General features: G+C 39.2%; 1 protein-coding gene and 1 pseudogene across 4 annotated transcripts; one reads left to right on the plus strand and one right to left on the minus strand.

Moving 5' to 3' along the window:
* Positions 1 to 10093: 10093 nt before the first annotated feature.
* On the minus strand, positions 10094 to 57420 carry MBTPS2 (membrane bound transcription factor peptidase, site 2). Of its 4 annotated transcripts, XM_005897737.3 has the most exons (11): positions 57186 to 57414; positions 53969 to 54117; positions 51822 to 52032; positions 41353 to 41456; positions 39274 to 39401; positions 30490 to 30608; positions 29402 to 29582; positions 21287 to 21381; positions 20733 to 20928; positions 14760 to 14835; positions 10094 to 13663 (listed from the first exon to the last, which is right to left on the minus strand). In XM_005897737.3, exons 1-11 carry the CDS (start codon positions 57258 to 57260, stop codon positions 13441 to 13443), a joined length of 1557 nt encoding a protein of 518 aa, XP_005897799.1. In that variant the 5' UTR covers positions 57261 to 57414; the 3' UTR covers positions 10094 to 13440. The 4 variants fall into 4 exon arrangements, with proteins under 4 accessions (XP_005897799.1, XP_070222318.1, XP_070222317.1 ...); XM_070366216.1 differs by lacking the exons at positions 10094 to 13663; positions 14760 to 14835; positions 20733 to 20928; ... (2 more) ...; positions 30490 to 30608; positions 57186 to 57414 and adding exons at positions 33198 to 36145; positions 52171 to 52286 and having other exon boundaries at positions 53969 to 54105; XM_070366215.1 differs by lacking the exons at positions 10094 to 13663; positions 14760 to 14835; positions 20733 to 20928; ... (1 more) ...; positions 29402 to 29582; positions 30490 to 30608 and adding an exon at positions 33205 to 36145 and having other exon boundaries at positions 57186 to 57420.
* Positions 47490 to 49527, plus strand: LOC138986432 (heterogeneous nuclear ribonucleoprotein A1-like; annotated as a pseudogene).
* Positions 57421 to 72089: the final 14669 nt, after the last annotated feature.

Genomic DNA, 72089 nt, shown 5'->3' on the forward strand with positions numbered 1-72089 from the left:
AACTGAACTGAACTGAACTGAAAATATAATTGTTTCTAAAAAGTTTAACTATAAACTTATCCTACTTACATTTATCTCCTCTAAGCAGATAGGGTATGGAGTCCACAGAGAAAGAAAACCAGGCATGGCTTTCTTGACAAAAGAGAAGCCATTTTTGCTTAAGTCATCCACAATGCTTGTTCTTGAACAGGTCTCAGTAACAATGATCTTAAGAGAATAGAAGAACAAACTGTCACCAGAGAAGAGAAATGAAAATAGCAAAGATAAGAAATTGATTGTGAAGACTCCCAGTTCTGCTTCAATGGTAAAGACTACCCTGAAGCACTCAACCACTACATCAAATGGAACCTAAGGGATGATGATAATTGACCTTTACTGACCCTCATGACTTCAACCACCTATAAAGCTTGGACTCTGTCTTCTGTCCCAGTTCTATGCTGAATTCTCCTTGACTCAAGCCCCTTCATGAATATGCCTGTACCCTTACTTACTGCAAGTAATAAATCCTTCCTTTCTCTGCTCTTTGGCTTGGTTATATCTTTTGGCTTGACACTAACCAAGAAGCAAATCCAGTTTTTCGGATAACACTCCCGACTATGTTTACATTACCTAACAAAACTTCATGGGACATTAGACAAAAATCAGCCATAATTCCAAGTTATTTTTGTTGACAAATTCCATAACAGAGATAACATGAAGTTATTTGACTAATAAGACCAGGTAGAATAAAAGTTGGTTGTCTGCATTATATTCAGTGTTGATAACTTTAAAGACATATGTTAACTAAACCAATGAACTTAAACTACTTTTATTTACCAAAGATTATCCCAGATTACTTGAACTTGAAAAGCATTTGGGTTAGTTTCTGTTACTGCCCAATCCGTTCAAGTTCTTGGCTTCAAACCAACTAAATAGAGCTCTTACAAATTAAGTTTGGCAATAATAGAATTGAGAGATAGAAAAACATCACACATTTATGTAGTCTTAAAATGCCCATTGTGAAACATACTTCTAAGTTTGGCAACAAGTTCATGTGTCCTTTTTCTTAGGAAGAAAGTCTTTTTAGAGGATAAAGCTTCCGGAATGTGAAATCTTTAAGCCAGCGGCTTATTGCTTCTCCCAGAGAAGGGGCTCCAGATGAATGGGTTAACAAATTAATTTACTATATATCTATAGCTATATATGTGTATGTGTAGATATATATAGACAGTTGTAAACAGATAAGTTACAGTTACTAATATCTGTGGAGGATTTGCAAAATTTCTCTTTAGCCCAATTACCAAGTACCTCCTGTTTTATTTTTTCATTTCGATGAGAAACTTCTTCCTAAAGTTTTCATTTCAAACAATGGTGCTGAAGAAGATGGGGGTAGAAAATCTACATCACAGAGGCATCGATTAAGTGCAGGTCAATTTTGTTTCCAATGTACTGGTTCTTTTCGGTATTTTGAGAGGAATAGGTGAGGCCTGGGGAATTGGCAAAGAATAAACAGCAGGTGAATTTTAAACTTTGGGAAGGCAGCCTGAATGATAAAGAGGCTAACCTGCTCTAACTACCTTTTCTCTAATTTGCATCTTTCCTTCTGGATACAAGGTTTTGCTTTAGCTAAGGAGAGAAGTCATTAAAAACATCTCTAGCAGGCTCTGAATATCAAGTTTGGAATTTCAAAAACATTTAGAGCCTTCTGCATATTACTCAAAATCCATATTCCATTTCATCTGTTTGAGAACTCTTGCTTTTAAGTCACTTTAAAAATGATTTTACCTATTTGGAACATTCTTTATAATGGCCATTGTAATTTCCCTGAAGACTGGCAGCAGGTTAGTAGGTTCCTGGTTGCAAATGGAATTTAACCTACATTTCTATTCCAGCCATATTTTGAAGTGTCCATCCTTTCAGCGACCAAGCTAAGCTCTTAGGCCACAAAACAAGCTTAGCAAGATATTAGCATTTTTGTAACTTTCTACAGCTTCCAGAATCACAGTTCTCAGACATACAATAAGCAAGTGTGCTTATTTTAGATTGGAATGTTCAGCTCTTTGGATGAAAAAGATCCCATTAGCAATTAATCTTTATCTACAAAAAGTAAGTCCAAGAAAATGCTAAGATACTGACAGTAAGCAAGTGACGATACTATGTCCTGGCTGAAAGATGGCCCAGTACACTCTACCACCAACTCTCGTGGACCCATGGACTGGAGAAGGATTGAACAGACAAACCCAAAGCAATGGGACTGAGGACTGATTCCAGACAAAATGGAGAACTGCAGCAGCCACCAGCAGTGCCAAATGTGCAAACTGGGAACAGAATCAAGGGCTGGGGTTTTTCATTCAAAAACTTGGGAACTGTGGTCTGAAAGGCTAGGGGCTTGGCTCTGGGCAGAACAATCTGCCAGCACAATTGAGCTCTGGGCAGAATCATCTACCAGCTCAAGCTGACTTGCCGCTAAAATGAAGGCCAATTAGTTTGAGAGCTTGAATGTAAAGACAATGAATTTCAAACTGAGAGGAACTTATCAATGGCATTCACAGTGAGAATGACAGTGAACTTGTTGCAGGAAGGGGGACCCATTCCAGAGCTCGAGAGTGGGCTCTTGTCTAACACTTGGAAATGAACGGTCTGAGGAGACACATGAGCTGACAATGCAAGAGACTTTATTGGGAAGGGGTGCCAGGGCAGAGAGTAGCAGGGCGAGGGAACCCAGGAGGACTGCTCTGCCATATGGCTTGTAGTCTCGGGTTTTATGGTGATGGGGTTAGTTTTGGGTTGTCTCTGGCCAATCACTTGGACTCGGGGTCCTTCTTGGTGGCCATTGCATCACTCAGCCAAGATGAATGCCAGTGAGAAGGATTCTGGAGGTTGGCAGGACACATGGACTGGAGTCTCCCTCTCTTCTTCTGACCTTTCCTGAATTCTTCCGGTTGGTGGTAGCTTATTAGTTCTGCATTCCTTACCAGGACGTCCTGTTGTAAGATAACTCACACAAGTGTTAATTATGGTGCCTGCCCAGCACAGGCGGTTTCAGTCAGTGGTTCCCCTAACAGACCCATATTTCTTCTTTCTCCCCTTTGACAAAGGGCATCCCTCTTGCTGTTTTACTTGTGCTCTGGATCCCATCTTCTCCCATGATGATCCTTCTTTCTCTAGGTTCTTCCCATTAGCACCAAAAACATGCCTCATGATCCTCCCACTGCTAAAACAATGACAACAACAAAACTTTCCTAAACTAACCCTATGTCCTTCACCAAGCCCCTTCACACTCTTTCTCCCCAGCCTTTCCAAATGTAACTTCTTGAGGGCATTTTCTGCACTTGCAATCTCTATCTGCACACCTCTCCCTCCCCCTGTCCCCACAACTCCTCCATCCACTACAACCTGGCTCATCTTCTGTACTGCTGTACTGAGGCTGCCCTCTTAAGATTATCTATGAACTACAGCTAATTGCATGGATATTATGCAGCCTCTCTCAACCACACCTCACATTATTAGTATCTCCTTCTGGACACATGCTCTTCCTTTTGTTTCTCTAATACCAGACTTTTACTTACGATTTACTTACCATAATTTTTCTGAAGCTCCTTCTGTTTCCTCTTCCTTGTACCCTTCTCATCTAAATGCTGGTGATCCTGAGAGCTCTTATCTAGGATGCCTTCTCTTCCCTCTTCATTTTTCTACATTCTCCCCAGACTATCTATCCACTCCCATGGGTTGAACTACATATTTGGTGTGTGTCAGTTTACACATGATAACTCCAACTAATATCTTTCGAGTTCCAGATCTGTACACTCAATGGGCCACTTGAAGTCCTCTCAGGTATTCAGACTCAAGAGGTCTAAATTGAACTGCTCATTCTTGATGTGTCCTAGTTCTATAAATGGCACTCCCATCATTTAATTATCCAAGCCAGAAACCTGAAGTCCTCTTGGCTCCTTCCTGAACCTAAACTATATGAAACCATCAAATATAGTGGATGTACTTTTGAGTTGGTCCTCTTCTTTTGATCTTTTCTGCCACCATTCTATTCTATATCACCATCATCTCCTGCTGAGACTAGTGAAATAGTCTCCTAACCAATTTCATTGCCTCCAGACTCGCTTCCCTTCAACCTACATTTTACCTTCAGCCAAGGTGATTCATTCAAAAATGCAATTCTGTTAATGGTACTCTCTTACTTGAAACTTTCAATAGCTTTCCGTTTTTGATTAGGTGAAAGTCCACACTCTCCTTATCATATTTCTAAGACTTGGCCTTGCCACCCCATGCCTACAACACAAGGAGTATTCAGAACATTCTTACTGCTTTAAAAATAAATGGTATTATAAAAGAGAAAAATTGTCTTACTTACCGTAGAATCCCCAGAGCCCATAACATAGTAGGTATGCAATATTTCTTAAATGAAGGAAACAACATACGCATCAGTTCTAGTGAGTGCAGAATGAGGATGAACAAGAAAAATGGAACATTTTAAATCCAATAAGCATCTATTAGAGTAGCATATTTACAAAAGTCACTCTAAAATCTGGCAAGTTAAAAAACCAACTATAATGATCTTAGAAGCATTTTAAATGGGGGAAAAAGCACACTTAACCAACGTCTTTTAAAATGATTGTTTATTATGAATAGAAAAAGTTCAATTTTTGTAAGATATAATACACAAATTCATAGTATCCTAACCTCTTATTTTCCTGATTTTAAATTATGATTAAAATTAATGCATATATATGAACAAGTAATCAAGAAATGTAGTATTCCATACTTAATCATTATATAACTAAAACAGATAAAGATAAGATACCTACTTTAAAATCAGGACATTTATCTCAAAGACAGATTTTGTTTTTAACCTTTAATACTTAAAATTCCACAGAAAGAGGAATTAAAGTTAGAAAACTTAAGAAGCAAAAATAAAAAAATATTAATTAAGAATGTGATGAAAACAGTACCTTTAGATAATGATATATATAAGAATAATCTCCAGACTGCTAATTTATATTGTTTAGAAATGAGAAACACTATTTCAATAAAAGTAAAAACTTATCTTAAGGAAAACTAATTATTTAAGTACTTTTTCAATTAAAACATGAAATATACTCAGTTCTATATTACTAAATTGAGAAAAAAATAATAAATAATTGCCTCCTATATAAATAGAAATTATTTATCAAATTAGAGATAATTTCACATATTATATCTATTCTTTCTAAAAGATATAAGTTTATGCTTTTTCTTGGCTGGTATGAGAAATCTAAGACTAAACCATCTCTTTTGAGATGACTGGTTAATCATTTGGAGATAGCAAATCACAAAGTTATATGCCTACTTTGCACCAACATCAAAATACACTGCATGTAGATCAACAATGTGAATGCTTGAAAAATGAAATCATAAAATTATTGCAAGAAAACATTTATGAATATTTATAAAATCTTGAGAAGACTTTCAAAACACATCGTCAAAAGTGGAAAGCATAAGGCAAAGATCGACAGACTATAATAGGTGAAAACATAACAATAAGCATTATATTTAAATGATGTTTTAATATATTCACATGTAACAAGTCAAATGGTGGAGCTGAGCTTATGAGGAAAAGCAGTAAGAAGACAATAATCACCTTCATGCAAAATGGGCAAAGGATGGGGATAAATAAAAAGAATACAATGGCCATTTAAAACTGTTAAACTCTTTTACAATCAAAGAAATGTGAATTAAAATGAGATGCCATTTTTCCTTACTCAATTAACACAAAAGAATGTAAATGCAACAAGGCCATATGTACATATAAAACTTTGTTCAATTTCAAGACTGCAATTTTTCTTTTCAGTATTATCTTGAAAATTTCTGGAATTATCCAAAATCATAGATATACAGAAAGTTTTAGTTATAAGGATATTCCTCACAGCTTTGTTTATAATATCACAAAATTGGAAATAATAGGGGTTGCTGATTGATTTATGGCATATTTAACATTGGAATATTATATATCCATTAAAACAACACTAGCACGTGGGAGCCTGGTGGGCTGCCGTCTATGGGGTCACACAGGGTCGGACACGACTGAAGTGACTTAGCAGCAGCAGCAGCAGAATATTAATAATATTTAAAAATGCTTGTAATACATTGTAAAGTTAAAAAGCAGTTTACCAATTACAATACATGCTATTTTTTTCAAGAAATTTACTTCCATTTAATATTTTCTATAATGACTTACATTTCTTTTCTTGTAAGAAATAGTCTATAAAGGCCTCCAAGTTACTTATCTATCTCCTTCTGTTCTAATACTCTATTCCCAAAGTAAACTCCTCATTACCAACCTCTTTTGCCCAGGTATTTCCATAACAGAAAAGGGTATGGCCTGAACTGGAGAAGTGAATGTTCTGTATTTTGCTAAGTGCTACCTCCCACTGTAGATTTCTGGTGACACCTAAGGCCTAGGAAGAAAACTAGAAGCCTTAGAGGATGGAAACAAAGTGGGTGGAAGGGAAGAAAGAATGCTAGGAATAAAGTATGAAAGTCAAGGACCTGTAAAAGAAGTCAAGAGACGGTCCAATATATTTGCAAACCCTTTGTGAAAATGTGAGTCTTGAATGATGAGAAGCAATAAGAAGGTGATAATCACTGCAGGGAAATATGGGCAAAGGATGTGGATAAAAATTTCTACAAAAAATCAGACATTAAAAAAAAGAAGTTTACAAATCATTGTGAAAGGAATGATACTCCAATTAAAAAATAAATTTAAAAAAGTAGTTTGGCATCTTTTCTAACCAAAAAAGTGTAAATTAACTTGTTAAAAAATAAAGCTTATTTTGAAATGCAATATCCCAGACTTTGTACAGCTTTATATTATCTGATTTAGTCCTCAAAGTCTATTCTATCCTGAATTCTCTCTTGTATTGGTCCATCATAGTGCCTTCTTTTGAGTTAAGACAGTTTGGGTAAGACCAGATTTAAATGTCCGTGTTACTATCATCTTATGAATATACCCATGAACACAGGTTATTTTAAATAGTTTCAGTGAACAAAATCCTTAGTTAACATCTTCAGTATATTAGGTCCATTTTGATTGGGGGAAGAAATGTTTAAAAGGGTCAAGTCCTGAGGATATACTCTGGACAACCAGAGCTAGCTCGAAGGCACTGGAAAAAATGGCAAATCAAAAGGAGGCAAGATCTAATGCCAGTGTGGACTGAGATATGAGGGCAAATTTATGTAATACTTCTGCATTCTGAAAGTAGTTTACGTACATAGCACTAACTTGAGCATGTTAGGCACCATATGCAGAACTTTATGTAAACTGTTTTATTTAACATCTTATAAAGAAAATACTATTACATTTATTTTAAAGACAGTTCATTTTATACAGAAAAATAAACCTGGATTTCCTACCTCAAACCATATATTCTAGAAATTAAAGATCACATTGTGAAAGTACAACTCTAAAGCACAGAAAAGAAAGTATAGGATATTGCTATGACTTTGGGACAGGACAGAACTTTGTAAGTAAGACTCACAAAATACAAACAATGAATCAAGAAATTAATAGACTTTACATCAAACTAAAAATCCTTGTTCAACAAACGATCTCATAAATAAAAATTTACAGATGGGTGATAGACTAGGAAAAATTATTTGCAACATCTGAAATGGACAAGAGTTGATATCTAGAACATGGGTTATTCTGTAAAGAGAAAATATTTTAGGTTTTATGGGCCATATGGTCTCTATTGCACCTGTTCAACTCTGTTGTTATAGCATGAAAGCAGCCATAGACAATACAAAACTGAAAGAATATGGTTGTGTTTCAATAGAAACTTATTTATAAAAATAGCTGGTGAGCAGGATTTGGCTTTCAAGCTGTAGTCTGTTAGTCCCTAATGTAGACTGTAGAAGAAATTCCTATAGATCAGTAAGAAAAATTTAGGATGCTCGATGGAAAACTGAATGAAGGATAACAATAAGCAATTAGCAGAATGAAAAGTCCAAATGGCTAAGCAAATATAGATGTGCAACATTATTAATAATATGAGAAATGCAAATTTAAAGGAAATACCATTTTGCATCACAGGATCTGACAGAACATGGAAGTCAGATAATTCAGGAGGAGGTGAAGATGTAGGTAAACAAGAAAGCCTCACACCTTGCCAATGAATGTGTGTCAGTTACAGAGAGCCATTAAATGCTAAGTGAAATTATTGTATTTCCATACCCCAAATAAAGGAGAGCTCTTTGATAAAGGGCAGCTGCTGCTGCTGCTGCTGCTGCTATGTCACGTCAGTCGTGTCCGACTCTGTGCAATCCCATAGACGGCAGCCCACCAGGCTCCCCCGTCCCTGGGATTCTCCAGGCAAGAACACTGGAGTGGGTTGCCATTTCCTTCTCCAGTGCATGAAAGTGAAAAGTGAAAGTGCAGGTAACGTTTTAATCACACACATTATCTTTATTTCACTATGGATCCAAGGACACCAACATAGACTGTCACTAGTTTACAAACCAGCTGTTATAAACTACTTTCTACCAATGTGTTTTATTTATTTTTTTAGTTGCACTGCATGGCTTGCAGGGTCCTAGTTCTCAGATCCAGGGATTGAACCCAGGCCATGGAAGTCAAAGTGCCAAGTTCTAACCCCTGGACTGCCAGGAATCTGTCTATCAATGTGTTTTAGACATGAAGAAAATCTTAATATTCTTAACATCTAATTCTTTTACAGTTTAGAGTTTCATATCTTTAAGAGGAGGACTGGCTTCCTGATGCCTGATTAATGGAATGTGAAATTCACAAGAAGCTAAGATAAATTGAGGGACTTCCCTGGTGGTCCAGTGGCTAAGACTCCAGGCTCCCAAAGCAGGGCCCAGGTTCTAACCCTGGTTGGGGAACTAGATCACACATGCCAGCAAAGTCAAATAAAAAAAAAAGGTAACATAAAGTGACATTCAATTTTATAGGATGGAGAGCCAATTACAAGGTTATACTCTTAGATACTTCAGGGTTTTCCTGCCTCTACAGTGTAAAGAGCACTTAAGTACAAAAGTCTGAGAAACACTCAGATAATAAGAAGGGACATTTATTGAATATCCATTGATCTTTAGCTAAATAAAATTAAGATATGAGGGTATTTTTTTTCTTTCTGTAATGGGAAATCGAACTACACAATATAACCTGGTTGGTAATTAGAACTGTAACTTCCTTTAGCTACTTTTTCTACCTCCACCCTGAATATAACCTATTGTAGCATTACATTCTGAAATAAGAGGCCTTCCCCTCATTGAATTCGTTTGCCATGGTCTGATAAAATATACAATGGATTATTCAAATTAGTATGGCCTAAACAGCAAAAGTAGCTTGAATATGCGCTGATTTTAAAAGGTTTAGTTTCAATAAGCATATCCACATGCTTTACCTTAAAAATAAATTTGTTACCCAACTCTATTCCAATGGTGAAAATCATTCCCAGAATTCACATAGCTGTGAAATAAAGTGTTTTTTTCTTCCTGTCTTTTATTACATGTTCAAGTACTTAAAAAGTTAGATTATACTAAAGCATATGTATAGTATTATTTGATGAGTTATTAAAAGAAAATTGGTCTACATTGAATTGTATGCTTTAAACAGCTGAACTTTATAGTGTTTAATTATATCTCAGTAAAGCTGATAGATAATCAATCATCTAGTCTTGTGGCTCCGGATCAGAGGCAAAGAGGAGGAGTGAAATGAGGGCTGACCAATCAGGAAGTGGGTTAAATCCCCAGGCTATTTCTTGGCCCTTAGTAACCAAACCATTGGAGAAGGCAATGGCAACCCACTCCAGTACTCTTGCCTGGAAAATCCCATGGATAGAGGAGCCTGGTAGGCTACAGTCCATGGGGTCGCTAAGAGTCAGACACAATGACACAACTGAGCGACTTCACTTTGACTTTTCACTTTCATGCACTGGAGAAGGAAATGGCAACCCACTCCAGTGGTCTTGCCTGGAGAATCCCAGGGATGGGGGAGCCTGGTGGGCTGCTGTCTCTGGGGTTGCACAGAGTCGGACACAACTGAAGTGACTTAGCAGCAGCAGCAATCAAACAATGAGAGGAAGAGAGGGAAGAGGGGAGAGAGAAGGAGGGAGAGAGAGAGAGAGAGAGAGAGAGAGAGAGAGTGTGTGTGTGTGTGTGTTTGTTTGTCTGGGAGGTTGGCTCTGTGGACATGGTAGGAAGCACCAGGGCAAAAAGTGAAGAAGAACCAAATATTATAGTTAAAACACTTCTTTTCATGAATTCCTAAAAACATCACCTAACTTAGAGAAGACTTCTGTCAGACAGTAATGAAACATGATAGTCTTCTTTCCTCATCCATGAATAAGCCATTTCGAAAACAGTAGTGAGAGCACAGGGATTTCACGTTAAAAAGACTTCTTTCTGTGATCTGTCAACAACTTTCATATATGATTGCTTAAGTGAAAACTGAGGCTGAACTTTAAAGCATCTAAGATTGTCCTGTATGTGAAAGGAACAATTTTGACAGAAAAGAATACAAATTAAAAAAAAGACAACACATAGATGATAAAACATAGAATGCTGATACACATTTATTTTTATTGCTAAACATTGAATGCCAGCAACTATGGTATCTTCAAGTTAAACTCAGTTGTAAGATTTATAGAAAAAAATACCTGGGTACCACTAGTATGTGGACATTCAATAAATACCACAGGACAAACTGATGACTAAGAGCCACATACCCATGAAGCCCCTATTTAAACAATTTACCATTAGAACAGATGACCTGTAAGAGCAATTATCAAAAGGTCAAGTTTCACTGCATGTCTTTTCAAACAGAGATGCTGAAAAGGATATATACATTCTTTACAGGTTTTAAGTGATTAAAAACAACCCTCAAAAATGTAGACAATGCAGAGTAGAACACTGAAAATACAGTTTTACTGTTGAACAAGTGACAACACAACACTTTCTTCAAATCCTTAAAATAATTCATTTTTTAAATGGCTCTATAGAAACCAAAATGAACTATATTCATAAAGATGATAATCTACCAGGGACACAAAGATCTTTCAAGCTATTTTTTTATGTTAACATACATTTACATGAATATTCAATAACACTTTTTACAGCTTACTTAAATAGAAACATGCTTTTCTAATCCATAAATAACACTAAACATCATTCATTCAACCACATTTATTAAGTAGTTTTGATGTCTCATGCATTGTGCCAGGGACAGAAAGATGAGTATGACATGGTCCTTGCTCTAGAAGTGCCCACAATGAGGCTGAAGAGACAACATATAACATTTCCTTTCTTACACAATGAGGCTATTTCTGTAAAAACAGGACTGAACTGCTCAATATCCTAATAGACTGTTCCCAAATTCTGACCCAATGGAGCAGAAGACCAAGGTGTTTAAAAGCCATAAGAAAATGATGTGCTTTTTTTTTTTTTTTTTTCCCATCCAGAGAAAGGAGCTTATGGGTAAGATTTCATCTATTAAATTTTTTTCTCAGTTTTTTTTTAAATGATCTGCATGTATATAGCAATTTCATTAGTAAACTGCTTAGTTCATGTAATCAAATCAATAATATAAGTATTTCATGGTAGTCCCCAAGCTTTATTACCTGAATAGGTCTGTGCATTACTCTGCTAATATACTTTAATCCTGAAAGACTGTCTGCCTGAGAATAGAACAAATGCTTTTTCCCTAGGATAAACCAATAATCTGTACAGTTTTTAAGTAGTGGTAATAGAGGTCATTTTAAAAATATTAAAATTATATTCAATATACAATTTCTCTTCAAGAAGGCAGGCAGATTTATAACACAATCTAAAGTTTCCTTAAAAATGATTAAAAAGTTTTATTGCCTAAGAGCAATAAATCTGAAAGAGGTGAACCCCATGAATATCTCACTTAGTGAAAAAGTTGGATACATGACTATTGATGTTTTTGCGCATATGAGAGCACAGATTTTTCATCATAAAAACAGCATGCTCATATAGTTTTAATACCAATAGCTTCACACTGGCCTACTGACTTCCTAGATCCTCCAGGGCTGCATCACCAGTCTGAAAGATCTCAAACTAGGCAGGGCTCTTTCAGGCTTGAGTCAGTTACCAGGCTCCAGCAAATCCACATTTGTTCTCACATGTAGCCATTCTCACTCTACTACCAAGTCTCTTGTGGACCCACAGAGGTAGCTTAGGGGAAAGGCAGAAAGGAAGAACTACGTATTTAATTCCCCAACAGAGAGAAATATGGAAGACACTGGTGAGGACAGAGTATGCTTCATGGCTTAGAGTAATTGCTTCTTGAAGACAGGGGCCTAGGAGCTAGGTCCAAGGTAGCCCCAGCAGCACAAGAGAAAATGTCTATTCTGGAGCGGTTCCAAGCTTTCAAGCTCGTAGAGAAAGGTAACCAGGACTGCAGAAGGTTCTGTGATCTGTCTTGTGATCTGCCGCAAGAGCCAGCTGGCTCAGTTTTGAGGTTTGCCCCTAACTGTTTCAAGCTCACATGCTGCAGGTAGGAAATACTTCCTACAGCTCATTCTGAATGTCAAGGCTGCTGCTGCTTTATGAGGATATTGGGGCATATTATCAAAGAGGCAACTCTTGGGTGGCAAGACACGTCTCATGATATTATTGAGTCTACTTCTGAGGTGTTCATTTACTGGGATCATTTAACAAAGATGTTCCCTTTTGCGTCGGCAGTTTCTTTTATAGAATTTTATTAATTGTAATCAGACTTCAGTTGTCAAGAGTACAAAACAATGTGTGTGTTAGTTGCTCAGTCGTGTCTGACTCATTGCAACCCCATGGACTGTAGCCCGCCAGGCTCCTCTGTCCATGGGATTTCCCAGGCAAGAATACTGGAGTGGGTAGCCTTTCCCTTCTCCAAGAGATCTTCCCGACCCGGGGATTGAACCCAGGTCTCCAGCACTGCAGGCGAATTCTTTAATATCTGAGCCACTGAATTTTTTTTTATCACTGAATTTTAAAATACTTTTCCAACAAGATTAAAGACAAGAAATATAGACCAAGAAAATGCTCACCTTCCCACTTGGCCAAAGTCTGGTCTTCTTCAAATCTGGATTAATGATGCTTTTTCAGGAAGTTTTTTCTCAATTAATCCTACCCAATTCTGTTTTCCTTTACAGTATTTCAATACAGTATATAGCCACACAAAAATGGTTTAACATGAATTTGCACTTGTTTCAATTGTTCCACAAGCATCTGAAGTTTGTAGGTTCAGTCTATAAAACTAGAATGTAATCACGGAATATGTCTTTCATTTCTTCTGTTTCTCCCCCGTCCCAGAGTTTGGATACGCTGAATAAAGAACTTAAAGTTGTTGGCTAAAATGCAATTTTAAGGAATCACTTTTTATTTCATACCAAGTAAGGTTTTCAGTATTATATATTGTAACTCAGAGATTCTATCAGATGAGTCCAAATATTACCGTGCTGTAACCATCCAGAGGCCCAGGGCCACATTGGCAGCCAAAAGTATACTGCCACCAAGCAAGATGAAAAATCCTATCAGATCTTTGACATCATTGTCTCCAATCACTGAGGTAAGAGTAGCATCTAGGAAAGAGTTTAAAATCCACTGTCCGTCCAAAGCAAAGCAGGGCACTGCATTAACAATTGCCAGAGCTCCCGAGAGGGAAATCAGGTACCTGGTTGCAATCAGTTAAGGAGCCTACTCAGGTCTGCATGCAAAGCCATTTCTGGGAGTCAGAAGTGTGTATTTTACGAGGAGTGGATTTGAGATTACAGGGGACTTCTCTCCTTTTTTTAAAATCTCTGCCCACCAGTAAATGCTATTGATTCTTAGATCTCTATTTAAAACAAATGATTTGTATTATTTCAAAGTTAGAAAAACTTGACAAAAAATGAAAGCCAACCACCTGTAAACTAAGGCAGTTTGTAACGAATTCCTTGAAAGACTTTCTCTTTAATGATACAAGAGAAAGGAATATGGAAAGAATAAGAAATGAGGGAAAATTTCTCTTCAATCCTTACAAAGTATTGCTTAGATTTATAAAGATTTTAGTCCCTTGAACTCTATTTTACTATCATCTGTAAGGTCATAGTGTAAATATCTCTGAGATAAAGCTGCAGTCTACAAGGTATAATTTTGACTATCCTTTTTTCAGTAACTCATTTGTTAACTAATATTTGCTCATTTACTTTCTGTCTCTGTTTTTTTGCAAATCATTAAAAAAGAAATTAAAGATTTAAAAGTGACAAAATAAAGAACCTTTTCAAACTGTTCAAATATATTCAAATTCTATATAATAACCAATTAAAAATCTCTTTATATGCAAACATAATATGCTAAAGAACACATGAGATTCTGTGGAGTGCTATTTCAGTAGCGGAAATCAGTTTGATGTCCCTTATGCATTCCTCCATTTGGTCAGAGTCAACAGGCTCAGGAGGGGTGGAACACATCGCCTCATTTAGTAGCTGAATACTTCATCCTTTATAAACATACTCAAAGGTTTTAGACCTCTAAACTTCAACTCTCAATTTGTCTTCTAGGTTCTTTCTCTTCCACACCTTAACCTTTCTCTCTTCCCAATCAATCTCTCTTTTCTGGCTTCTTCCTTCCTAGGTACAATCTGATCTTTCTCAATTTTAAAGTCCATTTTTTGTGTGTGTTAGCAGTAGATTGATACTTCTAAGGTCTGTTCAAGCTCTCTAGTCAATGTAAAACTGATCAAGTTCCAAGTAGCACACTTTTAAAATCTTTCACATCAGAAAGGATACTTGACAAATGTCTCCACAACCACAGGCAGATCTATGCTTAGAAACTTGAAACGTGGGATAAAACTGGTGATGCTCACTAAAAAAGAAAAATAAGAAATAATTAATATTATTTATACAGGTAAGCAACAGAAAAATGAATTTTACTATGTGGGTATAGACTGGACTAGCCTATTAAACTGATTTGAGAAAGCCCTACTCAAACATATGCAAACAGGCTCGATGGCCCAACTATAAAAGTAAATCAACAATTCTAGAACATCTAATAAAAAGAGTGGGATACAGAAATTCATGTCTCAATGTACATTTATATTGTGAGGTGAGACTAAAATAAAAACTGATTATATACCAACTATGACTACCAAATACAGAGAATGACTTTACACTAGAATTTATATCAAGAGTCCTTATCTTTTCAAAGAGGTATAACCTTAAAATCATGTTCACTCCAACCATTATGCGACTTAATCTTTTTTGGTCTCAGTGTTTTCTTCATTGCTAAAACAAGGATTAACACTAGGGGATTTTTAAGATTTCCTTCACTTTGTGGATTCCATTACTCTGTTTTTGTTAAAACACTTAAAAACTCTGTTATAATTAAATAGAACTCATAGCACACATTTCTTGAAAATTACCTTGAAGAGGGTTATTTCTACATTTGTTGAGGATGTATATAATATCTGTACTCCAGAGACACCTAGTGTCAAAACAATAAATGAGAGAAATGACCCAAGTTGTATCTTAGGATATGACTGCAGAGCAATGAGAGAGCCTTTTAAAGAGTAACATAAAACCCACATGTCCATCAACTGATGAATAAATACAGAAAAGTAATATATCCATACAATGGAATATTCAGTTCAGTTCAGTTCAGTTCAGTCGCTCAGTCATGCCCGACTCTTTTCAACCCTGTGAATCGCAGCACGCCAGGCCTCCCTGTCCATCACCAACTCCTGGAGTTCACTCAAACTCATGTCCATTGAGTCGGTAATGCCATCCAGCCATCTCATCCTCTGTCGTCCCCTTCTCCTCCTGCCCCCAATCCCTCCCAACATCAGAGTCTTTTCAAATCAGTCAACTCTTCACATGACGTGGCCAAAGTACTGGAGTTTCAGCTTTAGCATCAGTCCTTCCAAAGAACACCCAGGGCTGATCTCCTTTAGAATGGACTGGTTGGATCTCCTTGCAGTCCAAGGGACTCTCAAGGGTCTTCTCCAACACCACAGTTCAAAAGCATCAATTCTTCGGCACTCAGCCTTCTTCACAGTCCAACTCTCACATCCATACATGACCACTGGAAAAACCATAGCCTTAACTAGACGGACCTTTGTTGGCAAAATAATGTCTCTGCTTTTCAATATGGAATATTACTTCACCATAAAAAAGGAATAATGCACCAACACAAACTACAACATGGATGAACCTTGAAAACATTATGCTAAGGGGAAGAAGCCAATCACAAAATATTCTATTTATAGGAAATGTGTGGAAACAGGCAAATTTGCAGAAACAGAAAGTAGATTAAGTGGTTGCCAAGGGATGGGGTAGGTGGGTATTGAGAAGTAGAATAGGTTCCTAATGGGTATAGGCTTTTTGGAGTGATGAAAAAATACTGGAACTAGACTGTGGTGATGGTTCCACAACTCTGAATATATTAAACACTACTGAATTGTATATTTTAAAAGGGTAAATTATATGATATGTTAATTATATTTCAGTGAAAGTTATTAAAAAGGGAACATATAAAATCTTATACAACAAAATAAGTTAGACTATATGATCTTGTTCAGTTCAGTTGCTCAGTCATGTCCGACTCTTTGCAACCCCATGGACTGCAGCACGCCAGGCTTCCCTGTCCATCACCAACTCTCAGAGCTTGCTCAAACTCACATGTCCATCAAGTTGGTGATGCCATCTAACCCTCTCATCCTCTGTCATCCCCTTCTCCTCCTGCCTTCAATCCTTCCCAGCATCAGGGTCTTCTCAAATGAGTCATTTCTTTGCATCAGGTGGCCATAGTATTAGAGCTTTAGCATCAGCATCAGTCCTTCAAATGAATATTCTGGACTGATTTCCCTCAGGATGGACTGGTTGGATCTCCTCGCAGTCCAGTTCAGTTAGTTCAGATCAGTCGCTCAGTCGTGTCCGACTCTTTGCGGCCCCATGAACCAGAGCATGCCAGGCTTCCCTGTCCATCACCAACTCCCTGTGAACTCTGGGTTCACACAAACCCATGTCCATTGAGTCAATGAAGCCATCTAACCATCTCATCCTCTGTTGTCCTCTTCTCCTCCTGCCCTCAATCTTTCTCAGCATCAGGGTCTTTTCCAATAAGTCAGCTCTTTGCATCAGGTGGCCAAAGTATTGGAGTTTCAGCTTCAACATCAGTCCTTCCAATGAATACCCAGGACTGATCTCCTTTAAGATGGATTGGTTGGATTTCCTTGCAGTCCAAGGGACTCTCAAGAGTCTTCTCCAACACCACAGTTCAAAAGCATCAATTCTTCAGTGCTCAGCTTTCTCCACAGTCCAACTCTGACATTCATACATGACCACCGGAAAAACCATAGCCTTGACTAGATGGACCTTTGTTGGCAAGGTAATGTCTCTGCTTTTGAATATGCTGTCTAGGTTGGTCATAACTTTCCTTCCAAGGAGTTCAGTTCAGTTCAGGTGCTCAGTCATGTCCGACTCTTTGCGACCCCATGAATCACAGGTGCCAGGCCTCCCTGTCCATCACCAATTCCTGGAGTTCACTTAAACACATGTCCATCGAGTCAGGGATGCCATCCAGCCATCTCATCCTCTGTCGTCCCCTTCTCCTGCCCGCAATCCCTCCCAGCATCAGAGTCTTTTCCAATGAGTCAACTCTTCACATGAGGTGGTCAAAGTATTGAGTTTCAGCTTTAGCATCAGTCCTTCCAATGAACACCCAGGACTGATCTCCTTTAGGATGGACTGGTTGGACCTCCTTGCAGTCCAAGGGATTCTCAAGAGTCTTCTCCAACACCACAGTTCAAAAGCATCAATTCTTTGGCGCTCAGCTTTCTTCACAGTCCAACTCTCACATCCATACACGATGACTGGAAAAACCATAGCCTTGACTAGACGGACCTTTGTTGGCAAAGCAACATCTCTGCTTTTTAATATGCTATCTAGGTTGGTCATAACTTTCCTTCCAAGGAATAAGTGTCTTTTAATTTCATGGCTGCAATCACCATCTAGCATGTGAGATGAGTGCAAGTGTGCAGTAGTTTGAGCATTCTGTGGTATTGCCTTTCTTTGGGTTTGGAATGAAAACTGACCTTTTCCAGTCCTGTGGCCACTGCTGAGTTTTCTAAATTCCAAGGAGTAAGCGTCTTTTAATTTCATGGATGCAGTCACAATCTGCAGTGATTTTGGAGCCAAGAAAAATAAAGTCAGTCACTGTTTCCCCATCTATTTTGCCACGAAGTGATGGGACCGGATGCCATGATCTTAGTTTTCTGAATATTGAGCTTTAAGCCAACTTTTTCACTCTCTTCTTTCACTTTCATCAAGAGACTTTTTAGTTCTTCTTCACTTTCTGCCATAAGGGTGGTGTCATCTGCATATCTGAGGTTACTGATATTTCTCCCTGCAATCTTGATTCCAGCTTGTGCTTCCTCCAGGCCAGTGTTTCTCATGATGTATTCTACATATAAGTTAAATAAGCAGGGTGATAATATACAGCCTTGATGTACTCCTTTACCTATTTGGAACCAGTCTGTTGTTCCATGTCCAGTTCTAACTGTTGCTTCCTGACCTGCATACAGGTTTCTCAAGAGGAAGGTCAGGTGGTCTTGTTCTCCCATCTCTTTTAGAATTTTCCACAGTTTATTGTGATCCACACAGTCAAAGGCTTTGGCATAGTCAATAAAGCAGAAATGGATTTTTTCTGGAACTCTCTTGCTTTTTCCATGATCCAGCAGATGTTGGCAATTTGATCTCTGGTTCCTCTGCCTTTTCTAAAACCAGCTTGAACATCTGGAAGTTCATGGTTCATGTATTGCTGAAGCCTGGCTTCGAGAATTTTGAGCATTACTTTAATAGCATGTGAAATGAGTGCAATTGTGCGGTAGTTTGAGCATTCTTTGGCATTGCCTTTTTTTGGGATTGGAATGAAAACTGACCTTTTCCAGTCCTGTGGCCACTGCTGAGTTTTCCAAATTTGCTGGCATATTGAGTGCAGCACTTTCACAGCATCATCTTTCAGGATTTGAAATAGCTCTACTGGTATTCCACGCTTGCAGTCCAAGGGACTCTCAAGAGTCTTCTCCAACACCACTATTCAAAAGAATCAATTCTTTGGCGCTTAGCTTTCTTTATGGTCCAACTCTCACATGCATACATAACTACTGGAAAAACCACAGCCTTGACTATACGGATCTTTGTTGGCAAAGTGATGTCTCTGCTATGCTGTCTAGGCTTGTCATAGCTTTTCTTCCAAGGAGTAAGCGTCTTTTAATTTCATGGCTGCAGTCACTATCTGCAGTGATTTTGGAGCCCCCCAAAATAAAGTCTTGTCACTGCTTCCATTGTTTCCCCATCTATTTCCATGAAGTGATGGGACCGGATGCCATGATCTTCGTTTTTGGAATGTTGCATTTTAAGCCAGCTATTTCACTCTCCTCATTCACTCTCATCAAGAGGCTCTTCAGTTCCTCTTCCTTTCTGCCATAAGGGTGGTATCATCTGTGTATCTGAGGTTATTGATATTTCTCCCTGCAATCCTGATTCCAGCTTGTGCTTCATCCAGCCCAGCATTTCACATGATGTACTCTGCATAGAAGGATGACAATATACAGCCTTGACATACTCCTTTCCCAAGTTGGAACCAGTCTGTTTTTCCATGCCTGGTTCTAACTGTTGCTTCTTGATCTGCATACACGTTTCTCAGGAGGCAGGTAAGGTGATCTGGTATTACTATCTCTTGAAGAATAGTTTGTTGTGATCCACACAGTCAAAGGCTTTGGCGTAGTCAATGAAGCAGATGTTTTTCTGGAACTCTCTTGCTTTTTCTATGATCCAACAGATGTTGGCAATTTGATCTCTGGTTCCTCTGCCTTTTCTAAATCCAGCTTGAACATCTGGAAGTTCTTGGTTCATGTACTGTTGAAGCCTGGCTTGGAGAATTTTGAGCATTACTTTGCTAGCGTGTGAGATGAGTGCAAATGTGCAGTAGTTTGAACATCCTTTGGCATTACCTTTCTTTGGGATTGGAATGAAAACGGACCTCTTCTAGTCCTCTGGCCACCACTGAGTTTTCCAAACTTGCTGGTGTATTGAGTGCAGCACTTTCATAGCATCATCTTTTAGGATTTGAAATAGCTCAGCTGGAATTCCATCACCGCCACTTGACTTTGCACTCCAGGATGTCTGGCTCTAGATGAGTGATCACAGCATCGTGGTTATCTGGGCCATAGGCCAGATAACTTTTTTGCATAGTTCTTCTGTATGATCTTGAGCCATATGGACAAGCTATATGTTTAATCCAATCATGTTGTCACTGTGTAAAGCGTTTACGCTGGTCTGATTCTGAAATTATATTCATATAAAATTCATGTGTTATTCACAAATTACTTTATCATCATTATCACTATGATTACTGGCATTCTCTGGCATATGCTACTCTTGCTACTGATTTGGGAGCTTGGAGAAATTTAATAAACACTCAGAGAATATCTGAGAGGTCATCTATGTGACTTGGACATAAATGGTAGTGAAGAAAAAATGTCTTTCTCCATAAGTAGACATGGGGTTAAGCTCCATCTTGCTTTATAAATTCAGATTATTTTCCTACTGCTTAAATTTCATTTAATGCTTAAGAACAAGTTAACAAGATTTTAAAAAGTGATCAAACAAATGAAATTAATGCAAGGTGTGTACTGAGTCTCTACCAGTGAGAATATAGGCCATTATAGCAATGTTCTGAGGGTCTACCACAATAAAACCCACCTGTGTAGTGAAGGTGCAGCGGATGTCCCACATATAACATATCAATTTGAGGTGGGTGTTTCACTTTTATTAAGCGCGTATGAGTTTCCAAAGAAGGTATTATACAGAAACTTGAACTTGAGCTTTTCTTACAGTCTTTATTGGTTCTACAAACTTGGGTGGCTTCAACTGCTTTCCGGGCAGGTAGACATGTATGCTAGGGACAGAACATCAATTAGTCCATACTAAAAATGATTCATTAACAAGCAAAACACCAAGTTAAATTCTTTCAATATTTTTCATGTCACCAACCATATTAGGAATGAAGTTCAATAAAGGAAATGCCATTCATGTATATCTACTATAAATTAGATTCAATTATTCTACTCTGGCCAAATAAGATATTATTATTATAAATGTTTTAAAGATTCTCAGATGAAATATGACATGTGAAATGTAGAGATCTTAATAAAATGGTATAAACCAAACGGGCAATGTTTTCAAGGATTCCATTTTAGTTCTACATGATTATATAATTATATCAGGCAATCAAGACTGTTTCAAGGACAACTTACCAAACGCTTATTAAAATTATTTCTATAGGAAAAGCAAACATCTGTAAGGCTGTGATTGTTACAGCATTCAGTCGAACCGTCTAGCCGTTTGTACGCTTAAAGAGAAATGGTTTATTAAAATCTGTTATTAAAAGAAGTACACAATGCACAGAAGTACATTTGCTTCCAAGACAAAAAGAATTAAGTAAAATGCATATGAACTCAGAAACAACTGTATAACTGACAGTCCAGACTGTTGGCTACTTGCTGCAGAGTTTGATTTTACATTACAAAAAGAGATACATCCAATTTGAATCAAGAAGCAGCAATGACCACAGCTTAGTTGTCTTCACATAAACTTACCCACTCATAAAGCTGGAGTTCCAGGGTCTCAGTAGGTTTTGCAGTAACTCCAGCCGGTCAAGCACAAATACTTAATGAGCTACTTTTAGATGACCTAATGCTGTTGATCCAGTATCACTATAGAACTCCTGCACTGTGGTGTTAGCAGAGTGAGCAAGAGGAGCCTAAGAGACTCTCATCCTGAAGGACATCTCTATCACATCAAATATCTATTCCATCTCCAGGCTTATCTTCAGGTTTTCCCTACAGAAGCGGGGCAGTCCAAATTGACCACACAGATGTGCACATATTTGCCCGCATACTAGTAACCCAGTTATTCTTGGAAGGCAATGGAAAAAGGGCAACCATTCCCATTAATCATTTATTTTTTCAAGTTCTTTGGTAGGCTGCTTCACTGTATCTAGGGGAGAATAAGGAAGTTAAATCACTCATACAGCTGGGACAGAATTTTTTTTCCTATCCATTTATTTTGGAAGGTTTCCTGCATTCAGCACATCAAACTTGTAGAGCAAAACTGATGTGTGGCAAGGGCCAATTAAGGGCTCCCCAGGTGGTTCAGTGGTAAAGAATTTGCCTGCAATGCAGGAGATGTGGGTTCGATCCCGTGGGGTTGGGATGATCCCCTGGAGAAGAAAATGGCAACCCACTTCAGTATTCTTGGCTGGAGAATCCCATGGACAGAGAAGCCTGGTGGCCTACAGTCCATTGGGTCACAAAGAGTCAGACATGACATAGCAACTAAACAACCACGAGGACCAATTAAACTCAGATTTTTATGTACATACGACCATACTCAGATATGCTGAAGAAGAGAGAGTAATGTTATGCCTGATTTCCAATACTACAAAAAGCTTTCCTATTAACAAGAGTGTCTTCAGGAGTACTAGCATGAAAATGGTTGTTGATATGCAATTTGACTTTATAAGGATTTTTTATTTCAGGCAAAGATTTTTTGTTTTTAAATCTTTCTTTTCTAGATTATTTGATTAGATTGGATCTCCTTAAACATGAATTGTTGCCAACACCAAGAGCAAAACACAGGTGAAGTAAACTAACAGATGCACCAATTTCTCCTCTGCAATGGCTGGCTGTGCGGGTGGTTTTGCTTTGTCTTCTTACCATAACTGAATGGGTATTTAAATTCTGGGTGATGAGTAATATATAAAATATGAAAGCAAACTATGAGCATCTAATGGCACAAACTCGTGCCTATAATCACTCATCAGCCCTAATGGTAAACTCTAAGGTAAAAAGGTGTTTAGAATTAAAAAAAGAAATCAATCCAGGCAAAAGTCCTCAGTATGCTCTCTAATCAGTTGCCAAGTCACACCAATATTTACCTCATTATTCTTCTCTTTATCTATTCCCACTAAAGGGTAGACTTCAATTCTTTCTCACTTGACCCATTTGAAGAGAATTTTAATGCAACTATTTTACCACCTACTTCATTTATAAACTTGTCCTAGATACTGAATGCTTCAGATTAACCTTCCAATGTAAAACTCTGAGAATGTAGCTCTTCTATTTAATAATTTAAATTTTCAAAGACCCTGCATTGCTTCCAAATAAAGTCTAAACTTCATAGCCTAAAACAAAGAATTCTACTTTTTTTTTTTGATCACCTTATCTCATACTCTTCTCTTGCTGAACCAAATCATTAGCAGTTCCCTGATCTGTGGTGCCAAGATTAATTTATAACAGTCTCTTGAAATTAAACTCACTGTTGAGGACCAGCTTAAGAGTTGCTGCTATGAAACCTGTCCTCATCTTTTCAGTCAAGACCAAATGCCATCAACTCTCACAACTCCCAATATCTCTCATCATTCTTTATATTTAACCTTGTACTGTAATGTGCACATGGTCTATTTCTTTGACTAGACTGTAAGGTCTATGAAGGAAAGGTTTCTCAGTATTTTATGTAAGGTGGACAGCTCAATATGCACTGAATACATAGATGATGTTCTATACTACTTGCCTTTGTATCAGTAATGATTTTTAAAAATTTACCTCTGATGCTTGATACTTAGCTTTTCATGGAGGAGTGTCAGCAATAGAGAATTGAAAGTCAATAATTTGATATCACTGTTGATATGGCATGTCTAATAACAAGCTTAAAGGGGCCAAGCAAGTATCAAATATATTAAGTGGATAGTATGTGGAAAAAATTGGAAATGGTGGGGACTGTGATGAATTAGAGAATACATATCCTGTTCTAAGTAGGGTAAGCAGCCGGGCCACTTCACTTGGGACTGAGGGTCAAGAGATGATCCATTTTATTTCAAGAGAAATACAAAGTCTGGACTTTCATGAGAAACTTCTTTCTTTTTTTGGCTGGGCTTCAAGGCATGTGAGATCTTAGTTCCCTGACCAGGGATTGAACCCATGCCCCCTGCAGTGGTAGTGTGGAGTCTTAACCACTGGACTGCCAAGGAAGTCAAATCATACACATTTGCCAAGGCTGGATTTGGCCCCTACAGTATCACTAATATGTGACCTCTGGGTTAAGGCTTCTTCTTATGGTGATTAATCCAATCAAAACACAAATCAATGGCTGTGGCTGCCCTGACAAGATGAAGTACCTCCTGAAATATGGAATTTTCCATTTAAAGAGTTTAATAGTTTGTTATCATGTGAGAAGTAAACTGTGACATATCTGTTTATTAATTTAAAAAATATAAATGTTTAAAAATATTTTTTATTTTACAATCTTTTCTACTGGGTCACATTAAAGGACAAGTCACTTAATTTTTGTGACTCAATTCTTAACCTATACGACAGGGATGCCAAAGGTAATTTTCACATTACTATACTGCTATCAACATGAGGGGCCTTCCAGGTGGCTTAGTGGTAAAAAATCTGCTTGCCAAGCAGGAGACATGGGTTCGATCCCTGGGTTGGGAAGATCCCCTGGAGAAGGAAATGGCAACCCACTCCAGTATTCTTGTCTGGGAACTCCCATGGACAGAAGAGCCTGGCAGGTTATACTCCATGGGGTCGCAAAGAGTCAAACACCACTGAGCATGCACACACACATCAACACGAGAGACTTATTCAATTCTACATTGGAAGGCACATTCAAGACTGCAGTGGGGGGACTTCCTTGGTGGTCCAGTGGTTAAGATTCCGTGCTTCCGTTGTGGGCGGCTCAGGTTCAATCCCTGACTGGGGAACTAAGATTCCATAAGCCATGCAGCGCCCGCCCCCCCACCCCCGCCAAAAAAAAAAAAGAGAGAGAGAATGCAATGGGAAGTCCCAGAAGCTTTCTTGGCTTCAATTTAACTCTAGGAGATTAGAATTGTCCCTTACATCTCCCCAGATGGGGAAACAACTAGGAAAATTAAGTCCAGATTAGTTTCACAATTCCACTACAGGGAGAACCTGTATATTTTGAATGTACCCTAAGATACTTGTAGATATAGTCTAGTCTTCAAAGGATGGTCTAAACCAGAGGTTATTTTGGAATAAGGTTGGAAGGAAGAAACTTTTCCAGTCTATAGTTAACAGTCTTCACTACTTTCTACATCACTAAAATGAACTGAACAATTTTCTTACCCTAGTTTAATAAATATTTAACTGTAACTAGAGTTCCAATATAGGCAGGCAAACCTATTTATTCTTAGTTTTATAGTAGAATTTATACCAGCACCACCTAGTAAAAAACAGTTAAAAAAATTATAAACACACATACACACACTCTCTCTTTTCAATGGATAAGAGCAAAGAAACCTTGACCCTACCTTGATACTCACAATGGGAGAACATATACTTTTTCTCCGAACATGAGAGATTTGGGCATAAAAACAATCTGGGTACTCAAATTGTATGGAAAAGATTTCCAGAGTTTTCCTTACATTATCTTAAACCAGGTCAGGAATGGTCTTTTCTCACTTCAGTTAAAGATGCATAATATAGGACAACACTCCCTTTGCCAGGCAGTTATACGTATATGCCCTCACCTCCTCTGAACAGGAATATAGGTTATTCAAAGAGGCTGCAGGAGTCTGGGCTCATAGATTAATTTTAGGTAGTAGTTGCCTTTAGTATTCAATCTCACGCTTTTTAAAAATGCAGCTCAAATGCTGGACTTAGTAGCCTTTCTTACTCAAGACAACACTTACAAAAAAGAAAAAATGAACTTAGCTTTAGGCATATATGAAGAGTGTCCCCTCAAACTAAAGAAAGAGAATGTAAGCTACTTGTTAGAAAATAGTCCAAAGGGACTTCCCCGGTGGTCCAGTGGTGAAGACTCTGTGCTTCTACTGTAGACAGTGCGGGTACAACTCCCGCTTGTGGAACTAACATGCCATACAGTGAGGCCAAAAATATGTCCCCCAAAAGAACCAAACTAGTTCTTGTCTGTAACTTTTAGTTCCATTCAAATGGAACTAATGGCATATGGATACATGGCAATCCTAAATTAAGCAGAGGTTTGAACATGAATTGGAGAAGGCAATGGCACCCCACTCCAGTACTCTTGCCTGGAAAATCCCACGGACAGAAGAGCCTGGAAGGCTGCAGTCCATGGGGTCGCTGAGGGTTGGACACGACTGAGCGACTTCACTTTCACTTTTCACTTTCATGCATTGGAGAAGGCAATGGCAACCCACTCCAGTACTATTGCCTGGAAAATCCCATGGATGGAGCCGCCTGGTAGTCTGAGTCCATGGGGTCGCTGAGGGTCGGACACAACTGAGGGACTTCACTTTCACTTTGAATATGAATAGGGGAAAAGTTTGTTCTGTTCTGACTCAGAATGAAAGAAGAGATCTATTCTAGGTACAAAGATCTCCAAGCCCTCACCCAGTGTCCTTTCTGGGGCTTCCTGGAAAGGCCATTCAATCTCTAAGGAGTGTATGGGACAAGCTCATTAGGCTTACTCCATGCACCAAGGGCAGATGTAGAATAAAACCAGCCTTGGCTCTGTTGATGCCGCTCCTAGGTTAGCAGGTTAATGTTTAAAAATAAAAAAGGAAAGGATCGACCGAAGAAAAACAGAAGGTCCCAACAATTTCATAAAATGAATGGTCATTTCATGTAGGTTAACCACGTTTTTAAAAATTTGCCAGAAATCCACCTGTTAACATTTAAAGGAGAACATTTAGTATGCTTAATATCTTAGGGAATAGCTTTAAAAATCTAATAATACACCTAGGAAAGTCAGGGTATGAAGTAAGGCCAGAAATGATTGGCTGGGACAGCTTATGGGCTCTTTCAGGGTCAGATCTTTTCCAAGTGGCTTTACTGTTTTGAAGTGGTATAAATTCTTAAAATTTTAATTGTGCATACCTAATTTTATTCTAAATTGAGTATCAATTACTTTTGGAATATAGGTTATCTTATATTACCATATTTGGCTATATTTATGCTCTCAATTATAATGTATGGTAACAAATGTACCTAGATACATGTAAAACAATATCAATCCATAGCTTTCTAAAAGTCCATAGCTCCAGGGGTCAAACCTGTCATTTAAATTAATCTAGTATATTATTTTAAGTTATATTTACAGTCATTAAGATTTCTACAATCTGGCTAAGTATAGGCACTCCATTAAAAAATGATTAAATGAAGGTACAGGTTTATCAGATACAGTCACAATATAAAATCAACAAGTATCCTAATACAGTCACTTCTAAGGAGATGAAATATATACTGAAGAACTATTATTTGGGGATTGATTTTTTTTTTTATTAGTGTGGGAGTGTGGTAAGAGTAATACCTGCTTTGGGTTTTTAAGTAAATACCTCCAAAATGTAGCATAGGATCCATAATAGTGAAATACTCAAAAAATTAATAAGGAAAGAACTCTGGAGTATTTCAAGAAAAATTTCACTTCCATTCTGTCTGCCAGGAAAAGACTAACTATAAACATTGAAACACAGATATCCTAAATAAAACGATTCTATTGGAGAGAAATTTTATTTGATAACAATGTCATTTTGGCTTTGGTAATTCAATACTAGTTATACCAAATTTAGACAAACTTGAGGAAAATGATAAAGGACTTAAGTATGAAATAATGGATTCTTCTCTTACAGAAGAAGATACTGTGGATTACATACCCATTTGAAAAGATGCAATACATGGAAAAACATGAGATGCAATTTGAAGTACTGAGTGCTACCTAGGTATTTTTGCCCTTGTCAAAAATGGATGCTGAGTCTAATCAAGTCTCTAGACCTAACTACCTCCTATAGGAAATGTGGGGGATACTTGAACATGTTAATGATAAATTTGACAAAACAAATGACTCAGTTTCTTTAACAAATGATTTTTTTTAAAGTGTCAGAGGGAATTGTTATAACTTAAAAGACATACCATCCAACCGAAACCAACTGTAAAAAAGAAAAAAAAAACAGGGAAGAGTGAATACCAATTAGATATTAGGAATTATTGTTAATTTTGTTAGGTGTAATAATAGTACTGTGGTCATGTCTAAAAGGTCATCATCTATTAAAGATATGCTAAGGTTTATGAATGAAATCACAGGATACCTGGAATGTGCTTTCAAATATTTCCTTTAAAGGTGGACAGGCTGGATGAAAAAATTGGCAAAGTGTTGATAATTGCTGAAGCTGGGAGAAGGATGCATGAGGTTTCATTTATATTACTCTCCCTCTTTCTTTTTGCCCTCACAGCAAGACATGCAGGATCTTGGTTTCCCCAACAGGGATTGAACCCACATCCTCAGCAGTGAAAGCATGGAGTCCTAACCACTGGACCTCCAGGGAATTCCCTATACTACTTTCTTAACATTTATTTATGTGTGAAAAGTTTTTGCAATAAAAAGAGCTCTTAAAAATGGGTAGAGGGACTTGGTGTTTCAGTGGCTAAGAGTCCAAGCTCCCAATGAAGGGGTCCCGAGTTCAATCTCTGGTGGGGAAACTAGATCCCACATGCTCCAACTGAGTTTGCATGCAGCAACTAAAGATATTGTGTGCCACAACTAAGACCCAGTGTGCCAAACAAATAAAAATTAATCTTAAATAATAGGTTATACATGGAAGATTACATATGAAAAAAAATTTAAACCAGTTCTTACTACTTTGCCACTTTGCACATGGCACTTTAATAAAATTATTTTTAATAATTAATCATATTTCTTAACCCCAGTAGATATGTAAAAGTACTCAAGCATTTCTTGATTTAAAAATGTGAGTATAATTTGTGCTTTCCAACACTTTCAATGATTTGGATCCCCAGGGTTTTGTATTAAGAGTTGGGAGACCGATTTTCCAGAGATGGAAGAGCTAAAAATACATTTGGCAGCTTCTGAAAGTAAACTTGCTTCACCCTGTTGCCTATTAGACAGAACAACAGATCTGACTTCAGGAAGTTTTTTTGGACATCAAGATGATTTTCTCTGGACACCTGCCACATGAAAAAACCATATCCCAAATAGCTTTGGACATGCCACCATCCACATAGCACAAGGGTATTTAATTACTGAAATTTAGTTAATTGGTTATGTTTGAGCTTGAATGCTGACTAAACACAAGTGTTATCTAAATGCTGAATTAGATCCTAGAGTTCTGAAAATCAAAGATGAAATTCGTTAGAAGTTCAACAACAAAATATAATAGACAAAACATACATATTATTATCTAATTTACCAAGAAGGATGTTTACTCGTTTAGGCCTATTATTACTTTACTGATTTGTTTTAAGGAAGTTAGAACAAAATAAATCTACACACATAATCTAAGAATTAATGAATGGCAAGGACTACTGCTTGCAGTCCTAAATTATATCATACTGAGAAAATATACATACCTCTAACTGGGAAGCTTAACTGCTGCAAAGTTGATGCACTTATACAGTAACCAATTTGGGGCTCATAGGTGATGGTATCCAGACATTCATTCCAGTCTTGTACATTGGTAACAGGACAATCCTGTAGATGGGTGACAAGGTCTCCCACAAAAAGGCCTCTGGGTCCAATTGCAGGTGAGTCCTTGGTAAGAGGGCAGAACCAAATCAGAAAATGTGTGAAGACAAGCTATGATTAATCTGAGCAAATAATAAAGACACTGAATTAAGTAGAAAGTTTTGAATAATGCAAAAACAATCCAGCTTTGAATCCATGATGCATAGTCCTAGAAAAATAACAAAATAAAACCCAACAATTATACTTTTCGTACTTGACTAAGATTTTGAATTTTTTGCAACTGAAAAAACAAACAAACCTCACTCACCAACAGTTAAGATTAAAATGACAGTTTTTCCCAAGCTGCTAATTAAAATTTTTTTGTGAAAGTGGTTGCCAGAATGCCTTCATTTTCCTATATCACCAAGGGAGAAAATGATAAGACAAGACCTTATCTAAACAGTCCCAAATATGCAGACAATACTGTCAGCATAGTGAGTATATCAGTATGTGAGTCAGTTGCTCACAAACGTAATTTTTCTCTTCCCAAAGTGTGAAGAGATGACTTGATACCATCATAGTAGTCTAAGGGAGTGAAAGACAGAGTTGAAGACATTAATAACTTAAAACTCCCATGAAATGTTCTGGCTGGCTAGCTTAGGTTTCATCTTTCTTACTTTTCAGGAGTAAAGACATTTGACTCAAAAGCACAATTATGAAACAAACAGTAAAGGTAAATGATGCATTTTATCAACAAATTACAGGTAGAAAATCTTGATATCATTCTTGTAACTCAGAACAGAAACAATTTTCAGTATTTTAAAAGAGCCAGTGTGTTTCACAAAACTATTTCTTCGAAAGGATTACCGTAATTTCTTTAGGAAAAACTGAACATTCTGTGCATGAGAGGAATTTGAATAAAAGTTCCTGACATAAAATGCTAAGTGTTACTTCACAAAATCTGGTGGAATACCCCAGACAACTTATCATTTACCTCAGCAACTTCAGTGATAAGCACCCCAACTCCAGTGTAGTAAAACGGCAAGAGAATTACAGGAAGGAGAATAAGAGCTAAAATACCCAGGAGTGCAAGGATGAAATTATGCCAGATACCTGAAAAGAGGGAACAAAAAGAGTAAGTTCAACCAGGGGCAGGGTAGTTGTATTTCATTACACCTAGGCATTCTGATATATTAGGAAAGTCACCAGAAGCAGCTGTGAGGCAGATAGATCAATTTATTAGTACAGAAGACATGTTCAGTTATAAGCTTCTTTAATTTCAAATACTGAAATCTAAAATGACTATGTTAATTCAACACTAGGAAGACCACATGCTAATACGATTTAACACTGTTAGAGTCTACATTCTCTCTCAATATATATACATTTATTACCTATGTAAAGGGGTGTGTATGTGCATATACTGAATAGAGTATCTTCTACTTACCATAGCTTTTTTTCAGAAAATGTTATGTATTCATTTAAACATACTTGTGATCTTTGAAAGGAACTTTAGAGCTATCAAATAAAAGTTATGATGCAGTAAAAAACATTCTTGCTGAACTGGGGTATGTATCTTACATCAAGACTATAAACTATCTCCACCATCTCTATAGAGATCGGAGAATTGAGTGTTGTGCTGGAGCCTGCTCCTACCAGCTTGCCACAGCTGACGGGGCCTCTTTAACCAATTCCTCCACTAGGAGGCACCACTTGGTGCCTTCGAATTGGCCGTGGTGGGAGTATTTATACTACAGACATGAGCAAATGCTGGTTTATCAGAGGTTTCCACCCTTCCCTCCGGGGCTTCCCTGGTGGCTCAGACGGTGAAGCGTCTGCCCGCAGTGCGAGAGACCCTGGTTCGATTCCTGGGTCGGGAAGATCCCCTGGAGAAAGAAATGGCGATCCACTCCAGCACTCTTGCCTTGAAAGTCCCATGGACGGAGGAGCCTGACAGGCTACAGTCCATGGGGTTGCAAAAGTCGGACACGACTGAGCGACTTCACTTTCCACCCTTTCCTTTGGGCTATATGCTAAACATTCACTAGCATACCACCGTGTAACAGCCCCTCCCATACCAATCCTCGCTCTCTAGTACAGTTTTTCTTATGGGGCAGGGTGGAGGAAATATCAGCTCTCTGGGCAGTGTGATTCTTAGGTGTGCAGGTCTTGCCCCTTACAATACAGGATATATATCATATATATGTCACCGAGACAACCAACCAACGTCCCCCACCCCACACATTCCAAACATCCCTAGGAGGCTGACAGCACCAGTGTCCTGTAATGATAGAAATGTAACTTAAAGATATCGCCCAGATCTAAGGGGACTGTGGCCATATGACTGTACTTCAGCAAAAGGATGCGAGCAGAGGTGATGGGAATTGTCTTACTGGTTGGAATGTAGCTATAATGGAGCTAAACTTGAGTGTACGACACAGAAGCTGCACACGGGAAATCGTAAAGCTAAGATAGAAAGCGCTTCAGTCCTCCAGATCATAGAATTACCATTATCAGCATTGAACTACTTACATCTCTAATGTTTTATGAGTGTTTAAGTCACTGTTATTTTTAGGTATTACAGCAGCCAGATTTCTAGCTAATAATATATGTTTCATGTACATTTCAAGATGTTCCTCTAGCCCAAGACATAATTGGGTAAACAATCCTTTCTGTTTTATACACAGACATGTTTTAAAAACATCAATGAAAAAAAATTAAAAAAATAAATAAATAAAAACACCAATGGTATCAAGCTATTTATCTGAAACTGTGTTTTGCTTTTTCATTTATATACTTTTGACTTTTCCCTTATCTGCACATTCATATCTAACCTATTCCTTATATCCACTACAGAGTAATCTATTTTTTAAAAAACATATTGACTTATTAATAAGGTTCCCTACTAATGATCACTTAGGCTATCTTAACTTTTTCACACAGTGTTGCAACAACTTTGCTCATGATGTTATGCATCTGATTAAGATCACATCTCTGAAGGTATGGACAATTATACAAAAATGGAATTGTTGGGTCAAAAATATATGCATTAAAGTTAACCTCCAAGTCTGCATTATATTCTTATAATTGTCATGTTTCCCCACCCTCTAAACAACACTGGATGCTATCATAATTTTAGACTGTTATCTGCCAGGTGAAAAGTAAAATCTTTGTTTTGATTTCTATTTCTTTAAATATGAATGAGTTCGTACATTTTTCATGGTTATTAAATGGTTATATTGTTGTTTGAGAATTGCTTACTTTTATCCATTGTCAGTTTGCATTTTTTGAATTTTTAAAAAAATGAATTGATATGTATTATTATTTGTAATACATACATTGAGGAATTTGGTCTTCTATATGAGGTATTTTGATCATTTCCTCCAGTTTGTTTGGCTAGGTTTATAGTTTTGCCTATGCATATATTTTAAATTTTGGTGTGGTCAAATGGCTCATTTATTCCCAGTTCAAGATTGTAGAAGATCTGTGTTCTTTTGTATTGCTTTCATAGATCACTTAAAAAACAAAATTAAGACCAAACAAACAAACAAAACCCTCTGATTCTTTGACCCACTGGAATTTACCCTAGTGAAACTAATTTAGGAATACAGCTATTCCACCCCTCCCACCACCCCACACCCTGTTGCTAGTCCCACAATTTCACAAAAATCCATCCCCACTGATTAGATTTGCCACCACTACCATGTGCTATATTCAGCTTTCTCCTCACGATGGTACAGTCCAACAGAACTCCCTAAATGTTGTACCCTACCTCTTCTTTATCAGGATGACCCCACCATACAACCCTGGCTCTTCTCATCCAAGCAACACTCAGAGGGGCACATAGCAGCACTGATTCTTTGACCCTCTGGGGAGCCTCCTATCTCTTTTCAGGGATGCAGCTGGTACCAGACCACCCTGCTAGATTTCAGATTTCCAGTGATGGCTAAGTTGCAATGTGGGTACCTTTATTTCCTTTGTTTAAACAACCTCTTGTTCATTAATGATTTGCTTTTCAGTGCACCAAATGAATTTTTGTTACCGTTTTTGCTTTCTCTGGAGCCAGGTTTCTCAACAGTGGCACTACTGGCACTTTGGGCCAGATAATTCTTTGTTGTAGGGGACTGACCTGTGCGTTGTAAAATGTTTAGTAGCAACCCTGGCCTCTACCCACCCACCAGATGCCACTAGCACCCTCCCCATTTTCTCTATTTTCTAGCTACAATACTTATAAAGACAAGTTTTTTTCTTTAGAACAGGTATTTTTATTTTTTGCTTTGTCTATTATAAAGGATTTACACACCAAATGGTAAAAGAGTCATTACGTACACAATGTATTCCACAGCTGAGCACCATTCCCTAACTGAACAGGCAAAGAAAGGACTAAACAACAGTACCTGGCAGTATTTGGGGAGCGGGGGGAGTAAAAAGACTAAAACAGGTTTAAACTGACTACTACAACTTACCTAATATTCAAAACTACTAATTCAATGCAGTTAAAACACTGTTATGTAACATTCATTAATGTCAAAGAATACAACCAAAATTAAGATAGCAAACAAAACCTATATAAGTTTTTTTCGGAGAAGGCAATGGCACCCCACTCCAGTACTCTTGCCTGGAAAATCCCATGGATGGAGGAGCCTGGTAGGCTGCAGTCCATGGGGTGGCGAAGAGTCAGACACCACCGAGCGACTTCGCTTTCATTTTTCACTTTCAGGCATTGGAGAAGGATATGGCAACCCACTTTCTTGCCTGGAGAATCCCAGGGACGGGGGAGCCTGGTGGGCTGCCGTCTATGGGGTCGCACAGAGTCGGACACGACTGAAGCGACTTAGCAGCAGCAGCAGTTTACTCATTTGAAGAAAACCTGCAAGCAAAGTTATCTACTTCCAGAAAAACTATACACAGAACTACTAAGCATATTCTTTTTTTTTTAGTACTAAACATATTCTTAAAAAATATAAACATGAACATTTAGAAAATACAGAACTTCAAAAATTCAAACAATAGGCAAAACTTCATTTTAAAGTAATGTGAAAAGTCCCATTTTTATCACAGTTGGATAAAGAACAGTCTTTTCTTTTTTTAAAGAACAGTCTTTTGATGTGAGATCCACGAGCAAGCATTACAAAATCCTATTTTTCAAGTGGTTTTACAGAACAAGACAAAACTACAGAACAAGACAGAACTTCTTAACAATGTTATATGAAGAATTACTTTTTTTTTCTTTTCTTTTTTTGTCCTTTTTTTTTAACCTTTTAATTTTATTTTTACTAAATCTATCAAAACTTAACCCTTAGATATACTGGAGTCAGTCACAAAATTCTTTTCTAGAAACAGTCTACGAAAGAGAGGCATATTCATTTTCAATTACACAACTGGAAGACACTTTCCGAGCCTGAGAAGAGTCTTCCCTTCTTTTTACTTGCTATTTTTATTCTTAGTATGTGTTAAGATATGAGATTTCAGGTTAGTTGACTGAGAAAACCTTCTATTACAGCAACTGAAAGGGCACACGTAGGGCCTATCTCCGGTATGGATTCGCACGTGGGTGCGCAGGTTGAAATCTAGGGAAAAGCGTTTTCCGCAGCCTTCAAAGGTGCACTGAAATGGCTTCTCTCCGGTATGCACCAGTTGATGACGTTTCAATTTTGAGCCTTCAACAAAAGCTTTGCCACATTCTGCACAGACATGAACTCTGGGACCATGGGTGTGCATATGTTTTTTCAAAGCAGCTCTATCCCTGAACATCTTCAAGCAGCCTGTGTGAGGGCAAGCTACTGTTCTCGGCACATCATCTTTAGTATTTTTAGGTTTCATTTTAGCAAATTCGGCCAGTTGTTTGGGATCTGAGAGATCAATACCAGGAGTTCCCTCAGGAGGCAGTTTTTTACCCGTCAAGTACTCTGAATAATCAGGAACTGAGTTCTCAGTCTGTCCAGCCTCAGGGTCTTTCTTATTGGTTGCGGACCACATGGTGACAGAGAACTGACCCTCTAGGGTTTGGATCTCGACCTGCTTCTGCTCCCACTTCTTAGGGCCTCCCTCGGAGCTGCTTCCCACCGTCGCCTCACTGCCCGGGTAACCCTTCTTACCGTCGGGTTTCTGGCCGCGGCCGCTGGGCTTCCTGCTGAAGTTGCAGGCTGAGGAAGACGTGGAGCCTGACAGAGGAGCCAAGGTCTGCTCAAAGTAGCTGTCGTCGAGGCCTGGGATGAAAGTCTGGTCACTGGCCTGAAGGCTTTCGGTTTGGCAGCAGGTCACAACCTCCTCCCGCGTCTGCACCATGACCATTTCTTGGTCACGGTCCCCTTGGGCTGGACTGCTTGTAAAAAGAGGCTGCAGCGCAATCAGAGGTGGATAGTGGTGGCCACCATGGAACCAATTGCCGGTGACATCCTTGTATTCCATGATTGCCTCCGTCCCCATGGTCTCCACAGAGACGGTCTCCTCACAGACGGTCTCCTCACAGACGGTCTCCTCATAGACGGCCTCCTCACAGACGGTCTCCTCATAGACGGTCTCCTCACAGACGGTCTCCTTACAGACGGTCTCCTCACAGACGGTCTCCTCGTAGAGGCTCTCCTCAGTGACGGGCGCCAGCTGCACCTGCTGCAGCCCCACGATCTCTGGATACAACTCCAGGTCCTCTGTGACATAGAATGACTCGTGGGAGTCCATGGCTGAGGGCTCTTCAGAGGCTACTAATCAGCGGACTGGTGACCAAAAGGCCGCGGAAAAAAAAGCCGAAAGGAGAAAACCTCGTGCTTTGCAAGAAAGTGCGCGCGGTTGCAGAGCACGACGCGGACGAGGCGCAAGTGCTCCTGGGTTGGCAGCGCGCATGCGCTTTGGGGAACCTTGCGCATGCGCTTTGGGGCACCTTGCACATGCGCTTCTAAGCTGAGGCGCCCCACAGTTGTACGTGCCCACAGTCCAGTACGTGCCCACAGTTGTACGCTCGCACATGCGCCATCTCCCCCACCCCCGTACCCGCGCTGCTTAGCGTGCTAAGCAAGTGTTTCTTTTGAGTATAGCAACCAGGCTCTGCATAATTTTTTGTTTCATTTTCATTGATTTTCATTGTCCCTCCCCTTCTACTCCACCACCTGTATGAGTATGGCGGGGATAGGGGGGAGGGAGGAGAAGACCTATCCTTTTCTAATATTTATGCTTTTTTTAAATTTAATTGCACTAAAAAATTTTTTAATTGCACCGACCCACATTTATAGACCGTTTAACAATATCAGTGATAGTCGGAATGCCTGTCTTTTCCTTTAATACAAGGTGCTGGGCCATAGACTAGCACTGGTCCATCACTTGCATTACCATTTGAACCATATCCACCCCTCAACCCCTGGTTTTTGTCTTCCACAAAACTGGTCCCAGGTTCCCAAAAGGTTAGGGGCCAGTGCTTTAATAGAAATGCTTTTAAGTTTTATACCATTAGTAAATATCCAACTATTTCCACTTTTTCTAAAGATTTTTGTTTTTTAAGCATTAATGGATATTGAATTTTATTAAATACCCATTTCAATATCTGCTGAGGTTATATTTTTCCCTTAAGGGTAATCAGTGTTTACCACATTCACATATAACATTTCCTAATGTTAAGCCATCTTTGTGTTGTTTACATGCACCAACTGTCTATAGAATTTTTTTGTGTGCTTTACAGGATACAGCAGTGTTAGTACACCAACTTTAAAAAAATTCTTGGCTTCCTTCTATATGTAATCTGGAAAGTTTATGCTAAATTGGAATTGAAAAGAAAAATCTTTTCTTCAAGATTTGAAATAATTCTACATATTGAACTTTCAGGACCATTCTTCAACTTCCTTAATTTCTTCTGTGGTAATCATCCTATTTATAATTTTTTTTTTCTATTTCTGCTGGGGTTAATTTAGGCTATTTAAAAAATAATTATCCAGGTTTGTGAAAATTTTTTGCAGATGAAGAAAGAACACTTTTATAATTGTTTAAAATTTCTCTGTATCAGTTGTCATTCCCCAATCTGACTGCTAATTCTGTCTATAAATGTTTTCTCCATTGCTTAATCTTTTGTTCTTCCAAGAACTCTTGAATTTAAAAGTTTTTTTTTTCTAATTTATTACACTTTTTGTGTATTTTCATACTGATTATGGGGCTTCCCTAGTGGCTCAGATGGTAAAGAATCTGCCTGCAATGCAGGAGACCGGGGTTTAATCCCTGGGTTGGGAAGATCCCCAGGAGAAGGGAATGGCTACCCACTGCAGTATTCTTAGCAGATAAAGGTCCATCTGGTCAAAGCTATGGTTTTTCCGGTAGTCATGTATGGATGTGAGAGTTGGACTATAAAGTTGAGCGCGGAAGAATTGATGCTTTTGAACTGTGGTGTTGGAGAAGACTCCTGAGAATCCCTTGGTCCCATCACTTCATGGCAAAAAGATGGGGAAACAATTCAAACAGTGACAGACTTTATTTTCCTGGGCTCCAAAATCATCGAAGATGGTGACTGCAGCCATGAAATTAAAAGACGCTTGCTCCTTGGATTGCAAGGAGATTAAACCAGTTCATCCTAAAGAAAATCAGTCCTGAATATTCATTGGAAGGACTAATGCTGAAGCTGAAACTCCAATACTTTGGCCACCTCATGCGAAGACTGACTCATTGGAAAAGACCCTGATACTGGGAAAGACTGAAGGCAGGAGGAGAAGGGGACGACAGAGGATGAGATGGTTGGATGGCATCACTGACTTGATGGACATGAGTTTGAGCAGGCTCTGGGAGTTGGTGATGGGCAGGAAAGCCTGGCGTGCTGCAGTCCACGGGGTCGCAAAGAATTGGACACAATTGAGTGACTGAACTGAACTGATGCAGTATTCTTGCCTGGAGAATTCCACGGACAGAGGAGCCTGGCAGGCTACAGTCCATGGGATCGCAAAGAGTTGGACACGACTAACCGACTGTATCTATCTATCTATACTAATTACATCAATTCTTACCTATTTCATAGTTCTTTTCTCATTTCTTTAGTTGACTGCTTAACTGATATACTTTCATTTCTTATTTCATAATAACTGCCTAAGGTAGTGACTTTTCATTTTAGCAAAACTTTACACATTACTTCATTACCATTAAAAAAAATACTGCAATTATGATTTTGAATTTAACTGGCCAATTTTTATTAGTTTCCTGGGCACTTGAAAATAAACTGTCATGGTATAGGGTTTGACATAACTATTGACTTTTATCTTAGTAATCAGAGCTTCAACAATAAAGACTTTTTCGTACATAACTGCCATTTGTTGAGAGACAAGCCTCCTTTATTACGTTTGTGTTTTTTCCTGGTACTTTTTTCTATTTTTGTTTTGATGATTTGTTTATTCAGTAAGACGCATGATTACATTTTCATCATGGATTATATTCCTTATGATTATTTAGTGACCTCCCATGTCTGCTTCGGATGAAATGGTTGGATGGCATCACAGACTCAATGGACATGGGTTTCGGTGGACTCCAGGAGTTGGTGATGGACAGGGACATGACTGAGCGACTGAACTGAACATGTCTACTTCAATGCTTTATCCATATTTTCATAGTATGTTCTGCTCATTTTACTTTTAATCTTTTAAAAATAACTCATGTTAAAAAATGGGGTAAAAAACTGCAATGTAAATTATTTTGCTCTACTACTTTGAACTTAAAGTCTTATAATCTGAGTTTATCAACCACATTTGTGATGTGAGTACTTTCCATAAAACCACTAATCACACAGATATATAAAGAAATTTAAATCTTTTACCTGCACAAAATATCCTTAGCTGTTGGACTGGTGATATAAGTTGCAAATGAGTGGTGAACAGATCAACAAATGCTCCAGGATAAATAATGAAGAGAAAAATCCCAAAGCCATTAAATCGAACTTGTTCCCTAAGAAATCACATAAGAAAAAGGAATTTACTACTAGTATCACATTTTTCAAATTAATAATGCATGTAATCATAAAACTCCCCAATGTAATTCAAATTCTTGTTTAAAATACACGTCTCTCTGGACAAAGAATTATATATGATATACATGTATATCATAATTTTATAATAGCATACAGATTTAGTTATCAGTGAAATTATGTTTTGTAAAACAGGGCATTCTGAAATAGCTTATAACTTCAAAGTTTTTAGAAACCAATATGCTGAGCAAATAACTTAAAATTAGTCACAAATACAAAGCAATAATATTTCTGTGAGAAACTAAAAAAAAAAAACATTTTTATGGTTTACTCTGAATTATTTTCAGGGAAGGAGATGGTAGAAAATAGAATTCAAGTATTAATAAATAATTTAAATATTTATATTTGTCTTAGCTATTGTAAGGATGGCATTTTATCTAAATGTATTATTGCTGAATTAATGTTAAGTACATTTTAAAATACATAATGCTCAGATTGTCCTCAAGATAACTGTTTTTTTATCAACTCATTCTCTGAAAATGGAATTACATTTAAAAGCCTCAAAAGACCACTCAGCTACTCTGACAAAAAGTATCATCTAAATATTTTGTGCTGTCACCTAGCATTAAATATCTAAGATGACTGTAAAATTCACTTTTTCTCAGCAACTGGGATTTTATAAAAAATTACCCATACTATTTCATAAACATATTATGAATTATTAAACTGTTAATAACAATGCTTTTCTATGTAAAACCCTAAAAGCTACAGAGCTAAAGAAGAGGAAACAAAGATGAAAGAGAGAAAAAAAACTAGCCGCCCATTTAAACCACTACATGGCACACCTGTGTAACAGTATATGCTCTGTCAAGATGAGGGTCAAGACTCTCTGTCAAGATGAGAGTCAACAGACTCTTTTCATAAGCAACTGGAAAGTAATAAGAAATGATTAAATCTTCTCCTTTAAAACTTTTTATGTGGTCCACACACCCAAAGGATGAAACACATTCCCATCAGTATGTGTGTTCATTATCAGGAATAAAGGGGAGTTGTGACTCACTCTCTCCCCTATCACGATTTCACACATTTAGGAGACTTTAAAATGCTCAGGTATAATTACAATGATACACTTGGAGAGTCAAGACAAGAACAGGGCATGATACTTGAAGCAAGTCCCAGGTCTCATCCTCCCTTATCTTTTCCCACTTGGTTTTCTAGACAGGCTATGATATTTGTTAACAAACCCAGAGCTTTCAGTGTTCTTGCTGTAGGCAGCAGAGGCCATGAGTAGAAGCAGGAAAGTATTTCAGATGATGAGCCAAAGTAAGTACTAAGAAGGCAGGTGGATGGGATTTGACTGCAGTGGTTATCATTCTGATCCAATGATGAATATAAAGATTAGGTTTCGGGATTGGATGAAAATAGTGATGCACTATGAGGATATAACCATGCTGGCAAAGGACAAAGGACAGAAAGTCCCAGATTATAGATGTGCACAATTAACTAAGCATATTCATCAATATATTAATGTCTACAAAAGAGAAGGTAGCTTAAAGTAATAATGGTGGATATGCACTGGGCAGTAGTCACAGAAAGAAAAAGTATCAAATGTAGCAGATTTTAGTAACGTGTGAGTGGTAAGTTGCTTCAGTCGTGCCCGACTCTGCGATCCCATGGACTGTAGTACGTCAGGCTCCTCTGTCCATGGAATTCTCCAGGCAAGAATACTGGAGTGGGTTGCCTTTCCCTACTCCAGAGGATCTTCCCAACCCAGGGATCAAACCCGTGTCTCTTATTTCTCCTGCATTGGCAGGTGGGTTCTTTGCCATTAGCACCACCTGGGAAGTCCCAGATTTTAGTAATAAGTCCTTCTAAATGAAATGCTTTTTTTGCATCCCGTATATATATAGAGAAAGAGGGAAATATCATTACCTAATAGCTGCTATTCCATGTCCAATTTCATGTACAACACCACTAATGAGGACTGCAGCGAAGAAATAGGTCAGTTGGTTGACGGGTAAATTAATGCCAGGAACCTGTTCATAGAAACAATGACAAATACACATTTGGGCACCAAGAGACCTGGATGTTCACTCTGTACTAACATCTAAACTTCCAAATCCAATGTTCTGTAAGCTAAAAGTAATATAAACACTGATGGTCCACTTCTCCATTTCCATCACAATAAAAATAAAAACACCAGGTTTTTTTTTTTTTTTAACTAAGCACATCAATCTAAAGAGAATAGGAAACACCAGATTAAAAAACTGAAATATTAGCTTCCCAAACTCTTTACCATGGGAAAGAATTAGGGAACCTGGCAAAGTGCCAGGAAAGTCAGAGGGACAGTGAAGGAGTCAGCAGCCGATTCATTCTTAAGGGCTGGAAGCCCGATGTGGGAATTCTTGTTACAATTCCCAGTCCTTCTGCCAAAGTGTTATTGCAAGGTTTCAAGTACTTATGTGAGTGATACAGGAAGTCTCCACCCCCTCTTCAGTCAGTTTCATTTTACCACTATCAAGTTAAATGAGAGTTGATCATTAAAGGCAGCATAATAAAAGTGCCTTATTGGTGTAGGAGCACCATGCCTTTCATTTTTTCTATTTCATCAGTTTGTCTAGTACATTGGTGATAAAAGCACTATCAAAATGACACATAAATATATAAAAATTGAAGTTTAATGCAAAAAGAAAGCCATATGGAACATCAGTTCAGTTCAGTTCAGTCACTCAGTCGTGTCTGAGTCCTTGCGACCCCATGGACTACGGCATGCCAGGCTTCCCTGTCTGTCACCAACTCCCAAAGTTTACCCAAACTCATGTCCACTGAGTCGGTGATGCCATCCAACAATCTCATCCTTTGTTGTCCCCTTCTCTTCCCGCCTTCAATCTTTCCCAGCATCAGAGTCTTTTCCAGTGAGTCAGTTCTTCACATCAGATGGCCAAAGTATTGGAGTTTCAGCTTCAGCATCAGTCCTTCCAATGAATATTCAGGACTGATTTCCTTTAGGATGGACTGGTTTGATCTTGCTGTCCAAGGGACTCTCAAGAGTCTTCTCCAACACCACAGTTCAAAAGCATCAATTCTTTGGCGCTGACTGAGAAAATGATCTGAGCCACAGTCAGTTCCTGGTCTTGTTTTTGTTGGCTTCTCCATCAGCAAAAGAGCTTCTCCGTATTTAAAAACTATATTTTTATTATAAACATGGTTTTGAAATCTGCCCCTTTCACAAATGTATTACAAACATTTTCCCATGAATATTTTCTGGTTCAATATGATTTTTAATACCGGCATTGTATTCCATGGAGTAGACTGTTGGGCATTTCAATTGTTTTGAAAGGTTTCTGCTCTTACAAAATACTGTGATAAACATATTCAGTCTTAGATACATAAATATCTAGGGGATAAACTGTTAGGCAAGCATGGTTGGTTCACACTCTGGTGACAACATCAGGTGTGTCTGATGTTCTGGCTCCATTATACTATATAAGGAACCTTGAAGAAGTTTGGATTATTCCTCCAACACTTCATTTTCTACATCATTAATATGGAAATAACCATGTTATTTACCTGAAAGGGTGATTCTAAGGATTGCAAGAGATAATCCTTGTCTACCGTTTACATCATGCCTAACAGAGAAGTAATAAAATCAATTATACTTTAAAAATTTTGACACAGATCAAACTGCTCTCCAAAAGCAGACCCTTCCATAACCTTGGGCAAACTCATTTTATTCAAATCTGCAATTTCAGAGGAATAAAAAGCATCCCATTGTTTGATTTCTATTTCTTTGATGCTTATTAAGTTGAACACCCATTCTCCGACTTTTTGACCACTGGGATATCTTTTGTGAGATCTCCTGACTTGTCCATTTTTTTTTCTCCTTAGAGTATTGTGTTTTCTTATTGACTGTAAGATCACTTAAAATATCAATCATCTGTTTTCTGTGATTCCTGCCACAGATGTAGTCCCAAGTTTTTTGTCTTTTTATTTTGCTTTCAGTTTTTTATACACAAAAATGTTTATGTGATCAAATATATGGTTTTGCCATTAATTTTATGCATGTCTTTCTCATTCTGTGTTCCTATAAACAGAAACCTGATTTTTCTCCTTTCAAGGTCTTTTTTAATTTCACAGTTTAATTTTAATTCAGTTACAGTTTCTTTTTGTGTTTAACAAAGGGATTTCACTTTGAAGCCTTTTTTAGTAACTGAAGAAGAGATTCAAACCATGCTGCTTGGACTGCTTTCTAAATTCATTGATTCTAAGAGTCCTTTCTCTAGTTAAGAAACTAGCTTTCATAGTCATCATTTTTAATGTACTCATAAAATTACCCTGAATGACAATCCCATAATTTAAGCAATCCTCAATTATGTATTGTGGTTGTTTCCAATTCTTCATAAAGGTTAGGATAAAAAGCTTGATAAATACGACATTTTCTATAATTTGGAAGTATTTCCTTAACCTAGAGTCCCAGAGGTAGAAGTAAATGGTCAGAGGATATGTACATTTTTATGATGCTCATTATCTGAAGTTCTCTCTACTCAGACCCTATTAAGCAACTCTCCAAGAACATCACTTCAGTTCAGTCGCTCAGTCGTTTTTGTGACCCCATGGACTGTGGCACCCCAGGCCTCCCTGTTCGTCACCAACTCCTGGAGTTTATTCAAACTTATGTCCATTGAGTCTTTGATGCCATCCAACCATCTCATCCTCTGTCATCCCCTTCTCTTCCCGTCTTCAATCTTTCCCAGCATCAGTCTTTTCACATGAGTCAGTTCTTTGCATCAGGTGGCCAAAGTATTGGAGTTTCAGCTTCAGCATCAGTCCTTCCAATGAATATTCAGGACTGATTTCCTTTAGAATGGACTGGTATGATCTCCTTGCTGTCCAAGGGACTCTCAAGAGTCTTCTCCAACACCACAGTTCAAAAGCATCCATTCTTCAGTGCTCATCTTTCTTTATAGTCCAACTCTCACATCCATACATGACGACTGGAAAAACTATAGCTTTGACTAGACTGACCTTTGTTGGCAAAGTAACGTCTCTGTTTTTTAATATGCTGTCTAGGTTGGTCAAAACTTTTCTTCCAAGGAGCAAGTGTCTTTTACTTTCATGGCTGCAGTCACCATCTGCAGTTATTTTGAAGCCCAAAGAAAGATTCTCACTGTTTCCATTGTTTCCCCATCTACTTGCCATGAAGCGATGGAACCAGGTGCCATGATCTTAGTTTTCTGAATGTTGAGTTTTAAGCCAGTTTTTCACTCTCTTCTTTCACTTTCATCAAGAGGCTCTTTAGTTCTTCGCTTTCTGCCATAAGGGTGGTGTCATCTGCATATCTGAGGTTATTGATATTTTTCCCGGCAATCTTGATTCCAGCTTGTGCTTCATCCAACTTGGCATGTCTCATGATGTACTCTGCATATAAGTTAAATAAGCAGGGTGACAATATACAGCCCTGACGTACTCCTTTCCCAATTTGGAACCAGTCTGTTGTTCCATGTCTAGTTCTAACTGTTGCTTCTTGACCTGCATACATATTTCTCAGGAGGCAGGTCAGTTGGTCTTATATTTCCATCTCTTTAAGAATTTTCCAGTTTGTTGGGATCCACACAGTAAAGGCTTTGGCATAGTCAATGAAGCAGAAGTAGACGTTTATCTGGAACTCTCTTGCTTTTTCTATTATCTAGCAAACGGATGTTGGCAATTTGACCTCTGGTTCCTCTCCCTTTTCTAAATCCAGCTTGAATACCTGGAAGTCCTCAGTTAACATACTGTTGAAGTCTGGATTGGAGAATTTTGAGCATTACTTTGCTAGTGTGTGAGATGAGTGCAATTGTGCGGTAGTTTGAGCATTCTTTGGCATTGCCTTTCTTTGGGATTGGAATGAAAACTGACCTTTTCCAGTCCTGTGGCCACTGCTGAGTTTCCCAAATTTGCTGGCATATTGAGTGCAGCACTTTCACAGCATCATCTTTTAGGATGTGAAATAGCTCAGCTAGAATTCCATCACCTCCACTAGCTTTGTTCATAGTGATGGTTCCTAAGGTCCACTTGATTCTGCATTCCAGTCTGGCTCTAGGTGAGTGATCACACTATCGTGATTATCTGGGTCATGAAGATCTTTTTTGAATAGTTCTTCTGTGTATTCTTGCCAACTCTTCTTAATATCTTCTGCTTCTGTTCGGTCTATACCATTTCTGTCCTTGATTGTGCCCATTTTTGCGTGAAAAATTCTCTTGGTATCTCTAAGTTTCTTGAAGCGATCACTAGTCTTTCCCATTCTATTGTTTTCCTCTATTTCTTTGCACTGATCACTGAGGAAGGCTTTCTTATCTCTCTTTGCTGTTCTTTGGAATTCTGCATTCAAATGAGTATATCTTTCCTTTTTTTCTTTGCCTTTCACGTCTCTTCTTTTCTCAGCTATTTGTAAAGCCTCCTCAGACAACCATTTTGCCTTTTTGCATTTCTTTTTCTTGGGGATGGTTTTGATCACTGCCTCCTGTGCAATGTCATGAACCTCCATCCATAGTTCTTCGGGCACTCTGTCTATCAGATCTAATCCCTTGAATCTGTTTGTCACTTCCACTGTATAATCATAAGGGATTTGATTTAGGTCATACCTGAATGGTCTAGTGGTTTTCCCTACTTTCTTCAACTTAAGTCTGAATTTGGCAATAAAGAGTTCATGATCTGAGCCACAGTCAGCTCCTAGTCTTGTTTTTCTGACTGTATAGAGCTTCTCCATCTTTGGCTGCAAAGAATATAATCAATCTGATTTCAGTATTGACCATTTGGTGATGTCCATGTGTAGAGTCTTCTCTTGTGTTGTTCGAAGAGGGTGTTTGCTATGACCAGTGTGTTCTCTTGGCAAAACTTTATTAGCCCTTGCCCTGTTTCATTGTGTACTCCAAGGCCAACATCAGTGTACCTTTTTCTACATATCTGTTCCTTTCCCATGTTGCCAGGTATCTGTCTATTCAGACCTATAGTTTCCTTATTTCTGATACCTCTCTAAATTGATATACTTAAGATTCTAATACATTTCCTCTATATCATAAATTATTCAGGTTATCTTACCTTTATTTCAAATAAATCAGTAGGCTTGATCCAATAGGATATTGATTCCTTTTCCTTTTTACATCAATGGGTTTAATAATGAAATAAGGTAAGGATTTGAGTATGTGAATATATCAACAGATGGTAGGTCTTATTTGCTGGCAGTGGTACTTGACTGTCCATCTGTCTCAGCCATGATCACACAGGGCATTAGATGTACCAGAATACTGACCTCTCAATAACACAGAGTGTCAGGTTTTTGGGAACTAATACTGAATGAGGCCATAGATAATTACAGAATAAACAGAAAGTTAGTTCTTTGAGCTACAAGCACTCATATCAAAGTCAGGAGATATAACAAACCTAAACAAAAACATGCCAGGTAGATACACAGAGGGTAGTGGACTTCTTAATGGCTCCAATGCATGGCTCTCCTAAGAGAGTCAATATTTTGTGAGCTCTATGAATAAGCGGAAAAGAAAACAAAATAAATAATTTCTTCTCTAAATATCACTTTGCTATTCAGGTAATGACTTTTTTGGACATGACACCAAAAGCACAAACAATAAAAGTAAAAATCAACAAATGAGATTACGTTAAACTCAAAAGCTCCTGCATAGTGAAAGAAACAATCAATGGCAGCCTGCAGAATGTGAGAATATTTCTGCAAACCATGTACTGGATAAGGGGTTAATATCCAAAAGATATAAACAACTAACAAAACTTAATAACAAACAACCCCTTCCCCAACAATCTGATTTAAAAATGAGCAGAAGTACTAGTTCCAAAGAAGACCTCAAAATGGCCAAAAGACACATGAAAAAATGTTCAACATTACTAATCATCAGGGACATGCCAATCAAAACCACAGTGAGATAACACCTCACACCTGTTAGAATGGCTATCATCAAGCAGAGAAGAGGGATTTCCCTGGTGCTCCCAGTGCAGGGGTTCTGGGTTTGATGCCTGATCAGGAAACTAGATCCCACAAGCAGAAACTAAGATCCTATATGCCTCAGGTAAGAACTAGCACAGCCAAATAAATTAAAAAAAAAAAGAAAGAAGAGACAACACATGTGTTGGCAAGGATGTGGTGAAAAAGGAACCCTAATGCACTGTTGGTGGAAATATAAATTAGTCCAACCACTATGGAAAACAATATGGAGGTTCCTCAAAAAGTTAAAATAGATCTAACATATGATCAATCAATTCTACTTCTGGGTATACACCCAAAGGAAATGAAAATATTTTGATGAGGTATATGCATATCTATGTTTATCACTTTATCACTCTGGCCACCTGATGTGAAGAACTGACTCATTTGAAAAGACCCTGATGGTGTGAAAGACTGAAGGCGGGAGGAGAAGGGGACGACAGAGGATGAGATGGTTGGATGGCATCACAGACTCAATGGACATGAGTTTGAGTAAAGTCCAGGAGTTGGTGATGGACAGGGAAGCCTGGCGTGCTGCAGTCCGTGGGGCCGCAACCAAGCGACTGAACTGAACTGATGTTTACCACAATAGCAAAGATTATGGAAATGACCCAAATGACCACCAATAGATGAATGGATGAAAACAATGTAGCAATATACATACATAATAGAATATTATTCACGTATGAGAAAGGAAGCTATCCTGCCATTTGCAACAACATGGATAGACCTTGACCACATGATGCGAAGTGAGATAAGTCAGAGAAAAACAAGTACTAAATGGTATCACTTACATATGGAATCTAAAAAAGTCCAATCTGTTAAAAAAAAAAAAATAGCGTAAAATGGTGGTTACCAGAAGATAGGGGGTGCTGATAAGAATGAGTGTTTAAGGGTACAAAGTTGTAATGAGTAGCAAATAAGCCACGGAGATCTAAAGCACAGTATAAAGACTAAAATCAATAATACTATACTATAATAATATAATCTGATAGATATTGCTCCAATGGCAATATTACAATAAATAAATGTATGAAAGTAACATGCTGTATACCTTAAATGTACAAATTGTAATATGTAAAATTCATCAAATAAAAAACTAATTTAAAAAGCCTGTTAGCTTCTTTTTGCCTGTGGATGACGCCACGTAAGCATCACTGAAGTCTCCTCCACTACAGTCAAGTCTAAGTTGGAGTTTATCAAAGAGCCCAGAAAGCCTGTGGAAGCTCTTCATCAGAGGTCTGAGCTTTGACAACCAATGTGAGTCTGAGGAGCCATTCTGAGCTTTGGGGTACACTCAGACTGTGTGGTAAGGAGGGATCCAAACACCAAGCACTCCAGAGGCTTTGGGTTTGTCATATACACCACAGTGGAGGAGGTGAATTCGATTATGAATGGAAGACCACACAAGGTAGATGCAAGAGCTGTGGAACCAAAGAGGGCTGTCTCAAGAGAAGATTCTCAAAGACCTGGTGTCCACTTAACTGTGAAAAAGATTTTTGTTGGTGGCATTAAAGAAGATAATGAAAACAGTGCCTAACATGTTATTTTGAACAGTATGCGGGGAAAAAAGTGACTGAGGCAACAGCAAAAAGAATGCCTTCTGTAATCTTTGATGACAATGACTCCATAGACAAGACTGTCATTCAGAAATACCACACTGTGTATGGCCACAACTGTGAAATAAGGAAAACCGTATCTAAGCAAGAGATGGTTAGTGCTTCATCCAGCCAAAGAGGTGGAAGTGGTCCTGGAAACTTTAGTGGTAGTCATGGAGGTGGTTTTGGTGGGAATGTCAACTTTGGTCGTGGAGGAAATGTCAGTGGTTGAGGTGGCTTCAGTGGCAGCCATGGTGGTGGTAGATATGGTGGCTGTGAGAATGGCTATAATGGATTTGGTAATGATGGAAGCAATTTGGAGGTGGCGGAAGCTATGATGATTCTGGCAATTACAGCAATCAATCTTCAAAGTTTGGACCCACGAAAGGAGGAAACTTTGGAGGCAGAAGTTCTGGCCCCGATGGTGGTAGAGGCCAATAATTTGCCAAACCATGAAACCAAGGTGGCTATGGTGGTTCCGGCAGCAGCAGTAGCTATGACAGTGGGAGGTTTTAATTACTGCCAGGAAACAAAGCTTAGCAGGAGAGGAGAGCCAGAGAAGTGACCAGGAAGCTACAAGTTACAACAGATTCGTAAACTTAGTCAAGCACAGTGGTGGCAGCGCCCTGCTGATTCGAAGAAGACATGTTTTAGACAATGCTCATATGTATGGGCAAAAAAAAACCCTCGAGGAATGTATTTGTGACTAATCACACAAACTATTTTAGTTTCTAATCTGTGGGAAGTGTAAAGCATTTCAACACAGAGTTTTCACATAGTTTTTTTGTACCCATGCTGCTGCTGCTGCTAAGTCACTTCAGTCGTGTCCGACTCTGTGCGACCCCATAGACGGCAGCCCATCAGGCTCCTCCATCCCTGGGGGTCTGGCCCGTGCTACTGATTGCCAAGTGTAGTAGTCTGATTATGATGCTGAATAAATATCTTTTAAAACAAACAAACACCCCCCCCCAAAAAAAAAAACTCGTTAAACTAAAATAAAACTAAAAAGCCAAAGGAAAAAAAAACAAAAAACCTTTTCCTATTCTAATTCTAGAAGTCACAGGCCAGTGATGGTATTTCCTCTAAGCTTGCTTCTTTCTCTACTATCCTCTTCCTTGGCAAACAATAACCAATCATGTAACCTGAGAGTCATCCTCAACTCCTTCTTCTCCCTGCAGCCTCACATTCACTTAACCACTGAGGTCTGAGAACTCCACTTCAGAAGATCCCTTGAATCCAGCCCTTTATTCTTCTTATCATTAATTTAGTTTAGATCTTTATAACTTCTGACATGAATTATTCCAAATGCCCTCTCAAATGGCCCCCTCATCTTCAGTGAAACCTTACTCCAGTCCATTTTGCATAGACTTGTTATATACAGATAAAATCAAAACTTCTTAGAATGGCCCTTCATAAACCAGACCCTGCTTTTATATCCCATCTTAGCTCCTATACCTTATACCTTCCACCATATATCTCTTAGATACAAGTCAAAGTTACTTTATAGTTCCTTGAGAAATTATTGGTCTTTCTTAAAGTCAGTGGTGGGTGAGTGATGGACCCATCATTTACTAGTTGTGACCACAGGCAAGTGACTTAACAGCTCTGTGCCTCGGTTTTCTCATCTGTGAATGAGGGATAACAACAATACTTATTCCTAGATTGCTATAAGAATAAAATACTGAATCACTATGCTGTACACCTGAAACTAACACAATTGTAAATCAACTATACTTCAATTTTTAAAAGTCACTAACATTCTGCTTCATTAAAAATGTAACATCCATGATTCATGGAAATGGAAACTGTTAATGAAACAAATTTTAAATAAAAGGTATTTGGTAGTAAAGGACCCTTTCAAACTCTGGAAACATGAATTGATAGGGTATAGGTCTACACATGTTCTTTAAAGTGGGAATTATAATAAGTAGCTTACAGTCAAAGAAGTACAACTCAGCATATCATTCTTCACATCAAGAAATCACAGTGATCATTTAAAAGGTCTTTTACCTTTAATTAAAAGGATATTATTGCTTACAGTCTGAAAGCCATGAAGAATAAAGGGTAACACTTCGCATAGGATTAAGATGCAATTTATTTCTACATTAAAGAGACTTTAAATCAGTATGCTTATTCCTTGACAGTAACAACACTTATTCAACACTCAAAATTATTCAACACTTCAAGAAGACAACATGAATTACTAACTAGGTATAAAATAAGCTACAAGGATATAATTTACAACATAGGGAATACAGTTGATATTTTATAATAACTATAAATGGAGAAGGAAATGGCAACCAACTCCAGTGGTCCTGCCTGGAGAATCCCAGGGACGGGGGAGCCTGGTGGGCTGCCGTCTATGGGGTCGCACAGAGTCGGACATGACTGAAGCGACTTAGCAGCAGCAGCATAAATGGATTACAACTTTTAAAAATTGTGAATCACTGTATTGCACATCTATAACTTATATAGTATTGTATGGCAACTATATTTCAATTTAAAAAAACAAATCTGCACTGGAAAACAAACATGAATTAAATCTAACACTTGTGTAATTGTTCACAGTCTTGCTGGCAGTTCATTTGTTCTATTATTACTATTCCTACTCTTCCTCCTACTACTACACATTGCAACAATTCTTTGCTATATTCTTACTAACGATTTTGTTTAAGCAACTAATTTGAGAGATTGTAAGACTTTTGCTATATTTTCACATTTATATTATGGATAGGAATTATGCTATCCAGAAGAAATATATTATATCTATGTTTCAACAAAGCTACTTAGAGCAGTAATAAGGCACTTACCACAACTTGGAGCACCTGTTCATTGTAAAGTGAGGAAGAGGAGGAGGAAGAGGAGGAAGAGGAGGAAGAAGAGGAAGAATGGGAAGAGGAGGAGGAGGAGGAATAAGAAGAGTCAGCCATCATTTGGCCTAAAGTCTGTATCAGCGTTTTCCCCAGAAGAAAAAAAGAGCTGAACATGGCAATTACGCCAAACACCATTCCAAAATTGAACCTGTCAAGAGGAAAAAAAAAAATACATAAATGTACAATCCCTCACAATCCACGGACTAAAAAATATGTTAACCAGCCACATTTCATAGCTTCAAAACAATGTCTAAAAACGTCAATAACTCTTGCTTCTTTTTCCTACCTGAACTTCAGATACTTGACTGAAGCACAGGTACTTGGCTCTTTAAGCAGTTCTAATTTACAATTCTCTCATAACTGAAGGGGGCTTCCCTGGTGGCTCAGTGGTAAAAATTCCACCTGTCATACAGAAGACGTGGAGTCAGTCCCTGGGTCAGGAAGATCCCGTAGAGAAGGCATGGCAACCCACTCCGGTGTTCTTGTCTGGAGAATCCCCATGGACAGAGAAGCCTGATGGCCTACAGTCCATGGGGTCACGAAGAGTTGGGGACGCGACTGAGCAGGCACAGCATGGCACGTAACTGAAGAGGCTGAATGTTGTTCCCAATAAAATGTTGGTTTCCATTCATATTGTTTTTCTCATTTACATAGCATTGTTTTTATCTTATTCTCACATAGTTATGAAAGCTCTTTGACATTACAGAAATCCATTCTTTTTCATCTACTGATTCTACTGTTTGGATTTTATTTTAGTTGAATTTTGTCATGGGCTTAAATAGTAATGTGGTAAAACTTAAGAACAGTTTCTTCTACTGTTAATAATTACAAGTCATTCTTCTATAGTTGGGAATAATCTATTACATTTTCTAACTTTTTGATAAGCTGTGTTTTTTCAAGGAACTTGTCCATTTCATTTAAATTGTCAAATTTATATGTATAGCACTGTTCACAATAGCTTCATCTTTCAAAATGAGTCTCACTCCATGCTGTCATTGCTAAGGGCCTGGGTTCAATCTCTGCTTGAGGAACTATTAATAAAATTCCACAAGTTATGTAGAACAGTCAAAATAAATAAATGAGTCTCAGAATCTATAGTAATATTTCTTCCTCCAATTCTGATTTTTAGTTGTTTTCTTTTTTTGTTGATTAGTCATGGTACGGGTTTATCAATTTTACTAATCTTTTCAAAGAATCAGCTTTTGGCTTTGCTGATTTTCTCTACTGTATACTTCCTATTTCACTGATTTCTGCTCTTTATTATTTATGTTTTGTCTGCTTTGATTTGCTCTTGCATTTTCTGCTTTTTGATGACCTCATTATTGATATTTAGCTCTACTCCAGCTGGAGCTAAATTTTTAACAAAAAGGAATTTAGACAAAGGCCCTCTACTCTCATACTAAAAATTCTTCAGCTACAGAAACTGTCAGTCTCTAGGGTGTCCTGGAGAGCATTATAAATCCCCTAACCATAAACACTATAAACTATGATTTTTAAAATATTTTAAATTAAAGGGATAGGCCTAGCATAGCCAGGGAGTCCAGGACCCTGCTGCTGCGATCTGGCTGGCATTGGTTTGTGCATATGCTTTATAGGAGGATAAATATTTTAAATATCCTTCCTCAAATACATACACACATATGTACATCCGAAGTACAGAGGAAAGCCTGCAGACTTTTGGAAGCCCTACTACTCCCACACCCCTTGTTTCTATGTGTGATGATGGAGGAGAGAATTTTCTAAGATTGTTTTCCTGGTGGAAAATGCTCCACGTGCGTTTTGCTTTTCCACTGATGTATAACTTCCATGGTAAAATGTGTAAGTCTGAAGCGTACTGCTCACTGAATTCTTATGTATGTATGTACGCCCATGTGTCCACCACCCAGATCAAGACAGAATCTTGACTGTGAATGTGTGCAAAGCACGATGATGCAATCCCATACATTTATATAAAGCCAGAAAGTTTTTACATGGTCAACATTTTAAACTCAGTAAACTGAAAACAATGGAAACAGTTCATTTAACACGTATTTCTCAGGATCACAATTACTAATCTAAACCAAAAAAGAGAAAATGAAGAATACCACTGGTAAAGCATCCTTGCTTTCCGCCGTCCCCAACTATAAAAGGCACGATTGAAAACAGCAGTCTGCCATCTTATGTGAAAAGGGGAGATGCTCAATCCGTTGTTTTCCAGCCAGTCTTCATAAGAATGCTTAAAATATACAGATGACTGAGAGAGAAAGAAAAGTTCCACATCACTCAATTTGAAGAACAATTTATAATGTTTAAGAAAATTTTGAAAAAGCAGTGTTTTCTACAGGAAAGCAAGATAGCAACTAATCAAATGTTTATAACTTTTAAAGCTTTACATTTATCTATTTTTTCAGGATATTAAAGTATAAGTCTTGGACTAGCTGGTCTGCTGAGGTCAGGGTCCGGCAAACTACGGCCCATGGGCAAAAAATGTTTGCTTAGAACAGCACTGTTCAAAAGAAATATAATGTGAGCTACAAGTGCAAGTCACATGTGCAATTTAAAATTTTTCAGTAGCCAAGAAAATTTAAAAGGCAAATAGAAACAGATTAATTTAAAAGTATTTTTAACTAAAAATAACCAAGATATCATCATTCAAAATATAATCAATATAATTATTGAAGTATTTCACATTCTATTTGTTTTCTTACTTACTTATGCACTAAGCCTTTGAAATTCAATGTCAACTTCACACTTGAGAGCACATCTCAGTTCGGACTAGCCCCATTTCAAATGCTAGATGGCCACATGTAGTTAGTGGCTACCACACAGGACAGCACAGGGCTAGAAACCCTGTTACACAGCAAGAGGTCTTGCGTTATAATTAAAAAGACCCCCAGCCGATCCAACAGAGGGGACAGGTTATTTGGAATCAGTGCTTTCTATACTCTTTTGAGCAACTACCCTAAGCACTTACCCTGGATTTGACCATGTAAAAATACAAAATTTATTGAAAGTCATCTTAATCTCAGTGACTCCTTAACATTCTTTGGGGCTGGGGAGACAGCTGCTTATATGCAGCTCAACAAACAGTTTTATCATTAGGAAAGTTTGAAGTCCTTGAGTAATGTAGGATTTTGGACAATATAAGGCTGTTTTATATACACTGCTACTGACCTCTTATCTGTTACAGTAAGTATGGTAAGTATTTTGTCATATAGATGCCCATCCATTTGAGAAATTTCTCTGTCTCTAGAAGGATATTTCAGTCTTATCAGTCATAAATATGATCTGAATGTGAATATAGGTATCTGTTTGCCTTTGGATCCATAATGTTCTCTGCTCTCAATCTTCAGGTGAAGTTTTAAACCTGTTTATTTTCTAGGACTTGGAAAAGGAGAGTGACACACCCTTCCAGGTGTCTACTGAGGAAATCCTAGACAACTATGGGTAGAACAGCAGACCAAGCTGGGAGCAGAGAAGCTAAAGGTGCAGGCTCCTAAAACCCAAGATTTCTCCATTCCCCAGGCAGATACTTTGAATGAGAGTTAGGTCTTCTGCTCAAGGAACAGGGCTCTCTTAGGGAGTTAAGGGCTGTTACTGAACTTAAAGTGACATCTTGATCACCTCATACACTGGACTAGACTATAAAGGTTTGAAAAAATTACTTTTATTTTGGATTTCTGTCATATATGCAACACGAAATCATGAGTTTGTTTTTTCCAAACAACAAAATCACTGTGTAAATAAGCACTGGCATGTACTGCTTATGACATGCTAAGCACTATGCCAAGTGTGTGCAGAGGAAGCACCTGGGGTTCTTACGAGGATGCAGATTCTGATTCTGTGGGTCAGGAATGAGGCCTAAGAGTCTACATTTCTGACAAATTCCCAGATGATGCAAATGCTGCCAGTCCTTGAATCTCAGCTTGAGTGGCAATGGGCTCTACGTGGATGAATAACATAATCCTCTATATAATATCAGGAGGTCTTTACAACTATTAAACCTATTTTAAAGATGAAGAAATAGAGGAACAGAGAGAATTTTTGCCCAAGGTCACAATGGTTAGGAAGTGGCAAAGCCCAGCCCCGTGCTCTAAGGATTCTACTGTATTATCTTTTCACTTTGCAAGTTTTGTTTCTCTGGTGGCTCAGATGGTAAAGAATCTACCTGCAATGTGGGAGACTCAGGTTTGACCCCTGGGTGGGGACGATCCCCTAGAGAAGGGAATGGCTACTCACTCCAGTATTCTTGCCTGGGGAATTTCATGGACAGAGGAGCCTGGGGGGCTACAGAAGTCAGACATAACTGAGTGGCTAACACACTTTGAAAGTTTAAATGCAACAAAGTAACATTAAGTATCATTTCATTCTAACATTAAACTTAAAACACACACACTACAGTATTCTATTTAAAACGGTATTCGTAACATGAAGGTTTGAACTAGTCATAATTGGAACTTTCATTAAATATTAGAGAAGTTACATGATTTCATTCCTCGCATACAGTACCCCCGCCCCCAATATGCAACTTCAAAAGGCTGCTTGAAGCCTGTGGTCAGACAATTGTTAACATCCGCTACCCAAGTAACTTAAGAATGGGCTGCGTACGAACGGTCTGTGGCAGTGGAGGGGGACGGGTATTAAGTGGGGCGGGGGTGGGGGGGGGAGGTTAGCGTGAAGAAACAGCGTATAAGATACAAAGTAGAATTCGAGTAGTTAATAGTTATCTAAATCCTCACTACTTTTAAGTGAGGTCAGTTAACTAGCGGCATTGGCAGCAGTTAGGAACGGGTTAGAAATGCAGAATCTTGGGCCCCCGGCCTAGATCTGCACAATCAGAATGTGCTTTTTAACCGGAACTGCAGACGATCGTACACACTTTAAAGTCTGAAACCACTGATCTAAATCACTTTGATTTAAATTCATTCCAATACCAGACTCTCTGGAGAGTCGCGACCTTAAAGACGAGGGCAAACAATGCCTTTCTCAGGCAGACATTTTATTTTCCTCTCAGGTGCAGTGTCGTGGGGTTTGGCGAGCCCTCCCGAGCCCACTACCGGCGCCTCCCGGGCAGGACCCGAAGGCTGCGGGGCCTACGGAGCCCCGCAATGCGACTGCGGCTGATGCGCAGGTCACCACTCCCTTCCCGCAGCCAGCCGTACTTTATTTACTCCACCGGACCGCGCTCCACGCGGAAGGCCGCAAGTGGACACCGGCCGCACGGCTTCCATTCCGGGAGGCACAGGGCAGGGGAAAAGACCTCGGATCCCGCGCCCTGACCCTGAGCACCACGGGCTTGGGCCTTAGGCCCGAGGCCCTCACCTTCAACACCAAGTCGGTCAGGTAGACGGCAGTCCAGCCGCCCACCACCACTACCACCAGCGATACCGGAATCATGGCAGCGGCGGGGGCAGCGCAGGGAAGGCGAGCGCCGGCGTCCTCCCTGCGAGCTGCAACCAGCTGACCGCGCGGCGCCTACAGCCCCAGCATCTGAGTAGGGACCAAGCTGCCACGGGTTCCTTTCTCGTAGTGGCCTCGTTTCCTTCCGGATCCTTCTGGTGGGACACTCGGCCCGCAATGCTCGCACCGGAAAAGTGGGCGGGGGCTTATTTTCGCGGAACACTTAGGCGCCACAGTCTAGGCATCAGCTAGCTTACGGCTTCGAGCCCTCTAGCGATTTCTTAGTCTTTGGCCCTCCCTGCTGTCTGGTCTCCATTCTCTCTGGTTCTGGTCTGGGGTGTGTAGTTCCTTTTAATCTAGTGAGAGTTTGGGGTCATCCGAAATAATAATCGTCTCCGCCACTCAGACGTCTTAGGTATCCAGATTTAAATTATGTTCAATCGTTCTTTATATTGAAACGTTATTTACACATAGAGAAAACATAATACAGATTTCAACTGTTTCGATGAGTTTTGATAACTATATATCCATGTACCCTAATCAAAATAGAGAACGTTTCCATCTCGGGAATTTTCTTCGCTCGCTTCTCAGTTAATCCTCTCGTCCTCTGCCCATTCCTACCCCTCATTTTCTTTGTAAAAACTTTGTGTAAATAGAATCATACAATAAGTACTCTTTTGTGTCTGGCTTATTTTGTTCAACATATTTTTGAGCTTTAGGTTCATTTCTCAACCTTTTCCATTATAAAATTTGAGATTGGTGCTGCATTAAAAAAAAAAAAAGTTCTAAACACCCTTACATATTTTTGTATGTTGACATGTACTTGATTATATATTGGCCTGGAGCAGTAGTTCTCAACCTTGGCTGTAACATTAGGATCACCAGGGAACTTTAAAAATTCCTGATGCCCGTTCTGTAGCTTAGACCAATTGAATCAGAATCTCAGAATGGGACCCAAGCCCCCATATTTTTTAAACAGGTCATTCTACTTTGCAGGCAAGATTGAGAACCAGTCAACTGGATGATTTCTAATGGGAAGGAAAACTAATATTTATGGAGTTGTGTTTTTTCTTTTTTTGCATTCTCCTAATGCCCAAACCTTTAAAAGTTAAACTTGTTTTAGCTCTCTGGAAAAGCATCAGCAGCAATAGTAATACTAATCCAAAATACTGAGAATACCATCTTAAGAATAAGTATCCCAAATAAAAATGCCCCCTCAGCCTCTTGCAAAGTAAAAATATAGTGAATACAAGAAACCTGTATGAGAGATACTGCTACTCATTTGCCTCACTCTCTCATACTTTTCCTAAAGTTTTAATAATTCAGCACCATTTCTTCCAAGCTTCAAGAAACCTTATGATTCAGTTTTACATCTTCTTGCATATATGTGTGTACGTGTTGTTATAAAATGTTTCAATTTATTTTGAACAAGTGAAGTTGCTCAGTTGTGTCCAACTTTTTGCGACCCCGTGAACTGTAGCCCACCAGGCTCCTCCGTCCATGGGATTCTCCAGGCAAGAATACTGGAGTGGGTTGCCATTTCCTTTTCCAGGGGATCTTCCGGACCCAGGGATCGAACCCACGTGTCCCGCATTTCAGGCAGAGGCTTTAACCTCTGAGCCAAACAAAGCTGGGTATAATTATAAAGTTTATATTCAAGCACCCTGTGATGTCACAGTTTTCCATGTACAGGTATCCCAAAAGTCTTTATGCAGTTTTAGGTTTTGATAATTTCAGAAGTATAAATGCTACAAACTTGAAAAAGCATCACTTGAAAATTTATTTATATTTCTTTTACAGTTATTTAACTTGGAGAATTTTGAATAATTTTAAATTTCAAATTTTTTAGTCCAGAGGAAGGCAAACATTGACTGAAACAAAAAACTGAATTATATTTACTGTTCAAAAATTTCTGAGACCAAAGAAACATGAAAGAAATTTAAATAATTTTATTTTTCAAGTGATGTTATGTGTAAGTTCATAGAGTTTGTACTTCTGAAGTTATTGAAGCTTAAAACTACACTAAGACTATTGCTACACTATTGTATTTGAACTGACTTTTGTTTGCTCTTGTATAATGACTGTAGTTTTTAACTGTTTTTTCCTATGATGAGAAAATTAAGAAATAAAGTGCTTCTCTTTTGTTAGCCTGAAGCCTTGTCTGGACCACTTGCTGGGACAAAAACCAGATATTTTGTGGCTATCTGATTATACAAAATATGTAGGAAATGAGTTGATTGTGTTTTTCTGTTCCCAACCTAAATTTTTACTTATTCAACTGACTTGATGTTCACGTTAGGGATCCAGCAGTCAAACAGAACACTGAATATAATCCTGCTGGTTTCTGGAATTTATCAGTCATGGAAGGCAGCTGGTGGCAGCAGAAAAGACAAGATAGAGGATGCAAGGTGGCAGTAAAAAAAAAATCAGTATTCCAGAAGATCAAGGTATTCTCTTTAGAATAAATGTGATCTACTTTACAAATAGTTTCAGGTTTTTGTCAAGTAACTGTCTTAAAGAATGCACAGTCAGGCTTTTATTCATATCATTTTATGTAGCATTTATTTTTAGAGGGGCACCAAGTGTACATTTTGGCTGAATGGAAAATGCTACATATTAGGGACCTCCATGGCTGTCCAGTGGTTAAGATGCCACACTTCCACTGCAGGGGGAGTGGATTTGATCCCACTCCCCCTGAAAAAAAACAGCTACATGTTAAAAATCAGTATTTGGCTGAAGCAGAATATCACTATCATATAATAAACTTCTAAGATACCAGGATCAACATGAACTATAAATATTAGATAATACTAATTTTAAAATACTACAATTTTGTTGTTAAAAATATAAGTATTCAGATTTTTAGAGTTTGATGTTCCCTTCAAGAATATTTATTTCTCATCAAACTTCTTGGGTCATTATACTCTACATTTATGACACTAACTTATATCAGCCAAGATAAGCTTGGGAAACCAGCCCTAAAATCCCATTGGCTTAAAATGATAAAGATTTATTTTTTGTTTGTGCTACATATCCAACATGAATTGGTAGACTGATGCAGATTCCATTTTATCATGCCCAGTTCTCAAAGTGAGGCTCAGGATTTAATGCAGCAGAGAAAGAGGACTAGAGTGTTTATCACTGGCAGAAAAATCCTATGACCAGACATGCACACATTACTTCCATTTCTGTTTCATGAACCTAAAGTAGTCAAATAGATGTGTCTCACTTAAAAGGCAGAAGGAGTATAATCCTCTGTATATCTAGAAGTAGAGAAGAATATACCTGGAAGTAAACATGAGTGTCACCTACGACATAAGTAGATGCTCTCTTTCATGCAATTGGCTTTCAATAAACCAGTCATCTGGGTTTTTCTATCTCTGTTTCAGTTTCGTTTCATGTAGACTAATATCAGCATCTTCCTGGAGTAGAATAAGAGAATCTTTTCAATCACTACCATGTAAGAAATACTTGTACTCTGAAAAGATCGATTTGATTTCTTCTGCCTCAGGTTCCTGGAAAAGGTCAGTTTTCATTCCAATCCCAAAGAAAGGCAATACCAAAGAAATGTTCAAGCTACCGCACAATTGCACTCATCTCACATGCTAGCAAAGTAATGCTCAAAATTCTCCAAGTCAGGCTTCAACAGTATGTGAACCATGAACTTCCAGATATTCAAGCTGGATTTAGAAAAGGCAGAGGAATCAGAGATCAAATTGCCAACATCTGTTGGATCATCGAAAAAGCAAGAGAGTTCCAGAAAAACATCTACTTCTGCTTTATTGACTATGCCAAAGCCTTTGACTGTGTGGATCCCAACAAACTGGAAAATTCTTCAAGAGATGGGAATTCCAGACCACCTGACCTGCCTCCTGAGAAATCTGTAAGCAGGTCAAGAAGCAACAGTTAGAACTGGACAGTTAGAACAGACTGGTTCCAAATCAGGAAAGGAGTACGTCAAGGCTGTATATTGTCACCCTGCTTATTTAACTTATATGCAGAGTATATCATGTGAAATACCAGGCTGGATGAAGCACAAGCTGGAATCAAGATTGCTGGGAGAAATATCAATAACCTCAGATATGCAGATGACACCACCCTTTTAGGGCAGAAAGTGAAGAAGAACTAAAGAGCCTCTTGATGAAAGTGAAAGAGGAGAGTGAAAAAGTTGGCTTAAAACTCAACATTCAGAAAACTAAGATCATGGCATCTGGTCTCATCACTTCATGGCAAATAGATGGGGAAACAGTGAGAGACTTTATTTTCTTGGGTTCCAAAATCACTGCAGATGGTGAGTGCAGCCATGAAATTAAAAGGCGCTTGCTCCTTGGAAGAAAAGTTATGACCAACCTAGACAGCATATTAAAAAGCAGAGACATTACTTTGCCAACAAAGGTCCGTCTAGTCAAAGCTATGTTTTTTCCAGTAGTCATGTATGGATGTGAGAGTTGGACCATAAAGAAAGCTGAGCACCGAAGAATGGATGCTTTTGAACTATGGTGTTGGAGAAAACTCTTGAGAGTCCCTTGAACTGCAAGGAGATCAAACCAGTCAGTCCTAAAGGAGATCAGTCCTGAATATTCATTGGAAGGACTGATGCTGAAGCTGAAACTCCAATACTTTGGCCGCCTGATGTGAAGAACTGACTCACTGGAAAGCCCCTGATGCTGGGAAGGATTGAAGGCGGGAGGAGAAGGGGACGACAGAGGATGAGATGGTTGGATGGCATCACTGACTCGATGGACATGAGTTTGAGTAGACTCCAGACATGAGTTTGAGTAGACTCCAGGAGTTGGTGATGGACAGGGAAGCCTGGCATGCTACAGTCCATGGGGTCGCAAAGAGTTGGACACGACTGAGTGACTGAACTGGACTGAACTGCCTCAGGTTCCAGAAAGTATTTTCTCTGCAAGCAGTTTTAATAAGATACATTGTTTTCACCTAAAAAGCATGTTATTTTGGTTTTGTTCTAGATGGCTTTTATACATTTAGTAGCTGCTATTCCATCTTCTTTAAAACATCTTGTTAAATATATGACAAAGTTATTCTAAAACCTTTGGACATCATGCATTTTTGTCTTTGACTGAAGTATGATGTAGTGGCCCACTATCTTTCTGCTTACAGACAGTTATAATTGCTTTTGGATTACATTACTGAAGGGTATATGAACAAGACATTGTATGCTTATGATTCCTAAATCACTGAGCCTTTACCATCTTTGTTCTATAACAATTGACATGTTTTGAAACCAATTTTCCATCCTGTGAATAGTTCTTCAATCAGAATGCAGTATGTTGAGAGCTGTGTGAAACAACAATCTCTCAACAATTGAACAGAAGCAGAGTTGAATTTACCATACTGTTAGACTTGGTGTTGGAAAAGACTCTTGCGAGTCCCTTGGACAGCAAGGAGATCAAGCCAGTCAATCCTAAAGGAAATCAACCCTGAATATTCATGGGATGGATTGATGCTGAAGTTGAAGCTCCAATACTTTGGCCACCCGATGCGAAGAGCAGACTCACTGGAAATGACCCTGATGCTGAGAAAGATGGAAGGCAGAAGGAGAAGAGGGTGGCAGAGGATGAGATGGTTGGATGGCATCACTGACTTAGTGGACATGAATTTGAGCAAACTCTGGGAGATAGTGAAAGACACAGAAGCCTGGCGTGCTGCAGTCCATGGGGCTGCAGTCAGAGTGGGAGTGCCTGAGGCCAGGGTGCACTGCATGACCTTTGGCATCGGTTTCCTGTTTGTCATTTTCCTTCTGACGTATCTATCTCCTTCAGATATCTGGTTATTTTGGCCTATGAACTCATATTCCCACGGAGGTACTGGCTACTTGGCCTGGTAGTATCTATAGGTAATGGCTGAAGGCCAGCCCCTAATCTGCGTCAACTCCAAAGTTCAAGAGAAATAGCAAAAAAGTATTCCCTGTAAGCAAAACCTCAAACAAGGCAGTAACTCAATTATGTGCTGGGGCCAGGATGTGAAATAGAGTCTCCTGTTAACTCTTGTCCCAGGAAGCAAATTCGTGGGTCAGGGGTACACCTTTGAACCCACTTGGAGAAGGCAGCCTCCATAAGCTATAAGGATCTGAGGGAGCACAGCCAATAAATAAATAAACAAATTTAAAAAAGCAGTGTGCCAGCCTTATAGTACTACATCCAGCTTTATAAGAAGAGCCAGCAAAATTTTCATTTATTTAGCACTGCTTCGCTTGCTGTTTTTTTCTTTAAACAAATTTTATCTACCTATTCTACTCTTTTGTATTGAAGCATTCCACGTGGGAAGGCCCCAGGGCCTTGATGGAGTGAATTCCCTACAGAGGTTTCATAGAGACCCAAGTGTGAATCAAAAATAAGGGTGGAGGGAGGGGACATATGTTTACCTATGATTGATTTAAGTTGCTGTATGGCAAAAACCAACACAATATTGTAAAACAATTATCCTTCAATGAAAAATAAATACATTAAAAAAAAAAAAAAAGAAACAAGGGTGGCCAGCAATGGAGCCCTAGCAAAAAACAGGGTGAGCAGGGAGATATGGGCAGTGCCTTTCTATACACTGTCCTGAGGAGACAGTCTGTAAAACTGACTAAATGAAGTACACTAACTACATGACCAAGCTCTTTCTGGTTAGCAGTGTTCAGGATGAGTAGCCCACCGTGCCTTCAGGCCAGCTGCAGCCTGTGTACTCTCAGTACACCTTCAGTTCTGGAAGTTTCAGTAAATACCCCCAAGAGGCCTGACACTTCATGAAATTAAATCAGGTTAGGAAAACCTAATTGTATTTAAACTCTCTTTCTTTGCTCCAATTCCATATACCTCAAGCCACCTTCTGATAAATAGACACACCATGTAGCTTGTTTAAAGGAAAAAGCATAGTGATCAGACAGTTAAGAATAAACAAGTCCACAAAATAGTTATTATTTCTCAATAAAAATTAATCATGATGCATATTCGTATGTATGATTTCGTCTCTTGTGGTTAGTGTGAATCAGGATCTCTGAGAGAAAGTTCACAGACAGGAACAACAAAGAGCCAGACTTGGACCACGGTGGATTCATTAAGCCCTTCTCAGCTGTGTACCTTCCTTCCAGCATCTACAGTTCATATGGTGAGTATGCGGATCCCTACTGATGGAGAACGTAAGACCACAAGCAGCAGGATGAGGACACTTGAAGTGTGGTTTCCTATCCCAGCACTCTCTCAAAACTCTGCCTCAAAAGTCAGCAGCAGGGACTTTCCTGGTGGTCCACTGGTTAAGACTCTGCCTTGCAATGTGGGGGGATGCGGGTTTGATCCCTGTTGGGGAACTAAGATTCCTCATGCCAAGGAGCAACGGGTTCCACGTGCAGCAACTACTGAGCTGGAGTGCCACAACTAGAGTCTGTGCCCTGCAAGGAAAGATCTCACGTGATACAACTAAGACCTGGCACAGCAAAAAAAAAAAAATTTTAAAGTCAGTAGCAGTTTCCTGGTGGCTCAATGTGATGTCTTCTCAGTCTTCCCCCTACACTCTCTTTGTTACTCAAAACTGTTGACCACCACCTGGGTTCCCGGGAGTGCTACCTGAGGTAGTCCAGACTGGAAAGAGATGGGAGGGTGAACTTGAGCCAAAGTTGGGAAACTATGCACAGAAACCAAATGTTTATTAATCATCTACTAAATATGGGTGCTAGGCATATTCTTTTAGGTATCTGACATATGTTAGTGAATACAAGAGACAAACCCCCCTGCCCACAGGAATGAATATAAGTGACTCCAGGAACATTAATAAAGGACTGTCCTCTACGTTCCTGTAGGGGTTTTTTGTTGTTGTTGTTTGTTGGTTTTTAGTTATGCTGGGTCTTCATTGCGGTGCATGAGCTTCTCTCTGGTTGCGGCCCACAGGCTTCTCTAGTTGTGGTGCGTGGGCTTAGTTGCCCTGCAGCATGTGGGATCTTAGTTCCCTGACCAGGGATAGAACCCACATCACCTGCATTGGGAGGCGGATTCTTAACCACTGGACCACCAAGGAAGTCCTGTTTCTATAGGTTTTATTCTCACTTTTATTATAGTACTTCCAACATATTATTGCAATTACTTGTTTCTATGTCTGTCTTGCCTTCCTGTACTGTGGGCGTTGGTATGGCAGGGATGTCATATCTTATTATTCTGCCACACAGCAGGCATTCAACAAATGCCAGTAGAATAAATACCTGAATGAACAAGTGAAGCTGAACTGCTAAACAGGCTGTTGAGTTCTAATGTCTTAGAGAGATTATGCTTATCTTGGTCTTAGAGGAAAATAGGTTTTATGTTAGAAAGAAAAAACCTCACAAAACAAAAACACTGCACTAAAGGAATACCAAACAGCTATCAGCGCTTCTCTCTGTTCTTTCCCGCTGACACCCTAGGCAAGGCCACCACCATTTCTCTCTGGATTAACAACACCATCTCCCAATTGGTCTCTCCAGCTCTTCTAACCCGTCCTCTCTCTTTTAGTCTCTTCTCTATAATGGAGCCAGGGAGCATTCTAAATTATAATTATGACCATGTAACTCCCCTCTAGAAAATTGTGCCACTGTTTTGTATTTTAGTCAGGTTTTGCCATATAACAATCCCAAGTCTCAGTGACTTTACCAAAAGAAATACTGTTTTCACGCTTTCGGGTCTGTAGGTTGGTGGCAGTTCAGCTGGCCAAGGCTACATTCAACTGGGTAGGACCCCAGACTTCTAGTTGGATTTAGGTCTAGTTCTTCAAGTATCTGGAGAAGGCAATGGCGAGCCACTCCAGTACTCTTGCCTGGAAAATCCCATGGATGGAGGAGCCTGGTGGGCTGTAGTCCATGGGGTCGCTATGAGTCGGACACGACTGAGTGACTTCACTTTCACTTTTCACTTTCACGCAGTGGAGAAGGAAATGGCAACCCACTCCAGTGTTCTTGCCTGGAGAATCCCAGGGACGGGGGAGCCTGGTGGGCTGCCGTCTATGGGGTCGCACAGAGTCGGACACGACTGACTCGACTTAGCAGCAGCAGCAGCAGCAGCATCAAGTATCTGTCGTCCTAAGCTGAAGGGGCAGCAACTACATAAAGCATATCCTTTTCATAGCTGATCTCAGGATCACAGGAGGGGGAGTCCAATTGAATGAGCTCCTTCAAGCTTCCTCTGGCCTTCTCTGCCAACTTTCCATTGGCCAAAATGAGTCACATTGCTAAACCCAAAGGCAGAGATGTACACTCTGCCTACTGTGAAGCCATGGTCACTTCTGTAGTATGAATGAAGAACTGAGAATAACAACTAATCCTACTTTTCCTTGACCTCAGGGTCAAGCCCAAATACCTTCACAATTTTTTTCTTGCTTTTCCACTTTCTTCTCTTGCAACCTCTCTACCTCCTTCACTGTATTCTTCTCACTCTATTCGCCTGACCATATTTCAGGTCCAATTATAGGAAATACTATCTCTCACTTTCAAGCCTTCTTCCATGCTCCTGCCTTGTCCTGACACACTCTTCTTTCTCCCCTCCCTACATCTATCTTTCCACCCCTATTTACTCCAAAGGTATCTGTCTCTCCCAGACATCAATGTAAATATCACCTCCTATAGGAATGAATTAGTTGCTGCCTCTCTGCATTGCCAAAGCTCCAAAACCTGATTTTATCGGAGTGTTTAGCACAGGCATTGTTTTTTTTTTAATTTAATTGACTATCTTCCCTCATAGGCTATGTGTGACCTTCATGAGGTTGCAACTGTGACTCTATTTCACCATTCCCAGCACCTAACATCATTAGTGCCTTCCAAAGAGAGAGTACTCATTTTGTTTTTATTGGGTTGGCCAAAACGTTCATTTGGGGTTTTCCATAACAGCTTACGGAAAAACCCTAACAAACTTTTTGGCCGACCTAACACTTAATGAATGTATACATAAGTGAGGACAAACAACCAAGAATGCAATTTGGTTTGAGGATCTGCTCATAATAATATAGTTTGCAAAGTCCAGTATATATGTGTGTGTGTCCGGAAGACTTATGGCAATCAGAAATGTGCAAAGCCTTTGTATTTTTCAAAGCCCTCTGTGCTGTTTATTTTCATCACACATGTCGTCCCTTTGTTAGACTTTTATCCACACGCTACATTGCAAGACAGCCTACAGGTTACCCTAGTAATTTGAAGAGAGGCTTTACCCTGTGGCGGTAATAAAAAAGACAGAACTGGGCTGATAATGTTTGCAACAATTCAGAGGATGCAGCTGGAATACTGATCAGCTCTGGTGGCCGATTGGATGTCCAGGGACAAAGGCATATCTCCCTTAGGAGGGAGTGGTCGGATCTGCCTTTGTGAGATACACCGCTCCAAGTTATTTATAGCCAGGAGACTAATTCTTAATAGATGAATTTCTAAGTGAAGAGACCCAGATGTTCCTTGCTAATTTTCCTTTTTAGAGGGTGTCAATTTATGTAGTCTGGCTTGAGGGCTGGGAGGGTCTATCAGTCACACCTGACTAGCTGTTCTGCATGAAAATTTGAACAGTATTGTTTTGTCTTCGGAATTTGAGGAAGAAAATTTAATTAAAGACAGGAACCACTCCCAGTCCTCAATAAAGAGCAGACAGGAAGGCTGATTAAGGATTTGAAAGTGATTGGTTGGAGGGTGGTGTTGGGTGGGAGGGTAGGCGTGTGCATAGAGGGGTTGGGAAAAGTCATGGAAGAAACCCAAATCTTCCAGGGTCCCAGCATATGGATTTATTTACTTCAAGAGGTAATTGCCAGCTGAGGCCCATGTTCTTGAAGCTCATTTCAAATTCTGATGATAGAGAAATTATTCCTTTTTCTGATGATGAGAAATCTGATCCAAGTTGCATAGGCTTAGAAGCATCTCTGGTAGTAATTTGCTAGATTTAAGGATATAGGATTTCACAATTAGATTCTCATTTAAGAGAAACCATCTTGCTTATTTAGAAAATTAGTCTTTTATTAGTCAAAATGGATTTGCTTCTGAGGCCTAAACTACTTGGACTCATTTCAGGCAAATGTTTTCTAAGAGCTGAGTTCCTAAATTGAAAGAGAAACATAAGCCAACACAATAACATATTTAATGAACTGCACAAATGCACTGGAAAATTCCCATCCCAGCCAAACAGTGGAACAGAAATCACAACCAAAGGTGCCAAACCGCTTCTGTTTTTCCCAAAGGCCCAAATCATCCTGGGGCATGGTATTGACTCACACACTTATTGATTTTTTATTTTCTGAACTTCTTACATAAAGCCTGATCCTTTAAAAACATGGGCTGGTTTTTCTGGGCATGATTGGCAACACAGAATTGATTATTTCTCAAATGAGATCAGTAATCCCTTTGGGAAGAGTGTGTATGTGTATGTGTGTGTTTGTGTTTGTGTTTGTATTGGGGGGGTTGGTGGGAGATGGTTATGAAGAGACTTTGGAAACTTCACTTTATATGCAGGAGCAGGGATGTGGAGACCCTCTAGATTGTATGATTAGCCTCTTCCTAACCCTGGTGGCTCAGTGGTAAAGAATGTGCCTGCAATGCAGGAGATGCAGGAGAGCCAGGTTCCATCCCTGGGTTGGGAGGATCTCCTGGAGAAGGAAATGGCAACCCACTCCAGGATTCTTGCCTGGAGAATTTCATGGACAGAGGAGCCTGGCAGGCTACAGTCCATATTGGTTGCAAAGAGTCGGACACAAATGAGCATCTAAACAACAAATGTACAATATCTCCCGTCCTTTGTGCTGTGACTCATCATCTCCCAATTATCTCAAAGGTTACCGTGAAACTCTCAGCATAGCTGCTTAATGATGGCCTTGGAGAACTCTGCCCACCTCCTCACCCACAGGACACTGAACATCCCAAGTGGAGATGAGAATTGATCTGGTGGCCAAAGAGAGAAGCCCAGCAGGGCAGGCCCTGGGTGAGGGAGAGCAGGCTGGAGGGAGGGGCCTGTTCTGGATCTGGAGTCCTGGAGGATCATCATCTACAGGGTGAGGAAATGACTTCTGAACACACACAGTTCTGAGGTTCCGGGGAGAAGCCCTGGAAGGAGTGTGTACATGGATGGATGATCTGCTGCCCACGCTGTTCTGACTCAGCCCCCTACATATGACCTCTCCTTGTGCTTCTCTCCCTAGCATTCTTTGAGCCCTTGTAAATCAATTTATGCCACTGTCGCTGCTCAGACATCACCAGGTTCTTGGGTTAATATGGGAAAAGACTTAGTGATCAGAGTCACATGAGCCTCCTGGATCTCCTCCCCAGCAAGCAGACAGAAGATCACTGTCAAAGCACGGTGCAGACCCAATTCTGCCAAACACACAAGTACTTAGAGCCAACAGTCCCCAAACAGGCAGCCTGTTCTATGAGTTAACCTGTCAGTTCCCTAGTTATTCCTACAAGCACCTGGCCTCAAAGGTTTAATCCAGGGTGGACCTGGCACTATTCTGAAGACCGGTGAGTAGGTCTTTTAGTCAGATTAGGCCCCACTGTTCTTTCTGAAGGCAGCAGGATACCAGAATGCTGTGCCCACATGTTAGGCTGCTGGGTATGCTGGATTCCTGTTCTTTCACTACTTAAGAGTTATGAGCCCCATTCAGTCTTTCCAGCCCATCACGTATCTTGAACATCTCTCATATGACCATTGGGAAATTTTTTCAACACCCTTTCAGTTAATATAAAAGCCCCAGGGCAGATTCAGATGGCCATGTTTGCACAGCTACCTGCTGAGGGTGGATTATTGATTAGAGCCCTTCAATGTTCACTAACTGCCCCTGGAGTGTACATTAAAGTATGTTTTCACTCACAGATTTAGCAATTTCTGTGCTCGCCCTGCACTAATCCCCATAAGTGATATTATAAATATATTCATCAAAAGAAAATAACTCAGTAAAACTGCTGCCACTCAGTGTGATGCAGTACGCAGGTTATTAAGCCATTGTTTCTCAACTCCAAACTCTTCTTTGTGATGCTAGGGTGGGTGGGGATTCCACAAACGTGTGCTTTGCCAGCTGTCAGCATTGGGCTCTGCCCAAAGGGGCACTGGAGAGAGACTGCCAAGCTGGGAGACAGAGAAGGGATGGTGCCGTCTGTGTCTGGCATTGGCTGGCAACTATACTTTATCAGTAGCCATGGCTTCCAGCACCAATTGGTTCCACTTTCCAGGTTGTTTATAGTCCTCTTGGAGCCAGCTCATCATCCTCTCCTCAGTTCGGTGAGGCTGTCTTCTCACGCCTCTGAGGCACCAGCCGAGCAGCTCACCCCTCCAGGGTCTGGGTCTCGGCTTCATCCTCTGGGGTCTGGGTCTCGGCTCCATGGGGTCCTTTCTCTGAGCTCCGAGGCTCCAACAACTCTGATTTCTTTCCTTTGCTTCCTCAGTCCCAGGGCCGGTACCTGCTTCTTGCAGTTACTGTCTTTGTCTTATGTCAGTGTTCCCCTTTGGCTTTTCCAACCCTCTGACACCTGCTTTACGAAACCCGTATATTAAATTTTTCCTGTTAAAACAAATGATCTGGGCTCTATTTTCAGACTGGACACTAAACAGTATAGTCAGGGTCTAAAAATAACAGAAGCAGAGAAAATATTCTAGGAGCTTTATGAAGAAAATTTCAAACCAAAAAGTTGGTTTACATGGAAAAGACTAGTGGAATATGATTATCTTTGGATAGCCCGAGATCTAAAATGTCAGTATGGTATGCCTGTATGAATAATTATGAAGATTTTCCAACATTGAGGTATCACAGTGATCTGACAGCAGATACTGGGGAGGTCGGCACGAAGCTCCTAGGAGTTAAAGACACTGTGCTAGCTAGTCTCCCAAAATGGTCCCAGTAATTCCTTCTCTCTATGCACATGCCACTCTTCATATCAAGGGCATAACTTATTTCCCCTTCCTGTAAATCTGGGCTGGCCTTTCAACTCACTTTATGCTGATATTCTTGGAATTCTGAGCCCAGTCATTAAGAGAACTGGCAGTTACGCTTCTGCTTCCAAAGTTTCTCACTCTTGAGACACTCCATTCTCATAACCCAGTCACCATGCTGTGAGAAGCCCAAGGCACATGAAGAAGCCATGTTAAAGGAGAACTCAGATATGCTGGTCAACAGCCCTAACTGAGATCCCATTGGACAGCCAGTATTTACTGCAAGCCTCATGAATGAGACATCTTGAGGGTTTCAGACCTGGGGCCCCCAGATGACTGCAATCCTATGTGACATTATGTGGAGCAGGAGAACCATCCAGCTGAGCTCAGTCCACCAAGCGATTGGTGAAAGAGAAAGAAGTGGTTATTTAAGCCCCTGGGTTTTGGAAAGTGTGTTTGCTGCAAGAGAGAACCAGGACAGGCAGGAAGCCCAGTTCCCAGATACTGGGAAACTGAGGTCACTGATAGGAAATTTGGTGACACAGTTACTAAGGTTGCTCAAACCCATCCTAGCAGGAGTATTTGTACTTCTACCGAATGATTCCTTTTAAGCTAGCACAGGAGGATGAAATTTCAATTATATTAGCTGCTACCAGAGTTTAGGGAAGGGTCTAAGCCCTTTGATAGGCTGCCTGGGCGATGGAAGATGAAGCACGTGGACAGTGAGTGAAAGGAGACAACAAAGATATAGGCAAAATTGCCTATATAGAAATGGATAGGAATTTCCAGAGTGAGTGAAGACGGGAAAGAGAAGGGGAAGTAGAGAGTGAGAAAGCAAGGGAGCAACTAAGCAAGGACTAGAGTGAGTGTGAGGCTGAGAATGAGAGCGGGGTGAACAGGCAATCAGGTAGCAGGCTGGATACCTGAGAAATTCCTGGTGGTTGGCGGGGGGGGGGCGGCTATGACTTTC

Source organism: Bos mutus, chromosome X, assembly GCF_027580195.1.
Source record: "Bos mutus isolate GX-2022 chromosome X, NWIPB_WYAK_1.1, whole genome shotgun sequence".
NCBI lineage: Eukaryota > Metazoa > Chordata > Mammalia > Artiodactyla > Bovidae > Bos > Bos mutus.

Coding starts and splice junctions, on each gene's coding strand:
- MBTPS2 (XM_070366215.1), bottom strand. CDS start 57,260: ATGATTCCGGTATCGCTGGTGGTAGTGGTGGTGGGCGGCTGGACTGCC. Junction 54,118..57,185: donor TGACCGACTTGGTGTTGAAG/GTGAGGGCCTCG, acceptor TTTCTCTCTCAG/TCATCTGTATATTTTAAGCA. Junction 36,146..39,273: donor GCTAAGGATATTTTGTGCAG/GTAAAAGATTTA, acceptor TCTATGTCACAG/AGGACCTGGAGTTGTATCCA.